The sequence below is a fragment of the Argopecten irradians genome, chromosome 15 (assembly GCF_041381155.1).
Source record: "Argopecten irradians isolate NY chromosome 15, Ai_NY, whole genome shotgun sequence".
Lineage (NCBI taxonomy): Eukaryota > Metazoa > Mollusca > Bivalvia > Pectinida > Pectinidae > Argopecten > Argopecten irradians.
The window spans coordinates 18,640,533-18,712,621 of record NC_091148.1 but is presented as its reverse complement, the minus strand read 5'-3'; the positions used below and the strand labels follow the sequence as shown (position 1 = coordinate 18,712,621).

At 34.9% G+C, this 72,089-nt stretch overlaps 1 protein-coding gene and 1 long non-coding RNA gene across 6 annotated transcripts in view; both read right to left on the bottom strand.

The window, feature by feature from the left end:
* Positions 1–20,851: 20,851 nt before the first annotated feature.
* On the bottom strand, positions 20,852–57,885 carry LOC138308427 (alpha-(1,3)-fucosyltransferase C-like). 5 transcript variants are annotated; one of them, XM_069249406.1, is made up of 5 exons: positions 57,504–57,849; positions 37,648–37,773; positions 32,362–32,619; positions 31,819–31,839; positions 20,852–22,031 (listed from the first exon to the last, which is right to left on the bottom strand). In XM_069249406.1, the coding sequence occupies exons 4-5, from the start codon at positions 31,834–31,836 to the stop codon at positions 20,877–20,879; spliced, it is 1,173 nt and encodes a 390-aa protein (XP_069105507.1). In that variant the 5' UTR covers positions 31,837–31,839; positions 32,362–32,619; positions 37,648–37,773; positions 57,504–57,849; the 3' UTR covers positions 20,852–20,876. The 5 variants fall into 5 exon arrangements, with proteins under 5 accessions (XP_069105507.1, XP_069105506.1, XP_069105508.1 ...); XM_069249405.1 differs by lacking the exons at positions 31,819–31,839; positions 32,362–32,619 and having other exon boundaries at positions 57,504–57,848; XM_069249407.1 differs by lacking the exons at positions 31,819–31,839; positions 32,362–32,619; positions 37,648–37,773.
* Positions 57,886–69,433: 11,548 nt separating this feature from the next.
* The window catches only part of LOC138309089 (uncharacterized), a 5,043-nt gene continuing 2,387 nt past the window's right edge, over positions 69,434–72,089 (bottom strand). The window contains exons 2-3 of the long non-coding RNA XR_011206196.1: positions 70,713–70,782; positions 69,434–69,620 (exon numbers count right to left, since the gene is read on the bottom strand). This is a non-coding gene — a long non-coding RNA (uncharacterized lncRNA). The remainder of the gene's footprint in view (positions 69,621–70,712; positions 70,783–72,089) is intronic.

Genomic DNA, 72,089 nt, shown 5'->3' with positions numbered 1-72,089 from the left:
TACCATATGTTTAATTATATATATTATTGTTAAATATTTTTATTTACACTTTTTGAAATTAAAATAACGCAATAGTTCTCGGATAGCCGTATTATTTATTACTATCAAATGTAAATAAACATCGCAAGCGGCTGTGTTCCCACCATGCTTATGTGTACAGATATACGGAGTTGTACCTTTGAGCGCCCGGATGTTCCTTTGTGTGACGTCATCGCCATCTTTTCTGAAATCTCCTATAACTTGTGCCTTATCCTATGTTGTCTGTAATTTCAACAATAGATATGTTTAAATGAAGATCAACACACAATAATATTACAATGTAGAATCAGTCAGTACCAGAAACAATAACAGATTAGTTTTGGTCTTCGATTATGACATTGGACATTTTGAGGTTGAATTTAATTTTGATGAAACTTTAGTTACTGTAACCTGGCGTATTTTTGTTGCCAATTCAAATGTGCGAAAATAAAATCCAAAGTAAACAAACTCGCAGTGAAAAAGTCGTATGATTTGAAAACGCGAAATGAAGTGACCACGAATTAGCGCGAAAACAAGTTTGTTCGAAGAATGTGATATATATTTCTAAATGTCTTGAGATATGGTTCTGTCCTTCATTTAGTTTAACTCTGCAATACTGCCAATTAAGATGAAATGAAAGAAAACCTTTTTTGACAGATTTTACTTGCGCAAATGAATCATTAGATGATATGAAGGTCGCACTGATTACGCAGCGTTTATGTTAGAAAAAATACGAATCAACCCGCGCATCTTTAATTGTTATTCTCCTTTGTGGGCGCTACGTGTCGTTAGCGTCTTAAATTAGATTGCTGAGACACGTCTGTTAAGAAACTTCAAAACGTACCTCTGTTAAAAAAATAATTACATGTAATACGAACATAGTAGAGTTAAAGTGACGCTGTGTAACTACCTAAAATTGTACAGTACTGTTCTGGAACAATTGCTGCTTAACTGGAAATAATTACTGGCTGTCCGATGTCAGTTTTCTAACATTAATTATTTCAGTGGACAATATTTTATAATTGCTGCATGGATAATATATCATTATCATCAAATTGCTGGGCGATTAATTTAAAATTCTACAGAACTGTACTGCAGTAATCTTCACATTCATCTGGGGACAGCAACAAACTCTGGGAGAGATTGTTGAAACGGCGAACGTCGTTTACAAATCGTGACTATTTACTAAATGGGGAATAATTACAAGAATATAAGAATGCAATTTAAAAGGGATTTGAATTCTATTCTTATAAAACGGATATTTGTGATATCCGATAATGTATATTAAGTGGGTTGGACTGTATGTCATTAGAAAAAGAAGATGTAGCTGTGTGTAGTTGAATAATAATTTGACATTGTGACAATTAAAAAGTGTCATCATTAAAAATTTTAAAAAAAGTGTAACCATTGTGCAAAGATATATATGACATTGTCCTTAAATGGAACGATATTTGCAACTAAATGGTCGTTTATAAATGCAAACATTTCTGTCCATAACTTGCTTTGTCCAAACTAGAATAATGTGTTAACTGTTATGCTTAATTGTATTTTACTTATAAAACTATAATGAAATATTTTTTGTAATTGTTTTATTAAATAAATATATGATTACATGCACTAATACATATACGTTCACACCAGGATTTAAATTCCGTAATTTAACTGTATGCTTATAACTTACTTCACTCTGATTTACGCATATTGACATTCTCCTTTACTTTGCCATCGTTTTATAATTCTGGTATTTCCCTACCTCTCTCTACATTTAGACTATTTTAACCTTGTTGCGAGCTACATAACACCTTTAAACAGTTTTGTCAACCCCTTTCTATATGTATGGAGATTCACAGAATGTTGTCTACAGCTAAAAAGAAATGTTGTGTTTCTGGAACAAACCAAAACTAGAAACCTTGGAATTACAACGAAAGCAGGTGCTGGTAACCTTTTTAAAAGTTGAGATACAGGATCTTAAATAAGTGTTTATTTCATTTGGGATTTTATGAAACGAGTCTTTTTTAATTTTTATTTTTGCGAACCTTGGCGAGTTTCATAAAATCTCATATGAAATTAGCACAAATTTTTTTATCGCATAATTACAACAAAATTTCACGTCAAATAGTTTGCGAAAATTCATCGAATGCCGCCATATTGTCCTGTCGCCCTCATCATAGTGAGTCACTTAATTGGTTTATCTTTACAGACTCCAGTGTTGATTGAATATGAAGTTTGAATTATTATTATGTGACCATTCCATTTTTGTGCAAGTCATCAATGGGGTAACTTCATAATACATTGTATTCAAAATGGCTCAGTTTTAATAAACCTTCATCGTATAAATCTCATCTTTATAATATCTTCAATTTACGAATTTGTTTTGCACAACTGCATGCTTTACAATATAACATACTGTTGTTATCGATACAATGTAGTTACCTTTCGTATTGCTCGATTATTAATCATCGTTGTGTACTTACTTCATGCTGCCACTAATAGTTCACCTGTGTAGGACCCAAATATATCAAGCTCTCTCATTGGCTATTATATTAATCTGATTGATAATTGGTTGATATATTAAGCTTCAAGTTGGCAACGCATGTTAAAAGCATGGATTTGAGATAGAAACGATTTTCTTTTCAAAATACGTTTCTGCGACAACCAAAGAAGTTAGCCATTTTTAATTTGCTCTGTTGATCTGCTGAGTTACCCTTCACTGACCAATCCCCTATATAAAGCAATGGACCTGGCACACGTGCGTCATTCTACACATATTACAGATAGCCTTGTTAAACTGAAAACAAGCACTGCACTCTTTTGCCAAGATATCATTGAAGAACTATTGTCAGCTAAATCCCAAAACATGCCCAAAACAATATAATAAGACTTCAATTTACACTAGGTTTTATACGTACCTGTACACGTGTGTGCCCTTGGTAGTTTATATATGGACGAGTCACTCGTTCGGGGCAGTCGAGTGCATCGAGTACATATGTACCATACATGTATGTGGACGGATTATTATTTGTATGTCTTTTCGTTTTTATTTTGAGAAACATCTAAAGGGCAGCATAGAGAAGGTGGCATTACTTTCTTTCTAAAACAAGCCCTACACAGCTTTACAGGTAAGGGTATCATTTAGGTATTAGTAGGTGATACACAGTGGACAACTGCTAGGTGTATATATATACATGCATAGACTGAGCGCACCTGTGTCGATTCACGCGCTTTATATAGGTGTCAGTGAGCACATCAGAATACTGGTATAGCGAAAAAAACATTAATGGCTGTTTTTGACAGGGGAGTTTCTCATACACGATTCTTGAAATACAAGTCTATTTTTTGTTTTTAAATCTCAATTTGATACTTTTCCAATTGAGATTGTTAGCTTTAAATGTGTCTTGGTTTATACCACAATAGTCAGTGTTATTCAACTCTCAGGGTATCAAATAAACGATGCAGCTGTTGATTAACAATTTGTTCATACCATATGTGGTATAAACTCTGTACGCATTCTGATTGGCTGACACGGTGAACTTTGACCGAACTACGTCTTTCTGAGTGTCGTGCCATCATTTGTCAACGTCATCAATAATCGAGTGACGTCATGTTATGCTGTGATCGCCGCTTGACGCCAAAACTGCTGTTAGATAGCGTACTTATCCTCGTCGTTTTTCTATCGGCTAAAAGCGGATATAATTGTGGTAGAAACAGGTTACACGACTCGTGGTTGTTGGATATGGAATATATTCCACACTCGTAAGTTATTTTCTAAAAGTTACAAAGACACTCGCTAAAGCTCGTGTCTTTTGTAACTTTAAAAAAATAACTTACTCGTGTGGAATAAATTCCATATCCAACAACCACTCGTTGTGTAACCTCTATTTATACGTCATCTTCGGTTGACTGTATAATTCATTATTAATTTATTATATTTCATGTATTATGTTAAGATCTTTTCTATTACTTTATTCTTCAAGGTTATTTTTCATAGACTGAAGGATTGTACGTTAAAGATGCTCCACCGCCGACAGAACATAAATAGCATTCATCATTAGAACATTAATCTTGTATATATATATGTCTAATTCACACAAAAAATCTAAGATAATTTGTTTTGCCTTTAGTGCATGCGCAATCAGTACTTCGTTCCATATAGGATATAGTGCCACGGATTTTTTTCGGGATGCAATTAATTATTTTTACATTTTCAACTTCAAGTAAAATTAGAAGCTCAAACATTTCAATGGTGGTAATGGTGTAAAGTAAGTAACTTTTGTAACTGAAGAAAAATACTAAATCGTCTACTCCTGTTTTGATAGTGAAAAAAAAACAATTGTCAGCGGTAGAGCATCTTTAAGTATTATAAAGAATGTTTTCGCGACACAGCCATTTGCTAAACTGAACCATTGGATAATATGTCTATCCGCTACAACTCAATTTGTTTTATTGTAAAAGTAAGTACATTAAGTGTGGATATTTATGCCAAATTATTAGCTCAATGAATTATGTAAATTAAATTATAAGCAATAATATTATTGCGTTTATGAAGTCATAGACAATTTAACGGATGGACTTTCTTTTCATAGACGTGATGAATGACCGTCCGTGTTTTGTATATGACTACATAAACACAACATATATTGAGAAAATATGCTTATATATAGAATATTTGCGGAATTCTGGCGTGATTTTGACAAATCCCAACGATAGGGGTAACATTTTGTAATTTTTTGTTTTTCTCCCTTTTGTTCCCTCTTTGGAAAGAGAAAAGTTATTGTTGTCAATTTTTTAGAGTGTCAAATTATATTTTTACTGGAATGGTCATTTTTAGAGTGTCAAATTACATTTTCATTGCAATGGTCATTTTTAGAGTGTCAAATTATATTTTTATTGAAATGGTCATTTTTAGAGTGTCTAATTACAGTTTTACTGGAATGGTCATTTTTAGAGTGTCAGATAATATTTTCATTGGAATGGTCATTTTTAGAGTGTCAAATTATATTTTCACTGGAATGGTCATTTTTAGAGTGTCAAATTATATTTTAATTGAAATGGTCATTTTTAGAGTGTCTAATTACAGTTTTACTGGAATGGTCATTTTAGAGTGTCAGATAATATTTTCACTGGAATGGTCATTTTTAGAGTGTCAAATTATATTTTTATTGGAATGGTCATTTTTAGAGTGTCAAATTATATTTTTACTGAAATGGTCATTTTTAGAGTGTCAAATTATAGTTTTACTGGAATGGTCATTTTAAGAGTGTCAGATAATATTTTCACTGGAATGGTAATTTTTAGAGTGTCAAATTATATTTTTATTTGAATGGTCATTTTTAGAGTGTCAAGTTATATTTTTATTGCAATGGTCATTTTTAGAGTGTCAACTTATATTTTCACTGGAATGGTCATTTTTAGAGTGTCAAATTATATTTTTATTGGAATGGTCATTTTTAGAGTGTCAAATTATATGTTGAAAGATATGGAGTCCCATTTATTAGGGTGTGACCATGACATTACTTTGTACGTCATCATTGGATGACGTCTCATGCTATATTTGTATTTAACATGGTTTAGGTTTTTTAAAAACCGTCATTTTATATGAGATGTTATCGCCTTTATAATATTGCCATTTTGAAGTCACAAAGTGTTGAGTTTTATGTGGAGCATGCATATTTATATAAAATAACAAAAACGACAAAATTTCTTGCGAGCGCTGTTTAAACTATGTAAACTTTGTATGCCTATATATCACTTCTTCTTAGGTGTAGTTGAACACTACTAAGTTGATATAAAGTGTATATACTTCAGGCCTAACCTAAGTTGTGTCTGTTGAGTGGTACATTGCTGTGTTGCTTGTAAATTGTGACGAAATATGCAAATAAAATCCACATAGCCGGTACATATTTCTGTCACCAAATAAGCATTTTATTATGTTTTAATAGTGTCTATAGCATGTACAAAGAGCTCTTGTTTGACCAGATCCTCCTTTTTGTGTCGCCGCTGAACGAGCGTCTGGTCCGGTTCCTATTTCAGTTTTGTGATCTCAAATCGAGGCTTACCGAAAAATCGGTAAAGTGTTTGATCGACTGATTGAAACAAATTTTGAAAAAAAACAACAATCAGTCAATTCAACAGAAAAAAGTTTTCAGCTGGAAATTACAAATTAATTTTCTATGCACACAAAGGATGATGTGTGCTTTTCGTGGACAGCCGTCCATTTTTGTTTACCGTTTCAGCGCGCCCACTTCCGGTTGCAAAATTCAAACATGAACCGGACTAGATATATATAATATGAGAGAAGGCGTTGGTAAGTAGTAATAGGAGATTTCAGACAAGATGGCGTGACGTCACAGAAAGTTAACATCCGGGTCCACAAAGGTACAAACACAGTATGGCGACTAATTAAAACAATAGCAGATGTGCACATCCCTGCTACACAATCGATATTTTAACAAAAGTATACACTTTCATACTTGCAAATTCTGATTTGAAAATGGTTTCTTATTGTTTCGGAGGTTATAGACATTTATATTTTTATATTTACAATTGTTTATGCTGAACTTGATATGATACATTTGTGTAGATTTAGTGTTGATCATGAAGCCAGCTTGCGAAGCGGTGCCGGGCCGTCACACGTACCCGTTTTTAGTTAACACGTAGAAATCCATGTTGTGAAAAAGTTATGGATAGATAATTGATTTTAAAGTGTCATGTTTCTGTTATACATGAAAAAGCCGTTCATAACACTATTTGATATAACGAAATATAATATGATCAACCTTGCCAGACCACGGTCGCTCGTGTATGGCTTCGCTAGTAGATCACCTCAAGCCACAGCCCATATTTGGGGAAATTAATAATATTAATACGTAATTACCGACACGTATCTCGAGTACTTGTAAAAGATATATATTTCGTTCTTTACCCTGTATGTCTTGTTTTAAATGAATGTTGTAAGCAATGTATTATACACGTACATGCAGATCTACATGTGTGCGTACACGTATGGCTGCCAATATCTCGAAAAATAAAATGGTGAAATCGTTCAGTTTTCGTGCTGTAGAGTTTATTTTTTAGTCGCTTTTATTCCATGGACTGTTTTGTGAAGTCTCAAATTTAAGTGATGTTATTTTTGAAAAATTTGAATACATGTTAGATAGACTTCATTTACATTTATGAATAGTGAATACAGATCGTAATAGGCCTACTGTAAATGCCGACCAGGACACATTGCGCGCGGCTTCGAGAATCCTAAATAACTCAAAGTTTTGTTTAAAAATATGATAAAAAGTAACTATAAACCGACTCATTTATATGTCATAAACTAAATTCCAAAACTTCTGACGAAAAAGTTATCCAGAATACGTAATTCTGTGACTCTGAAAAAGGACGAAATTCGGTATCTCGGCAGTACTGTACGTAATGGATGCCGTGCGCTTGGGGTGACCTACGAAAGCAAATTTTAATTTGGTCATAATCACACATCGTAGGTGTTTTACCAAGTAAAAGTTGGAAAACAGTAATCGCTTATCAAAATGTCTGTATGATATTTTTAGGAACTTTGAATTTAATTTGTAATTTCAAGTTGATACTCGCAATATATCTGTCAATGTTTATACGTAATGGCGACCGTGTTTTTCACGTGGCGGTCGAAAATGGAGTATAAACAGGGTACGATATATGAATACCATATGTTTAATTATATATATTATTGTTAAATATTTTTATTTACACTTTTTGAAATTAAAATAACGCAATAGTTCTCGGATAGCCGTACTATTTATTACTATCAAATGTAAATAAACATCGCAAGCGGCTGTGTTCCCACCATGTTTATGTGTACAGATATACGGAGTTGTACCTTTGAGCGCCCGGATGTACCTTTGTGTGACGTCATCGCCATCTTTTCTGAAATCTCCTATAACTTGTGCCTTATCCTATGTTGTCTGTAATTTCAACAATAGATATGTTTAAATGAAGATCAACACACAATAATATTACAATGTAGAATCAGTCAGTACCAGAAACAATAATAGATTAGTTTTGGTCTTCGATTATTGAGGTTGAATTTAATTTTGATGAAAGTTTAGTTACTGTAACCTGGCGTATTTTTGTTGCCAATTCAAATGTGCGAAAATAAAATCCAAAGTAAACAAACTCGTAGTGTAAAAGTCTTATGATTTGAAAACGCGAAATAAAGTGACCAGGAATTAGCGCGAAAATAAGTTTGTTCGAAGAATGTGATATATTTTTCTACATGTCTTGAGATATGGTTCTGTCCTTCATTTAGTTTAACTCTCATTAAGCAGTACTGCCAATTAAGATGAAATGAAAGAAAACCTTTTTTGACAGATTTTACTTGCGCAAATGAATCATTAAATGATATAAAGGTCGCACTGGTGACGCAGCGTTTATGTTAGAAAAATTACGAATCAACCCGCGCATCTTTAATTTTTTTTCTCCTTTGTGGGCGCTACGTGTCGTTAGCGTCTTAAATTAGATTGCTGAGACACGTCTGTTAAGAAACTTCAAAACGTACCTCTGTTAAAAAAATAATTACATGTAATACGAACATAGTAGAGTTAAAGTGACGCTGTGTAACTACCTAAAATTGTACAGTACTGTTCTGGAACAATTGCTGCTTAACTGGAAATAATTACTGGCTGTCCGATGTCAGTTTTCTAACATTAATTATTTCAGTAGACAATATTTTATAATTGCTGCATGGATAATATATCATTATCATCAAATTGCTGGGCGATTAATCTAAAATTCTACAGAACTGTACTGCAGTAATCTTCACATTCATCTGGGGACAGCAATAAACTCTGGGAGAGATTAGAAGGGATTTGAATTCTATTCTTATAAAACGGATATTTGTGATATCCGAGAATGTATTAAGTGGGTTTGACTGTATGCCATTAGAAAATGAAGATGTAGCCGTGTGTAGTTGAATAATAATTTGACATTGTGACAATTAAAAAGTGTCATCATTAAAAATTAAAAAAAAAGTGTAACCATTGTGCAAAGATAAATATGACATTGTCCTTTAATGGAACGATATTTGCAACTAAATGGTCGTTTATAAATGCAAATATTTCTGTCCATAACTTGCTTTGTCCAAACTAGAATAATGTGTTAACTGTTATGCTTAATTGTATTTTACTTATAAAACTATAATGAAATATTTTTTGTAATTGTTTTATTTCGCCAAGATATCATTTCATTAATACAGTAAATAAATATATGATTACATGCACTAATACATATACGTATTTAAATTCCGTAATTTAACTGTATGCTTATAACTTACTTCACTCTGATTTACGCATATTTACATTCTCCTTTACTTTGCCACCGTTTTGTAATTCTGGTATTTCCCAACCTCTCTCTACATTCAGACTATTTTAACCTTGTTGCGAGCTACATAACACTTTTAAACAGTTTTGTCAACTCCTTTCTATATGTATGGAGATTCACAGAATGTTATCTACAGCTAAAAAGAAATGTTGTGTTTCTGGAACAAACCAAAACTAGAAACCTTGGAATTACAACGAAAGCAGGTGCTGGTAACCTTTTTAAAAGTTGAGATACAGGATTTTAAATAAGTGTTTATTTCATTTGGGATTTTATGAAACGAGTCTTTTTTATTTTTTATTTTTGCGAACCTTGGCGAGTTTCATAAAATCTCATATGAAATTAGCACAATTTTTTTTTATCACATAATTACAACAAAATTTCACGTCAAATAGTTTGCGAAAATTCATCGAATGCCGCCATTTTGTCCTGTCGCCCTCATCATAGTGAGTCACTTAAATTGGTTTATCTTTACAGACTCCAGTGTTGATTGAATATGAAGTCTGAATTATTATTATGTGACCACTCCATTTTTGTGCACGTCATCAATGGGGTAACTTCATAATACATTGTATTCAAAATGGCTCAGTTTTAATAAACCTTCATCGTATAAATCTCATCTTTATAATATCTTCAATTTACGAATTTGCTTTGCACAACTGCATGCTATACAATATAACATACTGTTGTTATCGATACAATGTAGTTACCATTCGTATTGCTCGATTATTAATCATCGTTGTGTACTTACTTCATGTTGCCACTAATAGTTCACCTGTGTAGGACCCAAATATATCAAGCTCTCTCATTGGCTATTATATTAATCTGATTGATGATTGGTTGATATATTAAGCTTCAAGTTGGCAACGCATGTTAAAAGCATGGATTTGAGATAGAAACGATTTTCTTTTCAAAATACGTTTCTGCGACAACCAAAGAAGTTAGCCATTTTTAATTTGCTCTGTTGATCTGCTGAGTTACCCTTCACTGACCAATCCCCTATATAAAGCAATGGACCTGGCACACGTGCGTCATTCTACACATATTACAGATAGCCTTGTTAAACTGAAAACAAGCACTGCACTCTTTTGCCAAGATATCATTGAAGAACTATTGTCAGCTAAATCCCAAAACATGCCCAAAACAATATAATAAGACTTCAATTTACACTAGGTTTTATACGTACCTGTACACGTGTGTGCCCTTGGTAGTTTATATATGGACGAGTCACTCGTTCGGGGCAGCCGAGTGCATCGAGTACATATGTACCATACATGTATGTGGACGGATTATTATTTGTATGTCTTTTCGTTTTTATTTTGAGAAACATCTAAAGGGCAGCATAGAGAAGGTGGCATTACTTTCTTTCTAAAACAAGCCCTACACAGCTTTACAGGTAAGGGTATCATTTAGGTATTAGTAGGTGATACACAGTGGACAACTGCTAGGTGTATATATATACATGCATAGACTGAGTGCACCTGTGTCGATTCACGCGCTTTATATAGGTGTCAGTGAGCACATCAGAATACTGGTATAGCGAAAAAAACATTAATGGCTGTTTTTGACAGGGGAGTGTCTCATACACGATTCTTGAAATACAAGTCTATTTTTTGTTTTTAAATCTCAATTTGATACTTTTCCAATTGAGATTGTTAGCTTTAAATGTGTCTTGGTTTATACCACAATAGTCAGTGTTATTCAACTCTCAGGGTATCAAATAAACGATGCAGCTGTTGATTAACAATTTGTTCATACCATACGTGGTATAAACTCTGTACGCATTCTGATTGGCTGACACGGTGAACTTTGACCGAACTACGTCTTTCTGAGTGTCGTGCCATCATTTGTCAACGTCATCAATAATCGAGTGACGTCATGTTATGCTGTGATCGCCGCTTGACGCCAAAACTGCTGTTAGATAGCGTACTTATCCTCGTCGTTTTTCTATCGGCTAAAAGCGGATATAATTGTGGTAGAAACAGGTTACACGACTCGTGGTTGTTGGATATGGAATATATTCCACACTCGTCTAAAAGTTACAAAGACACTCGCTAAAGCTCGTGTCTTTTGTAACTTTAAAAAAATAACTTACTCGTGTGGAATAAATTCCATATCCAACAACCACTCGTTGTGTAACCTCTATTTATACGTCATCTTCGGTTGACTGTATAATTCATTATTAATTTATTATATTTCATGTATTATGTTAAGATCTTTTCTATTACTTTATTCTTCAAGGTTATTTTTCATAGACTGAAGGATTGTACGTTAAAGATGCTCCACCGCCGACAGAACATAAATAGCATTCATCATTAGAACATTAATCTTGTATATATATATGTCTAATTCACACAAAAAATCTAAGATAATTTGTTTTGCCTTTAGTGCATGCGCAATCAGTACTTCATTCCATATAGGATATAGTGCCACGGATTTTTTTTCGGGATGCAATTAATTATTTTTACATTTTCAACATCAAGTAAAATTAGAAGCTCAAACATTTCAATGGTGGTAATGGTGTAAAGTAAGTAACTTTTGTAACTGAAGAAAATTACTAAATCGTCTACTCCTGTTTTGATAGTGAAAAAATACCAGTTGTCAGCGGTAGAGCATCTTTAAGTATTATAAAGAATGTTTTCGCGAAACAGCCATTTGCTAAACTGAACCATTGGATAATATGTCTATCCGCTACAACTCAATTTGTTTTATTGTAAAAGTAAGTACATTAAGTGTGGATATTTATGCCAAATTATTAGCTCAATGAATTATGTAAATAAAATTATAAGCAATAATATTATTGCGTTTATGAAGTCATAGACAATTTAACGGATGGACTTTCTTTTCATAGACGTGATGAATGACCGTCCGTGTTTTGTATATGACTACATAAACACAACATATATTGAGAAAATATGCTTATATATAGAATATTTGCGGAATTCTGGCGTGATTTTGACAAATCCCAACGATAGGGGTAACATTTAGTAATTTTTTTTGTTTTTCACCCTTTTGTTCCCTCTTTGGAAAGAGAAAAGTTATTGTTGTCAATTTTTTAGAGTGTCAAATTATATTTTTACTGGAATGGTCATTTTAAGAGGGTCAAATTATATTTTTATTGGAATGGTCATTTTTAGAGTGTCAGATAAAATTTGCACTGGAATGGTCATTTTTAGAGTGTCAAATTATATTTTCATTGGAATGGTCATTTTTAGAGTGTCAAATTATATTTTCACTGGAATGGTGATTTTTAGAGTGTCATATAATATTTTCACTGGAATGGTAATTTTTAGAGTGTCAAATTATATTTTCACTGGAACATTCATTTTTAGAGTGTCAAATTATATTTTTATTGGAATGGTCATTTTTAGAGTGTCAAATTATATGTTTAAAGATATGGAGTCCCATTTATTAGGATGTGATCATGCCATTACTTTGTACATCATCATTGGATGACGTCTCATGCTATATTTGTGTTTAACATGGTTTAGGTTTTTTAAAAACCGTCATTTTATATGAGATGTTATCGCTTTTATAATATTGCCATTTTGAAGTCACAAAGTGTTGAGTTTTATGTGGAGCACGCATATTTATATAAACATGTGTAGGAAAAATAACAAAAACGACAAAATTTCTTGCGAGCGATGTTTAAACTATGTAAACTTTGTATGTCTATATATCACTTCTTCTTAGGTGTAGTTGAACACTACTAAGTTGATATAAAGTGTATATACTTCAGTCCTAACCTAGGTTGTGTCTGTTGAGTGGTACATTGCTGTGTTGCTTGTAAATTGTGACGAAATATGCAAATAAAATCCACATAGCCGGTACATATTTCTGTCACCAAATAAGCATTTCATTATGTTTTAGTAGTGCCTATAGCAGATCCTCCTTTTTGTGTCGCCGCTGAACGAGCGTCTGGTCCGGTTCCTATTTCAGTTTTGTGATCTCAAATCGAGGCTTACCGAAAAATCGGTAAAGTGTTTCATCCACTGATTGAATTTTAAAAAAAAAAACCAACTATCAGTCAATTCAACAGAAAAAAGTTTTCAGCTGGAAATTACAAATTGATTTTCTCTGCACACAGAGGATGACGTGTGCTTTTCGTGGGCAGTCGTCCATTTTTGTTTACCGTTTCAGCGCGCCCTCTACCGGTTGCAAAATTCAAATATGAACCGGACTAGATATATATATTATGAGAGAAGGCGTTGGTAAGTAGTAATAACTTGTGCCTTATCATATGTTGTCTGTAATTTCAACAATAGATATGTTTAAATGAAGATCAACACACAATAATATTACAATGTAGAATCAGTCAGTACCAGAAACAATAACAGATTAGTTTTGGTCTTCGATTATGACGTTGGACATTTTGAGGTTGAATTTAAATTTGATGAATCTTTAGTTACTGTAACCTGGCGTATTTTTGTTGCCAATTGAAATGTGCGAAAATAAACTCCAAAGTAAACAAACTCGCAGTGGAAAAGTCGTATGATTTGAAAACGCGAAATGAAGTGACTGCGAATTAGCACGAAAACAAGTTTGTTCGAAGAATGTGATATATATTCCTTAATGTCCTGAGATATGGGTCTGTCCTTCATTTAGTTTAACTCTCATTATGCAATACTGTCAATTAAGATGAAATGAAAGAAACCTTTTTTGACAGATTTTACTTGCGCAAATGAATCATTGGATGATATAAAGGAAAGGTCGCACTGATTACGCAGCGTTTATGTTAGAAAAAAATACGAATCAACCCGCGCATCTTTAATAGTTTTCTCCTTTGTGGGCGCTACATGTACGTGTCGTTAGCGTCTTAAATTAGATTGCTGAGACACGTCTGTTAAGAAACTTCAAAACGTACCTCTGTTAAAAAACTAATTACATGTAATACGAACATAGTAGACTTAAAGAGGCGTTGTGCAATTACCTAGAATTGAACAGTACTGTTCTGGAACAATTGCTGCTTAACTGGAAATAATTACTGGCTGCCCGAAGTCAGTTCTCTTACATTAATTATTTCAGTAGACAATATTTTATAATTGCTGCATGGATAATATATCATTATCATCAAATTGCTGGGCGATTATAATCAAATTATACAGTGCTGTACTGCAGTAATCTTCACATTCATCTGGGGACAGCAATAAACTCCGGGAGAGATTGTTGAAACGGCGAACGTGACTATTTACTAAATGGGGAATAATTACAAGAATATAAGAATACAATTTACATGGGATTTTAATTCTATTATTATAAAACGGAGTTTTGTGATATCCGATAATGTATATCAAGTGGGTTGGAATGTATGTCATTAAAAAATGAAGATGTAGCTGTGTGTAGTTGAATAATATAAATTGCCATTGTGACAATTAAAAAGTGTCATCATTAAAAAAAACCTTTAAAAAAACCCAAAAAACAAGTCTAACCATTGTGCAAAGATAAATATGACACTGTCCTATAACGCTATAACGAAGTATTTTTTGTAATTGTTTTATTTCGCCAAAATATCATTTCATTAATACAGTAAATAAATATATGATTAAATGCACTCATACATATACTTTCACACCAGCATTTAGATTCCGTAATTTAACTGTATGATTATAACTTATTTCACTCTGATTTACTCATATTGGCATTCTCTCACTCATTCATACTTGGTTAAAGATAAAACAAAACGAAAGAAAGATACCATAACGACATATGTATGTAAAATAACTTGAAAAATACTTGAGGAAAAAAGGGGGGATATATAAAGAAATGCATTAATACATTGATATAGACGATATATTTCAGAAGATAAGGATACATTTATATACAAAAGAGCATCCATACCGAGACACATACATACACTCACACACCATTTCACACCAAACACACATTCACACTTAAACAACACAGACAAGAAGAAAAAATAAGAAAAATAAAAGAAGAAAAAAAAAAGAAAAAAAAGACGAGAGACATGAATATATGAAATAGCCTTTTATTGTTACTGTGTATGTCAAAGAAAATCTAACTTAATCTTCATAATACCCAGTACATTTTACATGTAGATACAGTGTATGCAGCTAAAAAAATCTAAAAAGGTTATAGAATTAAGTAACCATAACGAAATGGATGGTAGATATATAGATACAGTTACAATAGGTTTATTATAAATCTACATATAACTGTATAGTAGCAAATACTATTACTCTACTCGTAATTTATCTAATTAACATGTATGTGATGTTCACAAGTCAGAGGCTCGGACATGTACGAGAGATTTATTTAGTTTTTATGAAAAAGATATGTACATATTTGAATGGAATAATTTCTGTATATAAAAGCTTAGTCAAGATTCTTTATTAATTAATCCATTTTTTTCCATGCAGTTAGAAATTTATTTGTTTCTTTCTTTGAACTTTATAATGATCATAAATGCAATGCATTAGAGAATTAATACTTAATGACTTGTATTGCCATTTACATATGTAAATATATTTTATAGGCAAAGTAATTTGGTTATCAATTTTAAACCTGGGCTATTAAAATCATTAACATATTCAAAAAAAGATTATTTTTTATTTTGTCTAAATCGAAAAAATAATGTATCCAATGGTATGTCAAATCTTTCGATAAGGTTTTAACTTGGTCACATTCCCAAAACAAATGTATAAAAGATTCTCTTTCTGAGTTACACAGGTTTTATATTTCTATAACCGAAATATATTTCACATATTTCAGTTACCATTTATTTCATAATAAGAAATTAAATGAATTTATTACCAAGTAAAATTGCATGTCTAAATGCCTAATTGCATAAAAAGAATAGTTTATGAACCCGAAAAGAAAATCAATTAAATATTGATGAAGATAATTAGTATTCCAAAAAACCAGTGTGCCCAAGTGTTATTTATTAAAGACGAAAAAAAGGCAAATAGCAAAATAACAAATATTGTTTAGTGGTTCAATAGTGAATACCTTAACCGAAATGACTTAAATGTTTAAAATGTAATTGTATATTGAGAAGAGAAATTTGGCTACTCATTTTTAGAATAGATATTAATATATATATAAAAAAACAATTACAAATTGAGTTGGGTCTTTCAAATGCTCGAAACTGAAGAGGCTGCAGTTAAGTTGAGCGTTTGACATTCAGTACATCTAATGTTTAAAACCTTGCTGTTATTATCCCCCTCCCTTATAATACAGTACAGTAACTAATTGCTAACGTTAGGCAATGTACATGTACATTGGCGGATCGCCAGCTGTCAATCAAACTGCTTGGTACCGCCCCTCCGACATGACAGCCATTTGTTTACGTCAACACTGTAGATACGGGGTTGCGTTGGTGATGGGATACATATAACAGGAACAATCGACATCCTAGTAAATTTGCTGGAAATGCTTCATTAAAAACCTTTCCTGAACCTGGAAGATCAATGGAAAAGTGGATAAAACGCCCAAGGCAACAGCTGATGTGCTGAAAGAGGGTACGTCTCTGTCCTGTAGGAAACTGCTGTCCCTTTTAAATAATATTGATCATATCCATTGTCAATCTACTAGATTTTTCAGGTTTGTCTTCTTTACTTGTTACTTATAATCGATTTACGGTTACATCTTGCCAGATATTGTCGTATGGACGCGTCACTTTCTTGTTATCTCACCAAGGTACAGTTTGGTCGGAACTAAGGTACAGTTTGGTCGGAACTTTTTTTAGACTGCAGCTGGTCAACAAAACGTGCGTCATCTGATAACGGGTATGGTTTACTATGTTAGTATACGAGTAGCTAGCAATTTAATCATATAATCAAGCAATATATTAGGAAAATCCTATTCAAACGACATCTGTCTCAGAGTCAGCAGATTTTTACAATCTAAACTCACTGTCAGTTTACGAGTTTTGATTAACTCGCTGTCACATATCAGACTCGGTACTGCAGTAGGCATACGAAAAACGATCATATTAGACAACAACAACTTCAAATATTAGATAATGAATAATACTAACATTCACCGATAGTGATATAACAAGTAAAATACACAACTAGGTCTACTTACCTGATATTGCCGATTGTAACTTGAAAAGCGAGGCGGCTTTCAACACCAACCGCTTCAAACCGGATACTCAAGTGACGCAACACATTCCTCCTACCAGGTGGCGCTTGCCGTATGGCATTTATTTGTGCGGTTGAACGCCCCAAACAGCACCCATTCCAACAATAAACGCCATCCCCAACAAATATTTGGATATCATTACAATAATTATAAAACGTTTTATAAATTTAAATAATTATACATAAAAGAATTAACAGAATTTTCATAAATACGATCAATTTGTGAAGTCCACTCGTCGATCCAATCGGTCAGAATAGCTTTGAAGGAAGGCGGCCCACAAGCTCTGCTGTGGAAATTTACAGGGAACCTGCGAAATACAACCAATTTCCAAGACCGTCTTGTAGTCGTTCTTCATAATATTTTCAAAAACCAAAAATACCATTTTGTTCAGAATTACTTAATTTTAATGTGTAGAATATCAGTTTGCCGCCTTTTAGCGTTTGTTCGCTAGGTCAAATTAAACAGAAACTAGCGATGAAAATGTCGATTTTTGCCTGTTTGACCCAAGATTTCTCACTCAAATGAATTTTCATACAGTCAATATCTACCTCAGTCGATAGATCACGCCAGGATTTACTTAACTTTAAAATATCGTTTAAAAGTGTCTGTCAGTTTCCTTATTACTCAACTGAGCGAGGCTTTGGCTGCAATCTCATTGGCCGGCTATAAAAAGTCTCTCTTCTCGGGACGTTGTACATCTATATATGGAGTTCGCCGTTACTATTCAAACATATACATCTGTGGACTTTTTATATCCGGCCAATGAGATTACAGCCGAAGCCTCGCTCATGCATATTATATCAGCCACGAAACCAGTATGCATTTTTTATTAGATGACTTCAAGATGTTTGTCATAATGGGGCTTATATCGTCTTAATGACGGCACTTTGTATAGATGTATAGGATGATTTTGAAAGGATGATTATCGCTCTTTCCAACGGTAGTAACCGTTGTTATGAAGATGTACTAAAAATGTGTTTTTTTTTATAGCCGCTAAAGGTAGGCGGGTTAGAATTTGGAATCTAAGGCTTTCCACCCTCCTCATATATAGTATCATGTAGAGTATGATTTTTATCGGGCTTTTTTTAATCTAGACCTCTTAAACGTCTAAAAATGGTCTTAGGGCACTCTGGTGGGTCTATGATTATATAATCTGTAACTAATTCTCAGATCCCTGTGAGTTGAGCAACACCTTAAGGGATGTTGCGAATGAAATGAGAGACGCTAAGGACCATGAATTGATTACTCATGGTAATTCTCCGAAAGAAGTGCAAGTATACGCATATGCATACAAATGAACATGTATGCAGAGCATACGTGTATGGAAATTGAATGAAGTATAAAGCACAAAGGACCATGTTACAGATCTTGGATCTATTTTGTCGATTAAACTACTATAGTGGGCGACACCTGTAGGTACGATTGTCTCGAAAAGAGCGGTTCAGCTTAGGAAACAATATCGCACGATTAAAGTCATTTTACGATTTAAGTCTATTTGACCCTTGTGAATGTGACCTGGAATAAAGGTCAAAGTCATACATTTGATCAAACTTATGATTAGTAGCCCTTCATCCCAGCATACTACAAACATAATACATGCACAATGCACATGGCTGCAGGCCAGTCAATTATTGATAGAGGAGTCATTTGAAGATTTTAACCCGTTTGACACTGTGGCCTTAAATTAAGGTCAGGTACATTTATTTGATCAAACTCTGTAGCCTTTCATTTCAGCATGGTACAGACCCAAGTCTAGGAATACAAAAATCAAGTTTGCATGGCTATTGACAAAATATCATTGCTTGTGGAATAAAACTAGCACTTCCAATTCAAAATTGGTAGCCTAATTCTTTTACGACTTATCCTAAACGTCTGAAGGTAGTATGATTATTTTACTACTTATCTAAATCGTCGGAAGGTAGTCCTATTCTTTTACCTATTGGAGGTGGAATAAAACTAGCGCTCCCAATTCAAACCTGGTAGTTTGATTCTTTTACGACTCACTTAATCTTCGTAAGATAGTCCTATTCTTTTACATATCAACCAAACCAAAAAGGAAGGCGGCCCACAAGTCCCGAAATCTCCTGCTTGAAAATAACTGGGAACATGCGAAAAACCATCAATTTTCAAGACCGTCTTGTGGTCGTTCTTCACAATATTTTAAAAAAACAAAGATACTGTTTTGTTCAGACTTACTTAAATTTTTAATGTGTCTCAGTTTGTCAACTTTTAGCGTTTGTTCGCTAGGTCGAATTAAACAGAAACTAGCGATGAAATTGCCGATTTTTGGCTGTTTGAACCAAACTTTCTCACTCAAATGATTTTTCGTACAGTCAATATCTATCTCAGTCGATAGATCACGCCAGGATTTACTTAACTGTAAAATACCGTTTAAAAGTATCTGTCAGTTTCCTTATTACTCAACTTGCGGTTATAAGCGTGTTGGTAGGTAAAAGTTGTCGTGTTAACATTCACGACAACTCTGTTATCGAACCTTACGTCTCTCATTTCATATGTAACAAAATCGGCGGAAAAAGGGCCTTTGATTTTGATCTGATAACTGTGAAACGTAGTTGCATCTTTTCCAGGTTGTTTTGATTCCCTATTCATGTGAAGTGTGATATCAATTTCCTCCATGATACATTGTGGTCCCAACATTTCTGCATAATTTCAACAAATTGCATTCTGTGGTTTTGGAGAAGAAAGGAAATCTATGCAGGCCTGTGATTGGTCAGTTTTTTCTCTCCTGAGGTGCCGCCAGATTTACTGTGATAGTCTAGGTGTAGATATAATTTCAGTGACAGCAACCCCTGGTACATCGAGGATGACGCCAGACAAAAGGCGATCGCAATAGATCATGTGAAGCTCGTGTGTCATAAAAGGATTCGTCAGATGAATATAGGATGCCGCTTAACTTAAAGTGAACAGTCGGGCAAGGATGGCTAAAGTCGGTAAAAATGGTGTGAATGTATCCAGTATAATTTCTTATGGAATAGAATAATAAACTTTCTCGTCAAAATCTGTCTGCTTACGTAGAAATTAATTTAAAGTATAGGAATCCTAAAACGTCCTCCCGGCTGACTATGTCCGTGGTTACTTTTCCATGCAGCCTCGCTTTCAATGCTTTCAACTTTTCTTTATTTGATATGTAAGAACTTTTGGAAGGCCAATGAACGCATTTAGACTGGTTTTCTTTGCCCGACTATTCACTTTAAATAAAAACAAATGGAACAAATCTTCCATCATTCATCACTACATCTCCTAGCAACGTAACAGATCAACAAGCATTTTTAAAAAGAAAAAAAAACATGAAAATATACATCAATGCATCAGATTCGAGACATAAAACAACAAAAAAAGGAAAGAGAAGAGTAGACCTGTATAAAACGCAAGTTTATTTATCAGGTGAGATCAGTCGGGGTTTTACAGGTCGCTGTCTCACCTTGACCCCTGACCCATGTGGAGACATCTTCGTATAATCTCCGGAATTTCTCCGGATAGTGTAAGCGCCTGCACGCTTCACAAAATGGCTTTTGTCCCCAGTTATCATTAAAGTTTGTCTTGAAAAGATTTCTATTTTCAAACAACCGCGTGAAAACTGTTTTATTAGTTTTAATATCAACTAAGTATTTAGATAATGATGTTGCGTCGTTATATCTAGAACTATCAATAAAAGTATCTGGAGGGAGGTAAATGGAATAGTTCAGTCCCCCGCGAACCACTGGCACCAAAGAATATGACTTAAACACTTTATAGGCCTTTTCTGTCATATAATCTCGGCATAATGAATTTTCAAATGATAGGTAATACCTTGTATTATGCTCCACTCTCTTAAGACAATTCTTACTCCATGTTTTAGCTGCATCCGTTTCTACACACACACGATTCCCACAACGACCGTAAATACTGACGTCCATATGTCTCTGAAGTAGTCTTACAAACGACTCCCTTTTGCCATGAGTGTTGCAATGTCCAACAAACCAGGCCGCTGAAGCATTTTTCTGTGTCGACAATTCAGCGATGTGGCTTGCATTTCTATTAATAGAATGTAAATGTTTACTATCAAATGAACCGTAACGACTTATGACATCCGCATCTCTTCGATAATTAATTGTCCAATTAATTACACGCCGCCAAAAGTGATTATTGGGACTAATAGTGGGAGGCTCCACCTCGTAAAATATCCACACTTGGTTCCGAGGTTTCTTTGGTGGCCTGAAAGAAGGAGAATGAAATATCACACCATCTTGGTCGTCAATTTTGGACTTATCGGTCGTTATCAAACATTTATATTCACAACCGTCGAAAATATTCCGTTTATGCCACGAAGGGAAGTTCCAAAATAGGACACGTTTCACGATTTGTTTTTCACGCTTTATCCAATGCCGCCCGTCTTTGTGGTCCGAGGTATTTGTGACGTTGCTGTGGGGTGCCATATTTGGTACCCAGATAGTGGTTGATGTCCATGCCCGTTCTTGTACGTCATAGTAGAGAAAACAGACAAACGTCATCAGAAACAATAGCGACAATCCATAGTAGAAAACGTACTGTCGGTTCTGAAAAAAAAAAAAAATAAAAAAAATATTGAGAACATTTCAACATTATCGAAAATGTAATGACCAATTGATCATTTCATAACGTCTATTAATTGTTTAATATACAGTCATTGAATATAATTATACATCATTGTTTTTTTTTTAATTTATTTTATCACATATAATCCGCCTGGTCCAGCGAATTCGCACGTGAAATATTTTTGCATGTGTCACATGTGTCACGAACTGGTGTCATATTACCTTTCAGCGTATATCATTGGCTGGCAATTCGTTGTTTCATCATGATTTGACTCAGTTAAGCATTGAACGCCTTTCAGGTGGCATTCATAGCCAAAATGAATGCCAAATGGACAGAGGCAAATTCCATGAAGCGCTAGCCAGCCAATGAAATACGCTAAACGATTATATTACACCAGTGACACATGCAAAGTTATCATAAGTTAGCCAGCGCTCTTCGTGTTGGATCTGTCCCACATTAGGTCACATTAGGTTACAATTTTATGTTGAAATACAATGTACCAAGGGATTTTGCATCCATAATTAATAATTATATAAATCTATATAAATATAATCATTCGTTATCGTCAATGATGGAACAGCCATTTAAACAGCCGATTTCCGTGATCGCTAGCACAATTGTGACGTCACAATGACAATGACATTTTGATAAGCGATTAGAGTTCATAGTTGTATGACTGCCAACTGTGCTTGGTAAGGTACGTAACATAGTGGGACTGCAATTAAAATGTGAATATCAAAGCATTAAATGCCTTTCATTTGGCATTCATAGTCAATATGAATGCAAACCGGACAGTGGCAAATTCCATGAAGCGCACTAGCTCTTTATGTTATATGCTTATATTTACAATTGATTACAATTTTATGATGAAATCCCAAGGGATTTCGCATCTTTAATGAAATAATCGTTCGTTATCATCATGGATGGAACAGCCATTTGCACAGCGGCTTTTTCAGGACCGCTGGCACGCCAATTGTGACGTCACAGTGATAATGACGTCATAATAAGTGCTTGAAGTTCATTGTCTATATGACTGCCAACTGCACTTGGTAAGGGTACTGCAGTGAAATGTAAGTATCCAACAATGACCAGAAATCAAGATGCCAGAACGTAATAACAAAACGGCGGCCTCCGCTGAATTTTCAACACAGTTTAAAGTTAAGATTCTTCGATATGTAAGTTGCTGTATTTTTATTTTTATTTTTTATGAAACGTATCTAAAATTGCGTTCATTTAGGTGATTGTATGGAACGATACTCGTCTTGGAGTTTTAGTTTTTAACTCGGAAAAATAAAAACCTTTTTAACTCGTTTCATGTATCATAAGAAATGAACATTTATTAAATATCCTACAGGTATATATACCCGATGACTTTTTTTTTTATATTTGTTCACTTTGAAATTTCAGAGTTCATTTCCTAGGTATGTTCCTCGTCGAATGCGGAGGAGCCAAGTATCAGGCTGCATTGCGACCTATCAGAGTTACGTCCCTTAGTTTCGTTCCCTAAGTAGATGTAGTGAAACTAAGGGAGGTAACTCTCAAACTTAAAGATGTAGGATGATGCATAAAATGGCGGCTTAAATGTATATAAGTTAAATTATATATCGATTTCACAAAATTCAGACAAATATGAAAGTGTTGGTATTGGATATAATACATGTAGTTTATTTACTTTATTTTAATAAAATATTACGAAATGACACAAAAACATAGACCTAATTGATCTCCAGATTGAGAAAAAAAATGCGAAGCAACAGTGACGAATATTGATGTCCATTGTGTACCATGGATTGAAATTAAGGCATATTTCGCATTTTCCACATTCTTTTAATTAATATAAATGAAATTTAGATATTTCTTGTGAATCATTTATAGTTATGATCATATGATCAGCAGATTTCAATTTTCAAAATTTTTTTTTTGTGCCCAAAATAGTTGAATAAATGTTCTGATATTACTTAGCAACTCAGAGAGTTTAAAGCATTTAAATGATATTATGTTGAACCAGAATAAAATAAACAACAAGACAATTTTAAAGATTTTCCCTTGTATTGGAAGTCATCGATATAACCAGAAATATAAATACATATGTATATATGTTTCTGATATAACCTTTGTGCCCCTCTGATGGTTATTTATCGCGGTTAAGGTGCCCTTTTTAAAACCCATCACCATGCCCTTTTTTCCTGTGGGAAACACTAATGACAAATGTAAGCCTAAGCACATGTCCAGGTTCAGCAAAGCTTTACATATCCTGGGGTGTTGAAGTTAAACTTTGTCTGGAGGCGGTAATCACTCATTTATCATTCATAGCCTTAACTAGAGTAACGTAGAATTTCAACATCACAGAGACAAAAGACACACGCCGCATTCTATAAATGTAGATTCATTTTATTCAGATATAATCGATATTTCATAGTCGCTATAATACATAAAATGTCTACTAGAAATGTTAATCAATAACACAACTGTTCAGTCAGCTATATTTATTTCGAGAGTGGGACTACCATGTGAGAAAGCGTCATGCACAACTTGTTGTCATCAAATGAACAAGTTGAGGTATGTGCATTCAAGTCTCGAAATCATTTGACTGCCGTGTTCTGTTGATTTGAATACAAAATATAACCATGGGTTTTGGTTTTATTGATATATTCAATAAATTAAATGGTAAAAAGATCGGTTCATATTGACTACAGATATCAGTACATGGATTGCAATACCTTGGCCCATCTAAGCCGATAGACAGACATACGCACGCTTCACAAGGTTTTACGAAATGACCGACAATATCGACACAATAAGGAAAGAAAAATATCTTGCCCCACCATTACACCCTACTCGCCCATTCACATACTCTTCCTAACTGTAGAACAGACTCTCGCAAACACCCATTCTCCCCTACTATTCAAGACTGGAATACATTTCCTCCAGATCTGGTATCTCGGAAAATCCCTTCAAATTACATCCGTCATCTCTCCATTTTTTCATTTTTGATATTTCATGTAACATCACACCTTACCGTTATCGACATGGTCTTCTATCCGATAGAGTAGGTTGGGTATTATGTAGATCCATATCTGAGGCCATTAATCCCCCAAAAATCCCAAGGTTTACGACCGAGTTAACTAAATATCAATGTGTCTGAAACGCTTAAATGAACAAACTGAATCGAAATGAAAAATAAATATCCTGGTTGTATGAAGCGGTCTTTAATGTTGGATAACGCACACACACGTTTACAAGTGTGTCTTTGTCAATAGTTTCCTCAACAAAGGTAATGCAATTCACCAATTGTGAAAGACTCATGAATGGAATGGCCTTTTTTGTAGTTAAGTGTCCGTTACAAACACGATTGAACACATTAATTTATAATGACACGAAAAACACGAAGTATTACATTCTGCTCGCATATTCAAGATATAATCACAAAATCTGCAGTAAAGAAGCAATACACTTTTCGGTAATCGTTTAAGTAATCGGCATTTTAAACTATACCTGTTTCAGGTGTTCAAATTGACTTACCAGTGATAGAACAGTCGAATCTAACTACGCATTTAACTCCCAACTACGCATTTCTACGCATTTTCATGTCGGTGTTGAGAAAATCGCAATATCTCCCTTAATTCTTGAGTTATCGGGATACTCTTTACATGGTGTATACCTACAGAAAATAACCAACAACTTTTATCGTAAGTAAAAATTCATTTGGCAACATCTTTGTTCTCTTTCAGTGAGTTGTAAAATCATGAAAACTTCATTCCGAGCATTTTTAAGTTGTTGACGTCGTGTGTCAGACGGCGTAACCGCCGGAGCGGAGTTTCAAAATTGTATCTCGAAATATGCAACAAGTAGCAAGAATTTATACTTGTATTTCACAGTTTTTGTAGTTGATATTGTCAACTTTACGTGTGACCACTTATATTAAAAGAAATCCACTCTTTAAACAATAATTTTCTCGTAGATTAAGTACATGTAATAAGTATAATGTGTATTACACAGTAAACTTAATCCTAATACAAAATAAACAAAATCTCTATGTATTATACATACCTAGAAAACCGAGAATACATTGGTCAAAATGCTCAAATTGTAGTTCATAACATGCCGAAATAAGTTTTCTATTGCCTTTACAAATTAGACAATGACTTCGACGGAAACCGCGGCCCGGTACAATTTCTAACTTTAACTTCATCGGTACAAAACGAGCACATGTGCGATCAAGATGGGCATAGATTTTTGGTTGATTTTCTCAAACTTTAAATTTATTCACACGAGAAATTTATTATTAGAATATGAATTTTAAAACATCGTTTGATATATGTGACGAAGAAAAAGAAATGTATATTGGATTCCACTTCGGGTCAAAATCTGACACGGCATGTTGATGTGTTGCTTGAAATTTCAGACATATACATCTTTTAGAAAAAAATGTGCAGTAACACTATATAAGACTTGCCCAATGTGACAATGTCACAATAACTATCTCATTTTTATTTGAAAGAAGACAAAGTTACACAGATTCTAGGATAAGTAGCGTAACAGCGCGTTTGTTTAAATTCCATCTAAAAAAACAAAGGATCAAATATCGAGACTGGTGTGTGTAAAGGACATTTCAAGATGTATTCTCTCAACTATGCATAGAAGATCAACATTACACAATTTTAAATCCTGTACAGGTAAAGCACAAATGTACGGTGGCCCGTTTGAGCCGTCAAATTATTTCTTCTGATTGAAGCAGAACTATACATATAGTTGTACATTTATAACTTGACAAAGTGTACATGACCATTTCCTCTGAAGTAGCTGTACATTGTGCATTTATCTACTAAGTAAACGATCATGTACTCTTTATCAAGTTATACGCATAATTGTTTTAATTTTACAAATACAAATAGGAGCCAAAAATGATTTTAGCAATATTGCCAAAAATCATAATGCCGGCATTTGCATCAACAGTGCAGTGAAATGAGTACATACAATGTACGGTCAGACTATGAAGCCAAATTGTGGCCAACAATCAATTTTATTTAACATTTTTATGTTAATTAGTAATTGTAAAGTGATTTCTGCATATGTGTTTCCATTTAAGCATACATCAATAACAGGAACTGTACAGTGAACAAATCCTGTATTGTAACTAATGTTTATAAGACATCAAACATGGTTGTCTGTCCATTTGAATGGTTTTTACATCTCTCATCAAATCTGGTGGTTATCAATACTGTATTTGCATATTACAGAATTATCTGCCCTTGCGGGTAGGTATGAATTGTGATGTCACGTGTTTGCAAGTGTAACGTCATACTTTTCCGAGAGTGGAAAGTTTTGCTTATTTTCCTTCCTTAAAGGTACATGTCATAACTGGGTGAACATTTTAACGGCTTTTCTTCAGTAACTTTTAAAAACAATCACTTATGAAGAATTAGGCTGTGAAAAGCATTCAAATGCATGGGCAAACATGTAAAAAAATTACTAATAACACAGTAGAAATTTGAAATGAAATTTTAGACCAAGACTTGGCTTTTTGTTTTGACCATGTGTTATAACTTTGCACTGTAGACCTAAATAATAGGGATTTTTGACAGTAATAAATAATAGGGGGATTTTTGACAGTAATAAATAATAGGGATTTTTGACAGTAATAAATAATAGGGATTTTTGACAGTAATAAATAATAGGGATTTTTGACAGTAATTCCAAAATTCATCTTGAGCTCTTATTTGACTTTACAAAATTAAAATAACATTCTATAAGATATAAAACTTAAGTTAACAAGCGACATACAGTACATATAAATAATTTTATTTTAAATGTACAACACGGCATGTTATCTCGATTGGACGTTACAGTGGATAACATGTCCTTACACCGCCCTAATCCTCTAACCCCTTCAACACACGCACCGTCGCACCCATACACCCACACTCTCATAAACTCATATCACGGTGTGTTCTCCATATGCCTACTTTTTATAGAACAAAGAAAAGTATTGGTATAGGAGAACAATTTTACCTGTGCTTACCTGTATTCGTTAACCTGAGCTACATATAGTTTGTCAAAAATAGGGAAATAGAGAGATATCAATATATACAGTACAGTACTATATATATTTCATGCATTTTGACAGACAATTATGCATAATTTTGTATATGTTACATCTTTATAAATTTCAACATTGAGATCAGAATAAAGAACAAAATTGCAAAAGTTTTAGGAGAGGTGTCACAGGAAGAGTAAATTGTTTTTTACCAAATGTCTCAATTTCAAGAATTAGTTAAAATCATAACAAGAGGCCCAGGGGGCCTGTATCGCTCACCTGGTTTGTAATGCCAAGTTATGTTTTGAATACAGGTTCATTGTTTCTTTTCTAAAGGAATTCAAATATTTACCTCTATTTCCGCTATCAGTCCCCGCTCCTCCTGCCCTCGGGGGGGTCAGAGTAAAAATTTATACAATCTCTATTCCCCTTCCCCCAACGATGTTTCTTGCCAAATTTGGTTATATTCCATGCAGAAACTCTAGGACAAGTAGCGATTTATAGGATTTACCTCTATTTCCCATATTGGGCCCCACCCCTCCTGCCCCCGGGGGGTCAGAGCCAAAATTTATACAAGTTCTGTTCCCCTTCCCCCAAGGATGTTTGTGGCCAAATTTGGTTGCATTCGATGCAGAATTCTAGGACTAGTAGCGATTTAAAGGATTTACCTCTATTTCCCCTATTGGGCCCCGCCCCTCCTGCCCCGGGGGGGGGGGGGGGGGGGGGGGGGGGTCAGAGCCAAAATTTATATACAAGTTCTGTTCCCCTTCCCCCAAGGATGTTTGTGTCCAAATTTGGTTGCATTCCATGCAGAATTCTAGGACTAGTAGCGATTTATAGGATTTACCTCTATTTCCCCTATTGGACCCCGCCCCTCCTGTCCCAGCGGGGTCAGAGCCAAAATTTATACAAGTTTTGTTCCCCTACCCCAAATGATGTTTCTTGCCAAATTTGGTTATATTCCATGCAGAACTCTAGGACAAGTAGCGATTTATAGGATTTACCTCTATTTCCCATATTGGGCCCAACCCCTCCTGCCCCAGGGGGGTCAGAGCCAAAATTTATACAAGTTCTGTTCCCCTTCACCCAAGGATATTTGTGGCCAAATTTGGTTACAATCCATGCAGAACTCTAAGACAATTAGCGATTTATAGGATTTACCTCTATTTCCCCTATTGGGCCCCGCCCCTCCTGCCCCCGGGGGTTCAGAGCCAAAATTTATACAAGTTCTGTTCCCCTCCCCCCAAGGATGTTTGTGGCCAAATTTGGTTACATTGCATGCAGAATTCTAGGACAAGTAGCGATTTATAGGATTTACCTCTATTTCCCCTATTGGGCCCCGCCCCTCCTGCCCCAGGGGGGTCAGAGCCAAAATTTATACAAGTTCTGTTCCCCTTCACCCAAGGATATTTGTGGCCAAATTTGGTTACAATTCATACAGAACTCTATGACTAGTTGCGATTTAAAGGAAATGTTGACGGACGGACGAACGGACGGACGGACGACAGACGCCGCGCCACGACATAAGCTCACCGGCCCTTCAGGCCAGGTGAGCTAAAAAACTTCTACATCCTGTCGTTATTAGGAGAACCCAATCAAGACTATAATGCTTTTAAGTTGTAATGTTGGCATGTGTACTTATGTAGCTATATAGAGAATATATCACAAGAAACTGGTCAATTCTATAGGATGATACATGTAACAATACACATGTAAATATGCATGTATCTAATTAATTATATCACATACAGTTGTATTCCCGTACATTATATATAAAACTTTACTGATGTCCCGACATTCCAATTCTACAATAACAAGAAAGTCAAACATACATGTACTGTATATATTTGTATGTTAGACATTGAGAAAATCCAGCTATTTTTCATGTAGGATGATATTTTCGCAATTTTTTGGAAACATCCAGATGGTCGCTGAAATATCTTGCATGAAATAATTACTAAGTATGAGATATCAATAAATTAAATATACTTTTAGTCAGAATGTAATATTTGGATTAATTGAGATATCTTTTATTTACAGTAGCCTGCAAAACTTAGTAAAGCATAATTTGATAATACGTGTATTATATATATATCAATGTGCATCACTTCTATCACCCTATAAAAACCTAAGCATTTCTGCAGAAGATAGACTTCTGCAGACTGCAAATTGTTTGAGAGAATGCGAATGTTATACTATAACTGAAGAACAATGAGAAGTTGTTCAAAATTTTGCTGATATTGAAATTTCGTTAACTTATATACAGTACACCTTGGGATAGTTTGAACACCCAATTTTCCAAGAAAAACAGTAATTTAATAGCTAGTTATGACTTTTTATAATATATTCTACTTCGGATAGGTTCGCACCTGTCCACTTATGAACGTAAAAGTAAGACTTTTGTCGGCAAATCGGCACGATGGGGCCCTAAAAATGACGATATATTGCAGTATATTTCAGTAAAATTGTCAAAAAGGTGATTTCTAATGAAAAGAGGCGATATATATATTTAAAATATTACCGTAAGCTATTTTTCTAGTTAGCATTTATGTAGTTGTATATATGTGTATATATATATGTGTAATATGTTTGTCAAAAAGACAGAAAGAACTTTTGAAATTAGTACCAAATATTAATTTAATATGTTTGATGTGTTCAATTAACATAAAAAATATCAGGAACATAACTGAGATTACAAAAAAGAGTAACAGATTAATAGATGGTTCCATGTAATAAAATTTTCATGCATGTACATGTTATGCAAAATGATACCCTTATGGAATAAGTACAGTAGCACAGGTGAAATTCACAGGTAAAACACATGTAAATCCAGGTTTACTTCTCTGAAATAAATCACAAGACTGTCATGTATACTCATCAGTCCATCCACCAAATACAAAAAAATGTATGACAACATCCATTTTCATTGAGTTGACCCCCTAGCCTGTGCACACACTCACACACTCACATCTCATAGCGGGCCATAGAATAGAGTTAGTATGTCGCCAAGCATCCTCGATACTCCAGGGCTTCCGATCAAGGCGTACCTAACTCTAACAGTAGTCATAACAGACATTTAAAACAAGTTGACTAAAGTTACTTACAGTGAATATGACCAAGGCTATCATATTGAATGAACATTTTCTAAAGAACACAGCATTCAATTCATTCTCTTTAGAACTTCGAGACCAGGTTCATAAAACCACAGGGATCTGAGAATTAGTTACAGATTATATATTCATGGACCCACCAGAGTGCCCAATGACTATTTTTAGATGTTTTAGAGCTCTAGATAAAAAATCGATAAAACCCATACTCTACATAGTACTATATCTGTACGTATATAGTACTATGTAAAGTATGGGTTTTATCGTTTTATTATTTATAGCTCTAAAACGTCTAAAATTGTCTTAGGACACTCTGGTGGATCCATGATTATATAAATTGTAACTAATTCTCAGATCACTGTGCTCCTGAACACAAGACTCGCGGTGTTCCATATATTAGCCATTTAGCGGTGAGTCACTTGCATTACAACCTGTATTGATGAAAATGAGCAATTAAACCTATTTTTATGACATTGAACAGCAACGTGGTTTGTTTTGTAACATATGTTGCATTAATTGTATACGTTGCTACGGTGTCTGTGCTCACTAAGCCTCGATCTGAATTAGTAATGTCAGGCATGCATGCATATAATTTGAGAAAGGTCTATACCGTACAGTACTTACCTGTACGTGTATGTGCATATTTAGAACGAATATACGTACCGGCCTACAATACCTTTCGGCCGGTACGAATTGGTCCCTATGTGTCGTAGTGGAGCACTGCCTCCGAAAATCACTCGGGCACAGTTTTCTATACTTTTTTGTATGTTTCCAATTATTTTTAGCGTTTACATGCATTTACATATTATTTTTGTCTAAAACAAACATAACTACCATTCATAATATATACCGTACCGCTCACAAGACGTCAAATTCACAATTTGTGGCTTGCCGTATAAATTCCCTTCAGAATGACCTTCATATGTATTATGCAAAAAAAAAATAATGATCGATGAGAATTTGATATTTCATATAGTTCAGTTTTATTCCCTAGTAGGTAAGCGATATCAAAAAAGTACGATAAAATGCAAAGAAACGTTTTATAATGGTTTGTATAATCATAACTTTGCTCCATTAGCAGTAATAGGCACCAATTGTAGCTCTAAAGACGACACCATTTTCTGTCTAAAAGTCTTTTGAGCTACAATATTGCAGCTAGTGCATATTATGTCCAGTAAAACAAGATTAAATTAGATCCCATATAAGGTCGAGCTGCACTGTTGAACTGTGCGAACGCACCACTAGCTACTAATGTTCACACACACATGTACATGTGCTGCACACGAGCATCGGGGTACCCACATTGTTTACAGACGAAGAGATCGATGTCCGCACGTGGGTACTACACAGACAAAAGTACAATTGGCAGTATTGTGTAAGGCAGCTTACCAGGCAGGTTGTATAGCCATGCTGTCAGGTGTGATCCTTTAATCAAATAATTCCTTATTACAGTACAGTATTTCTTTCAAGTTAGTGTTAGCTTCAAGGCTAAAAAGAACTCGCTGTTCATGTGTATGCCGGTGTAACGTTGAAAATGGACCTCCGTTGAAAATTGACCTCGGGTCAGTTTTCAAAGAATGCCGTTGAAAATTGAACATGCCGTTGAAAATTGACAGTGTCTAGGGTCAATTCTCAACGGCAGGTCTGTTGAAAAATGACCTTGACAAACTATCAACGGATGGTCTGTTGATATAACTGTTGCACAAACATAATTCTCGAATTCTGTTATCGCCATTGTATTAAAATTACGTAATCTCCTCGATTGCTTAAAAAGGAATTGTTGTTATCAACTGCGTGCAAAGTTTGTACTGTGTGGTGTTCACTTCCGAGTACTAGTGGATAGTGTTCCAAAACTATAATGATGGGATATTATTAATTTGTTTCTTAATGATTTTTATAATAACATTTTCGACGATTTAACGTTTGTCAGATATTTAGTAATTGTTAATATATATTTATACCCTGCAAAACAAGAATGCATGTATTATATATCTGCGTATGTATCAGTTATGTTGTGTTATGCGTATGGTTGTGTTGTGTGGTTTTGTGTTGTGTGTTGTGTGGTGCTGTTGTGTGTTGTTGTGTTGTTATGTTGTGTGGTTTTGTGTTCTTGTGTGTTGTGTTGTGTATTTATGTGTGGTTGTGTCATGGTATTGTGTTGTGTGTCATTGGTGTGTTGTAGTGTTGTGTGTTGTTGTGTGCTGTGTGTTGTGTTGTTTTGTTGTTCCGTGTTTGTGTAATGTGTTGTTACGTGATGTTTTAGTGATGCGTTGTTGCGTTATGTTGTGTGATGTTGTGTTGTTAGGTGGTGTTATAATGTTCTTGTATTGTGTTGTGGTGTGGTTTTGTTGTGTGTTGTTGTGTGATGTTTTGTTGTGTTATGTTGTGTGATGTTGTCGTGTTTTGTGTTGTTGTGTGTTATTGTGTTATTTTTGGGTGGTGTTGTATTGTTGGTGCGTAGTTGTGTGTTGTGGTTGTGTTGTGTGTTGTGTTATGTGTTGTTGTGTGATGTTTTGTTATTATGTTGTGTTGTGAGGTGTGTTGTATTTTTGTGGTGTTGTGTGTTGGTGTTGGGTGTTGTTGTGTTGTTGTTGCGTGTTGTGTATTTGTGTTATGTTGTGCGATGTGCTATTGTGATGTGTGATGTTGTGTTTTTTTGTGATGTTGTGTTGTGTAGTGTTGTTGAGTGCTGTTGTTGGATGCTGTTGTATTGTTGTTGCGTGGTTGTGTGTTGTGGTGTGGTTGTGTTGTGTGTTATTGTGTTATGTGATGTTTTGTTGTGATGTTGTGTCGTATTGTTTTGTAATGTTGTCTTGTGTTGTGTGGTTGTGTGATGGTGTGTTTAGTGTGATGCGTTGTTGTGTTGTGTGATGTTATGTTGTGTGATGTTGTGTTGTGTGATGTTGTGTTATTTTATTGTGTTGTGTGATGTGCTGTAGTGTTGTGTAGTGTTGTTGTGTTGTTGGTGTGTTGCTGTGCTGTGTGATGCTGTGTGGTTTCGTGGTGTCGTGTTGTGTTGTTGTGTAAAAACGAGTTCTTATGAGATCACTTTTCAACGGGGTCTATTTTCAACGGGTCGGTGTAAAAAGTGCGCTTGAAGTTCAGTTTTCAACGGTTTTCGGGGTCATTTTTCAACGTTGAAAAATGACCCGAGGTCAGTTTTCAACGGGGGTCCATTTTCAACGTTACACCGGCCTGTGTCAAGTATAATGGCATGATTATTATTTGGTGACAGAAATATAAACTGAACCCACAGAGATCTGAAAATTAGTTACAAATTACAGATTATATATAATTATGGACCAACCAGAGTGCCCTAAGACCATTTTTAGACGTTTTAGATGTGTAGATAAAAATAACGATAAAAGAGTTTCTACATAAAAAAAACCCAATAAAATCATGCTCTACATGGTATTTACGAGTCCATGATTATATAATTATGTAACTAATCCTCAGATCCCTGTGTTTTGTTCCAGAAACGTGGAGGACCCTTAAACACTGGGGTTTATAGTAGTCGTATACATGAACAAGTGTAAGTGCATATATACCTATACTTGGAAAAAAAAAACACCAACGAAAACCGGTTTTCATTAGGTTCGGCTTACATACATAACAGCTCCTGGTTAGGAATGTTAAGCCGCCGAGACCGTCAGACACTTGCCCACAATATTTGTCAAGTCAATAAGTGTAACTGTATATCTATAAGCGTACAGCTAATCTATCCAGTTGATTGTCAGATTTGTATTGATATCGATTCGGGATAACATGACTATAACAGACTGTTTTACAAGACGACCGAAAAAAAAATAGAATAAGCTTATCATTGATTCGTCGTATTTTTTTCACAGCGCTACAGCTATTGTATTGGGTGATTCTATATACTGATTTATTACAGTCGGGTGCGGATCCAAACCTAGGCCTAAAAAGTGACCGTACAAGTAACAAAAAATGATAATATATAAAACATACAGGAACAAACATGTAAACAACACTTAGTCTAAACGTGATATACAATAGTGTGTTGCTTGGTGTCTTCGGCGGCATGCTTCAGTGATATAACACTATAACAAGAGGCCCAAGGGCCTTAACGGTCATCTGACTACCTTGGCAATAATCATAAAGGAAATTGATTAGATATAGTGTCATGGTAGCCATCTTCGATTTGGGATCAACCAGAGATGTAACAACACTTTGTCGGGACCATGTCAGGATCATTTCATGCAAGTTTCAGCCAAATCGCACCGGTAGAACTTGAGAAGAAGTTCAAAATGTGTTTTCAAGATGGCGGCTGTGGCGGCCATCATGGATTTCGGATCAACCCGAAAAATAAGAACACTTTGTCGGGACCATGTCAGGATCATTCCGGACAAGTTTCAGCCAAACCACACTGGTAGAGCTTGAGAAGAAGTTCAAAATGTGAAAAGTTAACACACGGCGCATGGCGCACGGCGGACGGCGGACGACGACGGACGAAACATAGCTACCGTTATATGTACATGTATGGTTGTCAGGGTAGTGATGCGGTCCGAAGTGGAACGAGCCGCCATATTTGATTTTCAACCGAGGAAAGTAACTGTGATATAGCCTATTGATGGTATGTCCATTGAGCTGCTGAATGTTTGTCATGTGTCGGTCTACGAACGCGATATAGTCTAAATTCTTTATAGTCATTACTTTTATTTTATTGTACGAAGGATAGACAAGTGTTTGCATGGTGTGTGTAGGCATATTTTGAATGCAAAGGCTGGGGTAAAGCTGATGATACTGTTTCGGATAGGGTAATACCTGTAATGTGTTTTCCTTCTGGAAACCTGTACATGACCTGTTTACCTATTGTTCGCTTAGACGATCCCAGAATTGTTCTCCGACAATCAGATGTTCTGTATATTTAGGTGAGATGAGTGGCCGCACACACATACTGACGTAACTGCTGTACTGATTATGGAATTTCCCCGAGGAATGTCCCTCGGTTGTAGCTCCGACCAGCGATTCATTTTGTTCTTTATTACCGTTACAATGCTTGAATACATCTTTTGTTTTTATGTCAAATACATATATTTAATTGAATCTAATAGAAACTCTTTATTGTTATTTTGAAATCCGTCAAGACTCAACTTATGACGCAAAATCGAAGCGTGAACTAGAAGTAGTCCAAACCTGTACTGCGTTTGTATTCATACGTCATTGCGATTACGCAAGTATGAACGCAACTCCCCTCCCATTGACTATATAGGGGCATATGTAAATATATGTATATGACTCCGCCAATGTCATGGTACAAATAATCGATGCCATGCGTGTCCTGACTATGTGTTTTGTCACCTTTGACATGGTATCTATGGTATAGTTTGTAATATTTAAGCCTTTTCGTTTGTTGACTATAGAAATAAGCCCTATAAGATACTGAATGTTTGGTGTGGAACGGAATGAGAGTGAGTGTGATTTGTGTTTAATGTAAATAAATGGTTAATTGTTTGTAGATTCATTGTTTTCATTTCCCATCTAAATACTCGACGCTCGTCCTACGTAACAAACTTTCCACCCTTTTTTATATTACATAATCAGTATATCTTGATGTATTTGCCAGACTGAGAGTGTGTAATTTTGTAGAATTTTGTTGTTTTAATTTCTATACGCCATGTACATGTAGATATCCAAACGCGTATATATACATATATATACATATAAGATGGTCATTTAAATTCGCATGTTGCTTTAAGTTTGATGTGAAGCAAGCATTAATCCTTTTTCTTTTCTCTACATTTTAGATCGTAAATTCAAACTGTGTCATTTTCGGCTGCAATGATTGATGAAACAAAATACGCAATATAATATGAAATTTCTAATATGATATGCACACGGCGGATACGATATTTCCGTTCACGGAGAATGTATTTGTGTATTTTATAAGCTTTTCACACACGTAAATAAACCATCATTCTCTTCCAGATTGCATTGCTCCTGGGTTTGAATGTGGAGACAGCAATGGATACTTACCTGAAAGGGAGTTAATTCTACATGTAATAATGTCATGCCAAAACATAATCGGAATGTCTATTTAGAGTGAATTTTAACTGGTTTAGATTGCGTCATCCTCGATACCCAGGGGCTACTATCGGTGCCGTTATATCCATCCCTGGACTACAATATATTTTATAGCAAAATTAAAAGGCAGTTCAGGAGAAAACAACTGACCAATCACAGGTCTACAGAGAGTTCATATAAAGGTTATATTGAAAGAGTGACCCCCACGTAATACCGTGTACCGATATTCGGTTCTGTCCATATACTACATCATAGACCATACTACCTGTCGCTTCTATTGTCGCAGGCGCATACACTTATAGAGCTATCAGTTTAGCTATGGAATAGCTCAGGGATGGATACGAATAAAACGTCAGTGGTAATAACTTCTGAAGTATCCAGATTGACCCCTATATAGTGACGACTTACGTGTATAGCAGAGTTCATTTTTCAGTATCCTCTATCTAGTATCAGTTGTGCATCCTGAACCATTTATCAGCCATATTAGACATCATGAGAGTATTCATCTTTTGTCTGCCAATGGGGTGTAAGTATCTATTCAAATAAAAACAAACATCCTCATCAGTAAAAACATCAGAAGGTATCTCGCTGAGATATATGCTTGATTATCATCATCATTACACCTAATTGAGATCGTCATAGAAATCAAAAAGTGAATTGATCGTTATGATACACTTCTTAGTTGTTTAATAGCGAATATAATGGGTCAGGGAAGATTAATCTTTCGCCGTTGGAAATCCTTTGTGACAGATTGACTGGTACAGTGGTACTCGTTTCTTGTATTGTTACTTTGAATTTGGTTTTCATATTATAAATTAAATAGTGGCAAATTGTTAAGAAAGTTAATTGAAGTTCGATGGTATTGGTAATCCAATATTCCGTATTTACATATTACAGAGTTAGCTCCCCTGAGGGTAGGTATCGATCGTTGCGTCATTATTTTTTGAGCGCAATTCAAATCGTTTTCTCCGAAACGTATGACGTTACTCTCGCAAACACATGACGTCACAATCAATACCTACCCGCAAATGCAAATGACTCGGTAATATATAAATTCGGAATATATGCACTGTAAATATGTCTGTAGATCGCAATCCATCAATAAATCCATAGTCTCTCACCTGTTGTTCCTATTTGGAAATCCACCTTTGAAATAATTAAGTAATAAATGTTCTATGGTATACCCTCCTATCCGTTTGGTTGTTGGCAATATTCAACTGGCGTTGTAAGAATTGAATTGAATTGAGACTTCCAAATATCAAAGACGCATTTATATGAAAGAGGTGATTCGACAAGTAAATCCGGATGTTAGACTAATTACATAACAATTAAAAGACTTGACAATAGAGTGTGCGCTTTGATGATTTACACGTGAAATATTGGTCAGGACATATGGTAGTTCTGAATAGTTAACTATCAAACCCCTTACAGGTAAATTACGAACATTTATGTAATAACAAAGAATCGTACGAAATTTCGCTATCACAGATACATCAGCATTCAATAGCTTCCATTACTCCCGTGGAATCTTTCATTATTCTTATATTTTTTTTCAGATTTTCTTTATTTTCGTAATTATAGTCAGTTTCGCATCGTCTATACTTTCCTTTACATCGGCGATATTTTGTTGTTGATTTTTTTCTTTTCACGATTGTTGTCAAATCAGGTTTTCTTGGAAGCTACTGGTACTTGTTTGGTTAAATGGTTATTTTGTGCTAATCTGTTGTTTACTGTTTTGACAGCAGCATCTATCAACACTTCATTGCATTTATTATTGAGTTCTTCAACAACATTTCCGGCAGGATTAATGCTAGTATCGACGGTATCAGATATGTGATGTGCCAAATTTGCTTTATCTGGGTTCCGTTTATTGATTCTCGAGTTAGAATATTTAGCTTCAGTATTGTTTTCAAAAGTATTTGAATTAACACACGGAAACTTCCGCACGTTTTGTCAAGTTGAAATAATAACGTAAGAATCCTTGAAGTTTAAAGATGCTCCACCGCCGACAGAGCATAAATGATATTCATCATTTGAACAATAATTGGTGTTTAATCGTGTTTAGTTTAAATCAATTTTATTGTAACAAAAGACAAATGGATTGGACAAAAGTTATTACAACTTACTGACGTCCTTTCCGAACAAATAAATATATAACTAGATTTGATCGCGATCAAAACACGGGATTTCCACCTATGTAATGATATAAGTAATGCTAGTGAACAGACGATCTTTAAGTCGAATTAATTAAATCTGTTTTTCAGTTGGACCAGACTACTTTCGTAAGAAACGCTTTCTGATTATTGTTGAGTGAGATCGTCCGTTCGTTCAAGTAATCGTCTGTTCGCTAACATTACTTATATCATTACATAGGTGGAAATCCCGTATTTTGATCGCGATCAAATCTAGTTATTCTTTTTTTCTAATTCCACAAGTCTTGTTTGCAGGATATCTCACGAACGGAATAAGGTACGACGCTAAACTTCGGACATGTTATGAATCTTGAGATGTACGTTCGATTTTTTACAAAAATGTTCAAGGTCAAGGTCACAGACGTAAAAAACTACTTTTTTCGAACAAACTTTAAACGTTCATAACTTCATAACTGTACGCTGTTCAGGTTGTGCGTTTCATTATTTAGGTTGATTGCGATGTTGAACGTTTTTTTCTTACTACATGTTATCAGAGAATATGGCTAGGTCAAGAGTTCGCTAGAGGGTCAAATGAGGTCAAACAAAGGTCAAAAATCAAATGAGGTTACCATAGAAATGTTTTGAAGAACGCACATGAAAGAACATGCTCTTAAGCACATAAAATGACCAATTTCAAGGCCATATTATTCAAAATGGCGGAGATATTGGACATCAAAAATCGAAATTTATATTTTTTTTTATTTTTGACTCTTTGTAAAAGAAGACCTTCGCATATATTCTGTAAAGGGTTTCAATTTCAAAGACAAAGCTTTAAAAATGACGGAAATATAGCCTTGCAAATATGGCGTTTCGTTCATTTTTTAACCTAAATTTTACCGTAATTTATGAAATTTCCAAGAGAAATGTTTTGAATTGGATGTGAGAGAGCATGCTCTCAGACACATAAAATGACCAATTTCAAGGTCATATCATTCAAAATGGCGGAGATAAAGGACATCAAAAATCGGAATTTAGTTTATATTGGTCTTTGCGGCAGGCGTTTCAGCGCCTTTAAACCTGAATGTACAGTGTTGATTTTTCATACCTATGTTGTATGAACTTTTGTCTTCAAAATATATGGATTTTAAAGGGGCTATATAGCAAAATGGCGGAAATATAGCTCTCCAAATATGGCAATTTGTCCCATTTCCTTATTTTTTTCCGTACTTAGTGAGCTCGTAGGGCCTTTATCATTTAGTGAAGGGTGTTGATTTTTTGTAAATGTAGACATTGACATAGTGTCATGATTTTTATGTTCTAAAGCAATCGTCTGTTCGCTAACATTACTTATATCATTACATAGGTGGAAATCCAGTGTTTTGATCGAGATCAAATCGAGTTATTATTCCTTTTTTTTTTCTTATTTCCACAAATCCTGTTAGCAGGATGTCTCACGAACGACACACAACACGACGCTCAACTTTTGACACATTATGTAGGTACATTAGATCTTGAAACGTACGTTCGATTTTTCACAAAAAAAATGTTCAAGGTCAAGGCAACAGACGTAAAAAACTACTTTTTTTCGACCAAATTTTAAACGTTCCTTACTTCATAACCGTACGCTGTACGTTGTCCCCGTTTTGGCATTAAGGTAGATCGTGACAAAGCGCGATTTTTGTTCATCACATGTTATCAGAGATTATGTCAAGGTCAAGAGCTCGCTACGGGGTCAAACAAATGCCAAAAGCGAAAATTGCCACAGAAAAGTTTTGAAAGATAGATTTGAAAGGGCATGCTCTCAGAAATATATAATGAAAAGTTTCAAGTTCATCGGAACCAAAATGGCGGAGATATAGACCTTGGAAAACTGCGATTTTGCCATTTTCCCGCCAAAAATGCACAAGATTTCAGCGCCTTTAATACTTAACATACATGCTTGAATGCTTGAATTTTGCATAGACATAATATGGACAGATATCTTCAACAGTTTTACGCCAAAACTTTGTGACTCTGTTACGTCATCAAACTCGATTATACAGATTTCATATTTCAAACACCTATGGCATACATCTGTGCCTGCATGAATTAAGATTGAAATTAAAATTATAGTCAAGGTCATACAAGTCACATATGCTACATCAGTACAATTGTTGTAGAACATCTTTACATCAAAGACCGATTGCCGCATGTCAAAATAAGTTTTTATTGTATGACGTAAATCACTCTTGAAGGTCACGGTAGTAAAATGTTGAATTATATGCTGAAATATCATTTTACATTAACACAATTCCTTTGAAACATCAGCTGAGCTCATGTATGGTATAAATGTATACGCTTACAATTGAATTACGTTGACATAATTTAAGGTCACAATGGTCAAATCTTGCCCCAAGAGCACAACATAGTTCAAGTTATATGTGTCGTAAGTTTCATACTCATGAAACAAGAAGAGTTTTAATATGTTATTCACCACCAATAGTTACCAACATTTTGAGAATTGCAATATTTACAATGCAAAGAGTTTAATTTTACAAAGTCAAATAAATGTTCAAAATTTATTTTTGCGGTATATTTACTGCCTACAAGTGATGATATTTTCCACTTCAGTGCAGAAGAATAAATACACACGGTCCGACCATGAAGCTAAGTTGTGGTCTGCTATTTTATTTTACATTTTTACAATGGTATCAGTAATTATAAAGTGACCTTTTCACGTATACTCTCATCTAAACATACATAAAGCATAAAGACAAGAACTAATGGTGCATAAATGCTGTGTTGTAACGAATGCCTATAAAGCTTCATGATTTTCACGGGATCTCAGCGCATTTACAATTTGGTGTATGATGGTCATTTTTTGCACATACATGTAGGTATATACTATGGAACGATGTTTAGAACATTTTTGTTTCGATGTCATATCATACAAAGTGGCAGAGATATTGGCTCATGAAATTGACAATTCAATTGCCAAGATCATCTCGAGTTGCGTCTTTTTGACCATCATTTAACTTACTTACTAGTTACTGAAACCAAAGGCATAGAATTGCATAAGGACAAAAATTTTCATGATATTAACATATACATGTACATCGTTGTTTGAATGCTGTTAGATCTAGCCGCTACTGAGACGCGCAGTGTTACGTGTTAATAACCACATATAATATATATTCAGAACTTGTTTGTACAAAAGTGGCGGCTTCATTTCACATAAATCACACAAAATATTGAGGTTTCATTTAAAGATATAGTATATCTTATTACCCCATCTTAGGCAGTGATCCGTTCAATGCACATGTATGATTCACAAAAAGTTATATACATGTTCATTGTAATTTGTCCTCTATCTATGTTGCATTTGTTGAATGTTGTAAATATGTTTCTGTACACAGTTTTTTTTTTTTTGAAAATTGACTAATAATAAAGTTTGAAGTTTGAAAGTCCAGAGACACGACAGGTAGTGATCCATTCAGTTGATTTTATCCTTTAACATACAACATCAACTAAGCCACAATTATGGGCACTGTCTAGACCCAGTAGGTAGCTAAATCGACAAGTTTGTCGGTCATTTTACACATTTTTCACAAAAGCTTTCATCTTAACATACATAAAGCGTAAAGACAAGAACTAATATACTACATAAATATGTCTTGTTACGGCTGCATATAAAGCTTCATACATGTTTGTCCGTGCCTTTGAATGATTTTCACGGGATCTCAGCGAATTTACAATTTGGTGTTTAATGGCCAATTGTCGCACATTCATGTAGGTATATACTATGGAACGATGTCTATAACAGTTTTGAGTTTCAAGGTCATATCATACAAAATGGCAGAAATATTGCCATCAAAATACTGTCATCAAAGTAATCATGTAGGTATATACTATGGAACGTTGTCTAAAACAGTTTTGAGTTCCAAGATCACATCATACAAAATGGCAGAAATATTGCCATCAAAATACTGTTATCAAAGTTAAATACACGATCGCGCCCGGTCACGAAGACAACTCGAATTGCGTCGTTTTGGCCATGAAACTAAAGGTATAGAATGCATTTACAAGACTGCATAAGGGAAAAAAAATTGAATAAAGATGTGTTTTCACGTTTTGAAAATATTGGTATATAATCGTTCTTTGGCTACTGTTAGATTAGGCCGCACAGTGTTACGTGTTAATCACTAAATATACTGTAAAATATACAGAACTTGTTTATACAAAAGCGGTGACTCTATTTCACTTTACACACAATACAATGAGGCAAGATTATATTCCAATTGTTTTATTACTGATACATCTATCTAATTCAAAAGCAATTAAATCCTACTATGAAATTTACAAATAAACCCCTACAATCTAAACTATGACTAAATAACCTAACATGTGGCTTCTTGGGAGTTACTCGTATGACTACAAATATACTTGTTATATAGGTAGACTTCTACCCTTAATTTTACCAGGAATGACCCATCTGGTATCAGGTTATGCTTTAGAAATATTGCAGGTAGACTTCTACCATGCATTTAGGGGTGACCTTATTTACCAGGGGCGGACCCATCTGGTTTGAAGTCAATTTTCCTACCGGGGACCTTATTTACCGGGGGCGTCCCCACCGGTATCAGGTTAAGAATTTTTTTCTACCACGGACAACTTTATTTACCAGGGATAGCACCTCAGCCGGTATCAAGTTAACTCCTCTGGTTTAATTGATAGATCTTATATATAGGTATAACTTTTATTTCAGGGACAACCTTATTTACCAAGGGGTACAACCTCAACCGGTATCAAGTTTAAATCCTCTGCGTACCTATTCATTTCAGAAAATTATTTTAATTGATCTATCAATTATCTGAATCGGGGGTAAAAATTGTTGTTTGCAACCAGTTGTTTGTAATTTGTTGAGTATTTTGTTTGTTTGTTTGATTAATTAACGTCCTATTAACAGCTATGGTCATGTAAGGACGGCCTCCCATGTATGCGGTGTGTTGCGCGTATGTTAACATATGTTGATAAATATCTTTAGAAAGCATATTACAATAAAATATAATTAAAGTTATGTAATTAACAAAACAACATAAACTTTAGGAGTATTTGGGACAATAACAAGCAAATGACTCTGTTCCAAGAATTATGAAATTGACCAGAGCCCAGCTATCTAGTACCTAATATTCCTGTCACATAAGATTTGCCCAATCATAATTGACTGTCTTAGTCATGTGACTAATCAGCCCAAGACTAACTAGGACGCTGTCGAAACAAGTGTCCTCTACTGATTGGTTAAAGGCTAGATCCCCTAAACTATAATACCCTAAATTATGTACACACACCCACACCACGTGTAAGACCCCACTCCCTTTCTGACATCACTGACCTTCCTTATCCAGACCCTAAAGCAATTAATCACAGCCCATGGCTGAATAACATCCCTATGCATAAACACCCTCCCTTAGATATTCAGAACAAAATAATGACAATAGTCCTGACTGCTTGACCTCAATTGAAATGACCTGCCAAACTCCCATAAATAAACAAAGGCCTTGTCTGACTCCCTCATCCAACTCTATTCCCTGACACCCCCCCCCCTCCTCTTCCCTATGTGTCTGTAATTGATGCCCTGATTACAACATAAGGTAAATTCAGTATAAAATATAAATCACAAGAGCAGAAAGCTTGTTACAGATATATGAATATAGGTAAATGTATTGTGTATAAACAAAAATTAAACAAATTTACAATACAAATCGCACAAAATAATGAGATTTCATTTATAGATAAAATATATCTTAATATCCCATCTTTGGCAGTGATCCGTTCAATGCACATGTATATTTCACAAAAAGATATATAATTTGCTTCCATCTATGTTGCATTAATTTTGTTGAATGTTGTTAATTAATATGTTTCTCTACACGGTGTATTTTGTAAAGAGACTAGTAATACAGTTTGAAGTTTGAAAGTCCAGAGACACGACAGGTAGTGATCCATTCAATTGATTTTATTTTCACCAATTCTATTAAAATACAATTTAAACAATCTTTTTCAATGTAAAAATCTTTAAGTGACAACATCACCTAAACCATAAGTATGGGTACTGTCTAGACCCAGTAGGTAGCTAAATCGACAATTTTGTCGGTCATTTCAATTCACACCTTTTTCATATAAGCTCTCATCTAAACACATACATAAATCATAAAGACCAGAACTAATATGGTGCATAAATGCTGTGTTATCACGGGTGTGGAAGCCTATAAAGCTTCATACATGTTTGTACATGCCTTTGAATGATTTTCACGGGATCCCACCGAAGTGTAATGACCATTTTTCGCACATTCATGTAGGTATATACTATGGAACGATGTCTATAACAGTTTTGAGTTTGAAGGTCATATAATACAAAATAGCAGAGATATTGGCTCATGAAATTGGCAATTTGATCATCAAAGTTAAATAACGATCGCGACCGGTCGGCGAGATCATCTCGAATTGCGTCCTTTTGACCATGATTTAACTCACTTACTAGTTAATGAAACCACATATATACTACAGTAGAATGCATTTACGAGACTGCAAAAGGACAAAAAATTGAATAAAGATGTGCTTTCACGTTTTCATAATATTAACATATACATCGTTCTATGAATGCTGTTAGATCTGGCCGCCACTTGGACGCGCAGTGTAACGCGTTAATGATCACATATAAAACAAACATAACATATACATATACATGAATCACACAAAATATTGAGATTGAATCTAAAGATAAAGTATATTTCAATATGCTATCTTAGGCAGTGATCCGTTCAATGCACATGTATGTTTCAGAAACATAAAGTTATATAATTTGTCTTTCATCTATGTTGCGTTTGTTGAATGTTGTAAATATGTTTCTCTACACAATGTATTTTGTAAAGAGACTAGTAATAAAGTTGAAAGTTTGAAAGCCCAGAGACACGACAGGTAGTGATCCATTCAGATGATTTTATTGCATCAGTTCCATTAAAGTGCAATTTAAATAATATTTTAAAACTTAGAAACCTTTAATAGACAACATCAACTTAGCCACAATTATGGGCACTGTCTAGACCCAGTAGGTAGCTAAATCGACAAGTTTGTCGGTCATTTTATACATTTTTCACAAAAGCTCTCATCTTAACATACATAAAGCGTAAAGACAAGAACTAATATACTACATAAATATGTCTTGTTACGGCTGCATATAAACTTCATACATGTACATGTTTGTCCGTGCCTTTGAATGATTTTCACGGGATCTCAGCGAATTTACAATTTGGTGTTTAACGGCCATTTGTCGCACATTCATGTAGGCATATACTATGGAACGATGTCTATAACAATTTTGAGTTTCAATGTCATATCATACAAAATGGCAGAAATATTGGCTCATGAAATTGGCAATTTGATCATCAAAGTTAAATAACGATCGCGACCGGTCGACGAGATCATCTCGAATTGCGTCCTTTTGACCATGATTTAAGTTACTTACTAGTTACTGAAACCAAAGGTATAGAATGTATTTACGAGACTGCGTAAGGACAAAAAATTTTGATTAAAGATGTGCTTTCACGTTTTCATAATATTAACACATATACATTGTTGTTTGAATGCCAGGGGCGTAGGAAGCGGGGGGCTTTCAAAAATTGCCCCCCCCCCCCCCGCCGTATCCCCGTATTCATTAATTTCCTGTTAGCGACGCCGCTGTCTATAGATGTGTACAAGGAAATTTGCTCCCCACCATTACGTTTCATCTTCATACGCCACTGAATGCTGTTAGATCTGGCCGCCACTGAGACGCGCATTGTTACGTGTTAATAACCACATATAAAATATACAGAACTTGTTTATACAAAAGTGGCGGCTTCATTTCACATAAACCACACAAAATGTTGAGATTTCATTTATATATATAGTATATTTTAATATCCCATCTTAGGCAGTGATCCGTTCAATGCACATGTATGTTCCACAAAAAAGTTATATAATTTGTCCTCCATCTATCTTGCATTTGTTGAATGTTGTAAATATGTTTCTCTACACAGTGTATTTTGTAAACAGACTAATAATACAGTTTGAAAGTCAAGAGACACGGCAGGTAGTGATCCATTTAGTTGATTTTATTGCATCAGGTTAATTAAAATGTAATTTGAACAATCTTTTTAAACAAAAAAAAATTAAGTGACAACATCATCTAAACCACAAGTATGGTCACTGTCTAGACCCAGTAGGTAGCTAAATCGACAGAAAGTTTGTCGGTCATTGTCTACAGTTTATGCGTCGAAGTCCAGATGAGTAGAACTTTTTAAGATAGTCCCTCCAACTTCGACTACTTAAGACTTTAATGTACTTTATACAGCAGGCAAAACAAAAAATATGCCATTTTATTTATGTGTTATTTATGTGCATATTGATTTCATCGTTATCCGTTCTTTAACTTCTAACTTTTTTCAGCGCTGTTTGTTCGTCAATGTGTGCAAATTGTGATCATCATATCGTGCGTTTCCACCCACCTGTCCGTCTGTCATTTGTTCGTGTATTTGTTTGTTTGTCTGTCTGTCTGAGTTAATACAATCATATCTGGAAGTAGTGTGTTCTGTCTGTAAGGACGTGTGTATAGACAGTGGAAGGAAGGGCACGTTGAAACCCGTATACAACTAGATACATAGCGGACTACTAGATACATTGCGTGTATAATTATTTTTTTTCGTTCGTTCTTTTTTAATTTTTTGTTCGTTTGCTCTTTTCGTTCGGTATTTATTATTTCTTTTTTTCTTTCGGGCGTCCGTTTGTTCGTTCTTTCGACCGTTCGTTCAGTCTGTGGTGTAGATGTACACTTTTTATAATATTTACTGGGATACAGAGTGTATGGTCAAAGGGGAGATAATTTACGTTTACTACTTTCCGCATATTGGTTCTAACTTTAGTTTATACGAATTTACCGGAGTTCCGGAATTTGAATTTGTTTTGTATATTATTGGAGTCTTGAATAAAAAAGTTCGAATGGACGCATGTATATATATAGGGATTGGATGTATTTTTTCTTATTTTCATATCGGCTATGAATAGCAGTTCTAAGCTATCTACAAATCCCGTGGAGCGCGTTAGCCTTCCGGTCGACCTTGGTTTGCAAATGACAAACGATAAACAAGAAATGTAGTTAAAATAAGATTTGATTGACTTTTTATAGTAAACCTTAGTTGATTCTATATCAAGAATTAACACATAAGATATTTTGTAATAAGATACTGTAGGGGACTATTTTTTTTATTTATGTAAAACTGGCGCATTGTTTGAAATCAGCTGATCGATGCACGAGAATCGTTGTATTCATAGTGTATTCATAGTGTTTTCATAGGCAAATGTTTGTTTTCGTTAGTTGGTTGATTCATAAAGAGACGAACCACTCAGAATGTAAATATACTTTTATGAATGCTCATCTAGGGGATCACAAGTCTGTACAGATATTTCGAATAGATGCGAACAGAAAATGTATTAAAGTGATTGTCTGATCGATAACATGATAATTTTGCTGCATTGAAATCCCGTGTTTTGATCGCGATTAAATCTAGTTTTGTTGTTTGTTTGTTCAAATGTACGTCCTATTAACAGCTAGGGTCAAGTAAGGACGGCCTCCCATGTATGCGGTGTAGCTACACATGTACGTGTATTTACGCAAACATGTGTACATTGTTCATATATACGTGTACATGTAGAACTTAAAACATCCCGAAAAGTATTCAAAACTAAATGAAAAAAAGACCTTCGAAACGGCCCCTGTGTATACAAGATTGAGCCAAGGATATAATTTTAATCCGGCCGCTGATTGGCTGGCTAATTAAAAATTTCATAATTAAAGATGTTTTCTGTTTTCATTATGAATCACATGACCTTGAAAATAGTCATTTTCTGTGTCTGAGATCATGCTCTTTAACATCCAATTCAAAACACCTCTCTTTGAAATACATAAATTACGGTAAAATTTACGTTAAAAAGTGAACGAAATGCCATATTCAGAGGGCTATATTTCCACCATTTTCAAATTCATTACTTTGAAATTAAAACTCTGTACAGAGATTATGCCAATGTCTACATTTACAAAAAAATCAACACCTTACAATAAATGATAAAGCCTCTACGAGCTCAGAAATTACGTAAAGAAATAAGAAAATGAAACAAATCGCCATATTCAGAGAGCTAAATTTCCGCCATTTTTCTATATAACCCCTTGAAATTCATTAGTTTTTAAAACAAAAGTTTATACAACACAGGTACAAAAACATAAGACTGTACATACAGGTTGAAAGGCGCTGAAACGTCTCGCGCAAGGACAAATATAAACTAAAATTTCGATTTTCGATGTCCTATATCTCCGCCATTTTGAATAATATGACCTTGAAATTAGTCATTTAATGTGTCTGAGAGTATGATCTTTCATATCCAATTCAAAACATTTTCTCTTGGAAATTTCATAAAATTACGGTAAAATTTACGTTAAAAAAATGAACGAAACGCAATATTCGGAGAGCTATTTTTCCACCATTTTCAAATTTATGACTTTGAAATTACAAGCCTGTACAGACAATATGCCAAAGTCTACATTTACGAAAAATCAACACCCTACATTAAATGACAAAGACCCTACAAGCTCACAAATTACGGAAAAAAATAAGAAAATGAAACAAATCGCCATATTCAGAGAGCTATATTTCCGCCATTTTTCTATATAACCCTTTGAAATTCATAAGTTTTGAAGACAAAAGTTCATACAACACAGGTACTAAAAATCAAGACTGTACATACAGGTTTAAAGGCGCTGAAACGCCTGTCTTAAGGACAAATATAAACTAAAATTTCGGTTTTTGATGTCCTATATATCCGCCATTTTGAATCATATTACCTTGAAATTAGTCATTTTATGTGCCTGAGAGCATGCTCTTTCATATGCGCCCTTCAAATCATTTCTATGTTAAAGTTCATTTTTGACCTTTGTTTGACCTCATTTGACCCCCTAGCGAACTCGTGACCTTGACATAATTTCTGATAACATGTAATGAGAAAACAACGTGAATTGTCGTGATTTACCTGGAGAACGAAAAATACATGTTGTGTAGCGTACGGTTATGAAATTAGGAGCGTTTAAAGTTCGTTAGAAAAAAGTAGTTTTTTACGTCTGTGACCTTGACCGTTATCCTCCAAAATCGAACAAACGTTTCAAGCACTGATGTACGTTCATAACGTGTCCAAATTTCAGCGCTCTACGCCTCTTATTTATAAAGAAGAAGTCGTTTAAAGATTTTAAGCTTTTTGAACCCTGTGACCTTGAATGAATGCACAAGGTCAATAAAAAAGCATAAGTTCTGTAGACATTCGTCCATGCTATGTCTATACAAAAAATCAAGCATGTGTGTTAAGTATTAAAGGCGCTGAAACCTTTAACATTTTTGGCGGGAAAACGCCAAAATAGCCTTTTTTCAAAGGCCTATATCTCCGCCATTTTGGATCTCATGACCTTAAAACTTGTCATTATATATTTCTGAGGGCATGCCCTTTCATATCCAACTTTCAAAACTTTTCTGTGGTGAATTTCGTTTTTGACCTTTGTTTGACCCCGTAGCGAACTCTTGACCTTGACATAATCTCTGATAACATGGCATGGGAAAAGCACGCGCAATGTCACGATCTATCTGAATAACAAAACGTGAACGATGTACAGCGTACGGTAATGGTGTTATGAGCGTTAAAACTTCGTTCCAAAAAAATTGTTTTTTACGTCTGTGACCTTGACCTTGAACCTTATCGTACAAACTCGAACTTACGTTTCAAGCACTCATGTACATACATAACGTGTCCAAATTTGAGCATCGTACCTTGTTCCGTTCGTGAGAAAAAGTGTTAAGAAGGTTTCGTGGAAATAATAAGAATAATAATAATAATAAAAAGAAAAAACAGAACAAAAACAATAGGGATTTCCATCCTGAATGGAAATCCCTAATTACAATGATATTTTGTCACGTGATAGCTTAAATATGTCCACTTATGTTTACTTTATATTTCAAAACAAAACAAAGGTTACAAATTAGGATATAGCTAAAGAGATAAAGGAGGAATAAGAGACACCAACGCATATTTTTGTTTGTTATAGAGGGTTTTGTTTAGAACGTGTGAGTGGTTATTCTTAACTAGTTGGCGTAAGTATAATCCTTGTCTACACACACATAGCCTTCATAGTTTAAAGGGACAATTCAGTGAGGCTAATTCGTTACATAACCACGAAGCAAAATATGACATTAATGTATTGTTCTACAGTCCTTATGAAACATATGACAAGAAATAGCGACAAATTCCACAACATTGTTAAGTATTTTGATTAATACCATTGAAATTCCAGGTCGTTGATCAACACGATTGAGCAGGTACAACATGTACGCTGTTCCCTTACCCGAGTCAAAGTCACGCACGTTAAACAAATGCAATACATAACCACTGAGGAGTTGATGAAATTATTTTTAGACAAGAACATGCATCTAATAATGTTACCACAACTGTAAGAGCGATTTGAGTAGTTCTAGACAAAAAATGCTTTACTACACAGGCAAGGGTCAGGGTTCGGCATACAAGGCTATGTGTAATGGCGATTGAACATTTCACATACATTTGACTGCAGTGGGTTTTTTTGACATATCACAGTAAAACCAACTAATCTAATTTCCATTAGAACTGGTGTGTTTCCGAAATATGTGCAAGTTTTAATGAAGTCTTAGAGCGAATTGTCCCTTTAATCGTGTATATATATGGCTAGATTACCGTGTGTATATATGTCTAAGTAACACAAAAAATAAAAAATAAAAAAAATGTTATTTTGTCGAGGCTAAGGAATGTAAAATTATAAATAATAGTAAATTGATAATTGATGTTAAAATTTAGCAACTATTAACACAAGTTCAAAGCACTTTAAAAATTATCATAAAATTCGATCACCACAAACTTCTTTGTGATGGAATCGTGAAAGCGTAAGGACAGCGAAACATGATAATGCCCATGATAATGAATTAAATTCTAAAACATCACGATCTAACAGATACTGTATAAAACTAGATGAGCATATTACATAATCAACAAGACTGGTATTTTACATGTAATTAATGCATTCTACATGTTAGTTTTTCATATTTCTATCAACCTATTCAGTCGTTACATATTGTTTTTTCTTTCACAATTTGCCCTTTATCTTGGATACTATTGGGTACTGTTTACCACCACAAGCATAGATTTGGTGATTTTGGCGTGGATTTTGAGGTACCCATTAGAGGCGAGACGACATTTCGACCGGACAGGGAATCGAAATGTCTACCTAGCAGATTTTTCATAAATTTTCCGATTCATTAAGCCATAACGTCGTCAATACTTGGCCAATTTTTTTTCATCAAGCACTCAATGAAAAGATAAATTATTTCTCTTTATTGTAAGATATACGTCAATGGTGTATAGAGCCCATTTATTAAAATAATCACGTTTTTTTTAAAATAGGTCCGTTTTTCTCGACCGCCGAGTTCTACCCTTGATACTTTAATATATATACATATGTATACTGTTGGTTAAAATGTTCGTGTCAGGTCCCTTTCATGAATGTCGTGAAGTTGATTATCTTTTACATTGAATGTGAAAGAATTTAAATTATTATTCTTCAAAAAATGAATTATCATAAGAACTGTTCCACAGCTAACTGTGACCAGAACAATTCGTCAAGCTGTCCTATCATTGCTTCCTAATAAATATTGCTGTATGGTAGCCTTCTTAGCTCTTTGGGAAGCTAATACTTGTGTGATGCTTATATTCAAGTTAACCCCCCTTCCTCCCAACACACACACAATTTTTTTGTATAATGATCTACAGTTTCACATTCCACGACAGTTTTACATTCTTTTGTGTAAATGTAATAGACAATAAAGTCTATTTAAACGATAGAGAGAATCTTTTCATGTTTGCAAGTGCGTGAAATCACGAGAGAAGTAATTTAATAAGTGTCTTTTACTAAAAAGTCGTCATAGAGTCAGAATGGGTCTCAAACGTTCTAGTACAGAGATCGTCTAACTGCCAAATTGATCTCAAAGGTTGTATTGATGTTTCATGTGAAATATCTCAAGGACAAACTTTTTTGTATAGATAGATAGATATTCTTTATTTCCTCATTTTTAAGAGATTACAACAGCAAGGAACATAGAAAAAAATGCAGTGTAGAATCAGTTCATGTGAAATACTTGAACGTTAATATTTACAAGTTCGAGCAACGTTGCTACGTTATGTCTGGTTTACTTATTGTTCATATTCTAGTTGTTTCTTAGATTCGTCACTGTCTTTTATAAATATTCATCAATTTTTGCATACATTTTAGGTATCAATTTTGAGATGTATTTCATCATTTCTGTCCAGTTTTCGTCTGACAAATCGATATCTTGTGATCGCCTGCCAAGGATAAATTTTGTTTGATCAGTTTCACTCATGTTCGTAAATGTAACATAGTCATTAACATGAAGAAAATTAACAATGATTTCCAGGATTAGATCCCTCTCAGCAAACAGAATATGGCATTCTATCAGAAAATGTACTACTATATCAGTTACCGTTTTACCACATAATTTGCAAATAACAGGAACAACTTCCCAGACAAAGGATAAGTGTATAAGGTCACTCATCTGCCACGTATCCTTCACACTTAATTTAGAGATCTTCCACAGTGGATGTGTATCCAGCTTAGTATGTATGCTAGCAAAAATGTGTAGACTTTCTTTAGCAGCCAAAGATTCTCTCCATTTCTCCTCCTCGCGATTTTGTACTATCCGTTTTATGAACTGTTTCCATTGTCCCTTTGGAGGAATATCGTCGTCAGGGTTGTTAAATCCAAAGAAAATCTCGATATTGTAATTTTTCATTATATTGTGCACATCCGGTATAAATCCCAAGGAATTGATGTTGTTTGTCGTACATGTTTTCAGTCTGACATGAAATAATTGCTTCCGTAGAAAGACGCCATCCCCTGTATAAAGCTTATTCCAGAAGAAGAGCTTGTACTTCTGAATTTCTGCATTTATCTCGCTAAGGCCTAATGATGATATAGTTACAGCTTTCGGAGAGCGGGTGTCGAATCCTTGTATTCTGCGCGCGGCTTGACACTGAAATATTTCCATATCGTTTAACGTGGTGTTGGAAAAATTACTCCACAGTTCACATCCGAATAAGAGAGATGGTAAAATCACTTTTTTCCATATTGAAACACTTGAGATAGGGTTCATTCCATTTTTGTGAATTCCTATCGAAATGAAGCTGTTCAATTTCCTCCTATTCTTGGCAGTCGACTCCTGCATAGCGAGGTCGCTTTTGAGGTTTTCGTTGAAGGTAATGCCCGCGTATATTTTTGATCTTTCCATAGGAAGTTGTTCTTCACTAAGTGATACTTTACATTTTCCTAAATCGACTCTTCTTCTCTCTGTACGAAATATTACTGCTGCACTTTTAGTAGAATTGTAGTTGAGCCTCCATTTCCGTGAGTACGATATCGAGGAGTCGTTGCAGTGTGATATTGCTTCCAAATATGACACAAGTATCGTCCGCAAGAAGTATACATGGAATATGTATATTTTCCACAACTATTCCATTTCGAGATACGTCCAATTCATACGCTAAGCTGTCAATCATGACGAGAAACATCCAGGCAGGTATGATGCGGCCTTGACCGACGCCTTGTTTGACGAAGTAGGTTTCCGACATTTTCCCGCCATATAGTACCATAGCTTTCATGTTTTGAAAGGAGTTATACAAAAGTCTCCATGTTTTCGAGTTGACTCCGAGCTGGTATAGTTTGTAGAAGAGGCCTGCTATCCAAACACTGTTAAAGGCTTTTTGATTGTCTAAAAATGCTACACATACCGGAGATGACGTTTCCATATAGCTAGATATACTTTCATTTAGAATGAATCCTGCAGCTGCCGTAATACTACCACATCCCCGGCGAAATCCTTGTTGGAATTTAGAGGGAAAATTGTTAACTCCGAAAATATAAGTAAACGTCTGTAAATTATTTTCTCGAAAAGCTTTTGAATTACCGACATTAAGGTTATATCCCTATAACTGTTGACGTCAAGTCTGTCTTTATTGTTTCCTTTATATAACGTTATAACTATTCCTAACTTGAAATGATCCGGGCAGACTTCGGTACAGGGATCGTCTAACTGCGAAATTGATCTCAAAGGTTGTATTGATGTTTCATGTGAAATATCTCAAGGACAAACTTTTTTGTATTCGATCACCAGAGCAAATAAAATACACTCTCTTTCTGTATATCTATACACTATATGTACATGGATTTGAGTAACCTTGACTATGAGAATTGTTTATTTATAAATGTTACTGATGAACCAAGTTCATCTGTTCTTTTGTTTATTATTTATAAATGTAATGTCCTGTGGCGTGTATAAAGGCGTGATAAACAGTATCGGAGCATCAGTTGACAGCTATCGTAAATGTTCTCTACAGAGATGCCGAATTGATGTACATGAAGTGTCTGATTTTTTAGTAATGAACTGATCAATAGCAAACTGCGGCCGCAGGTAGGCTAGTGTAGGCAACAGTCCATTGATGAGGGTAATTAAAGGGACAATTCACTCACGCTAATTCTTTTACATAACCAAGAAGCAAAATATGGCATAAATGTATTGTTCTACATTTCTTATGAAATATATAACATAAGATATTGACAAATTCCACGTCATTGTTTAGTATTTTAATTGATACCGTTGTAATTACAAATCGTTGATCAATACGATTAAGCAGGTACAATATGTACGCTGTACCAATATCCGAGCCAAAGTCACGCACGTTAAACAAATGAACTACATAAGCACTGTGGAGGTGATATAATGATTTTTTAGGCAAGACAATTCACCTAATAAGGTAAACACACTTCTGTCAGAGCGATTTGAGCTGTTCTAGACAAAAGTAGCATTACTCTACGAGCAAGGGACTGGGTTCGGCATACAAGATATTCGACCACAATGTGTAATGGCGGACAGCGAGTGAGTTTGAACATTTCACACGCATTTCACCACCATGGGATGTTCTGACATATCACAGTAAAACCGACTGATCTAATTTCCATTAGAACTGGAGGTTTTCCGATATATATACAAATTTTAATGTTCTCGTCGAATGAATTGTCCCTTTAATCATAATTACAACAAATATTTCAAGTACTGTTAAAGATATATAATTATATACACATATTTCGTTCTAAAGAGCCTGAACACATATATAAGTTTTATTTGCATAACACATTACGAATCCTAAAATACTCAAAAGTGTTGCTTAAAATATAATGAAATGTAACTATGAAATGTAACTATCAACTGACTCATTGCATATCATAAAGTAAATTCCAAAACAACAGACGAAAAAGTAGTTCAAAGTATTAACTTTTTGACTCTGCAAAATAGACGAAATTTGGGATTTAGACACTTTATAATGGCTGCCGTGCGCTTGGGGTAATCTAACTGCACATCATAATTATAAGGTGTTTAGTAAGTAAGAATTGTCAGTATAATCTATTATATTTTTGGCGACTTTAAACTTTCAAACTATATTATTTACATATGTTATCTTTAATAATATAATAATATAATTAATATTTTTATCGTTATTATTATAATATATAATAATATATATATGTATGTATGCTCAAGGATTTATAAATAAGATATACGTCCTTGGTATACTGTTGATAATTTATTTTTTTGTGTGTCAGGTCCCTGCCCCAAAAAAACCTAAATCGTGACTAGAAACAGAGACATAGATTATTTACTTATCTAAATCCATCTAAATCTCTGTTATAAACAACCAACAATCAAAAGTGTCCGTAGACCATTTTGGGCGTTTTAGGGAGATCAAATATCGGTTAACATTATTTTACATGGCGTACTATATGGTTGTTTTCTGTTGGATTACTGCAGCCTAATACGGATATAAAGACTCACACAAGACTCGCGGTGATACATATTATATTAGCCATTCAGCGGTGAGTCACGTGCATTACTACCTGTGTAATAACGTACATTGTACAGTACTTACCATTACGTGTATGGCCATCTTATGTCCAGTAAAAGAGGATTAAATTAAATCCCATATAAGGTCGAACTGCACAGGTTGAACTGTATTTTCCAAACGAACCGGCGATTCGCCACTATCAACATGTATCTAGAGTGTACACACACACACATATGAACATGTGCTGCACGCGAGCATCATGTATTCACATTATTAGTATTGTTTCGTTAACGAAGAGATCGATGAAGTCCACACGTGGGTACTACACAAACAAACCCTCACACACTAGTACAATCGGCAGTATACATGTATGTGTAAGGCAGCTGTCCACACTGGAAGTCGTGCAGTCAGGTGTGGCACCTTAATCAAATAGTCCTCACATTACTAGTAGACACAGGGACCCGGCACGATTTTTTTAAACTAACAGTATACATATACATATTAAATAGTATCAAGGGTTTGAACTCGGCGGTCGAGAAAAACGGACCTATTTTTTTAAAACCGTGATCATTTTAATAAATGGGTTCTATACAACATTGACGGATATCTTACCTTAAAGAGAAATAATTTATCTTTCCATTGAGTGCTTGATGAACAAAATTGGCCAAGTATTGACGATATGGCTTGATATATCGGGAAATTTACGAAAAATATGCTAGGTAGACATTTCCCTGTCCGGTCGAAATGTCGTCTCGGCTCTAATGGGTACCTCAAAAACCAAGCCAAAATCACAAAATCTACGCTTGTGGTGGTAAACAGTATCCATAACTGTGTTCATCCAAAATCTCCTTTGGAGGTGTCATGACCCGTACTTTGTAGAAACTCCATTAAAACATCGTGTAGCTCACTTACTTCAACCGTCACCGCCATGTTCATTTTTCTCTCGGAACGCTTCTCGACTTTACATATCGTGACTACATTATGCAAATTATGTAATGTTTTGCTTTTGGGTAAACTCGAGAAGCGTTCCGATGAACAAATGAACATGGCGGTGACGGTTAAAGTAAGTGAGCTACACGATGTTTAAATGGAGTTACTACAAAGTACGGGTCATGACACCTCTAAAGGAGAATGTGGATGACCACAGTTATGGGTACTGTTTACCACCACAAGCGTAGATTTTGTGATTATGGCTTGGTTTTTGAGGTGCCCATTAGAGCCGAGACGACATTTCGACCGGACAGGGAAATGTCTACCTAGCATATTTTTCGTAAATTTCCCGATTCATCAAGCCATAACTTCGTCAATACTTGGCCAATTTTGTTCATCAAGCACTCAATGGAAAGATAAATTATTTCTTTTTAAGGTAAGATATCCGTCAATGTTGTATAGAACCCATTTATTAAAATAATCACGGTTTTAAACAAATAGGTCCGTTTTCCTCGACCGCCGAGTTCATACTCTTGATACTATAACATATATATATGAATACTAGAATTTTCGTGCCAGGTCCCTGTGCTAGTAGAGTATTAAAAGGCCTCGCTGTGTACGCCGGAAAATGTCACACCGGTCTGTGTCAAGTCGAATCCGGTCAAACCATCGATCCTGCTTCATATAACACAAGTAAACATGTATAATGGCATGGTTATTGTTTGGTGACAGAAATATGTACTGAACCCTATGGACTTGCAGAAATGAAATGCACGATTTTTTTGCATATTTTTTGCCAAAGGTTAAGGACTGGCTGATGAGGTAATGTTTAGCAACCCTGGTCAGCTCAGCAAGCTGTCCTGGCCATAAAGCCTCTGGCCGCTATTAAATACTTTAAATAGTAATTACTTATATTAAGCTACAGTATTGTGCCCAGATCAACATCCCTAAGGGACATTATAATTAAGTGACCCGGATGCTGACCGCCTTATATCCCTACGGCCCAATAGTCCGAAGACCCAATAGTCCGAAGGCCCGATAGTCCGAAAACAGATAATATAACCGGAATTTATATGCGAACAATAATCGAAATGTTTATTACGGTTTTCGATGAAAAAAAAAGTTGTATAATTTGCTAATGTATACTTTCATGTATATGACTCTATAGATTTGATATGAAAAATGATAATAATCAACGAAATGTTGCGAATTTTAAAAAGACCATAATCTTGAAATACGTAAACGTATCTGATATTAAAGTGTATATGCATTTTATTTGTACAATGCAATCCGGTTTAACATCTCCCCCCAAATATCATTATTCGCACCATTTCCGTCATTAAGAGTAGAATAAACAAGTCAAAGAAAGGGGAAGGAAACGCAAAAATAAGTCGTTAAATACATGTACATATTGTACAATATAACGACATTTACAGGTATAATAAAGGCCATTTTTCGATAAAAATTGATTATATACCTCATTTATTCATGGAGCAACGTTAATTCTAATGTAATCAAATTACAGTGTACATAAGGCTTACAATCGCCTGTAAATCGGACATCTGAAAGCTTGCATGTTTGTAAAATGAATTTATAGAACGTATCCTAGTGAGATATAAAATATAACATATACACTATTTTTAGTATCATTATTTATTTTATGTAATTTTGACTTTACAATGCCCCATGAAGAAATGACAACTTGCCGTCAATATAAATTGTCAGATCAGCAGTGCAGAAAAATGTTTTCGTGAAAATAAACTGTACGTTAATTATAACAACTACATATATAACTTGCAATATTTACTAATTTTCGGACTAACGGGCCTTCGGACTAAAGGGCCTTCGGAGTATTAGGCCATAGGGATATGAGGGTGTCAACGTCTTGGGTGAAGATAACATCAATTTAGCCCAATACACATGACGGCTGATACACAGATATTTTACCTTGTACATGTGACATGTATTCAAAATCTACATGTGCAAAACAATTCTGTAATATCTATGTTACAAGTTTATTGTGTTACAAGAAATGATAGCCCTAATCATAGGTATTTAGGCACGCTGATAAGTCAAAGCCCACTATAGACTAATATATAGAGAAAGGTAAGGAAACTCCTCCGTGACGCAAAATTGGGTAATTTAGTTCAAAGTGTTATAAAAAAATATCCAGACCAATTATCTCAACGGCCTTGGTCTTAATTGAAAGTAAAGAGGTTACACTTCAAGATCATAACAAGAAGTCCTACTGATCATGAACTTGTCTACTTTTTTCACAAACAGCCTCGAAACTTGAAAAATTGACGAATTTCCGTTAGTCGGACACGATCGAGAACATTATGTCTATTCGCTACACTTAAAACACGGCAGCCTACAATAACAGACTTTTGACACAAACAAACAACATGTGAAAACAAACGTATTTACTTGTCTGACGGTTCGTTCAAATCCCAATCTCGTGGTCCTTGTGTCGTTTTTCAGCGCTAATAGTTATTCGGGTCGGGTTGACTGCCATTTTGCCACTATCTTGAAAGTTTTGATATGCCTAATGTTTTTGTTCCCCGCAGGGTTTACCGCCTTATATCCCTACGGCCCAATAGTCCTAAGGCCCAATACTCCTAAGGCCCGTTAGTCCGAAGGCCCAATAGTCCGAATGCCCAATATTCCGAATGCCCGATAGTCCGACAAAAGATAAACTTACTGGAATTTATATGCGAACAGTACCCAAAATGAAACAAATATTTATAACAGTTTTCCATACAAAAGACACTGTTGTAAACCATACTTTTTAAACTTGTTAGATATGCTTTTTAGATTTGACACTGAAAATGATAATAAACAACGAATACAACGGATTTAAAAGAGCATAATCTTTAAATACGTATTTGATGTTAAAATATATACATTTGATATTTTAACACTGCGATCCTGTTACACATATTTCCTAACAATTATCATTATGTGAAATCGTTAAGTACATACGTGTTATTTTCAGTTATGGACTTTTGTTGAGGTCCATATGGTGCTGTAACGTCTTGGTATAATTAAATAATGGCCAAGGATGTAGAGTGAGATCATTCATTTCTATATTAGGTTAATTACACGTTAAATGAGGTCACCCTGGAGAACTCAGCGTTTGAGAAATGATGTCACAGAACGTATATTAATTCGGTGTTTCTAAAAATGGAAAAGAGTAGATATGATCGAGTGCTGTAGTGGTTAAGCCGCTCGCCTTTCACCTAGCCGACCGGGGTTCGATCCACGGCACAGACGTGAAAAGGTAAGGGGGTCACCTGCCACACTAAGACCCCTCGCGCGCTTACATCAGGGCAATCGAGAGTGATTTACATAAGTTATATAACTTGTTTCTCAATCGATGTAAACAAAATTAAGTTAAATAACATGAATTATAACAAGAGTATAACTTGCAATATTTACTGTTTTTCGGACTAACGAGCCTTCGGACTATTGGGCCTTAGGACTATTGGGCCTTCGGACTAACGGGCCTTCTGACTATTAGGCCGTAGGGTTATAAGGGTGTTACCCCTGCAGGTAGGGCGTTAGAATTGTACCTGCTGCCTATTGCATGATCCTAAAAGGCGACTAAATTTACGATCTCATCTTTTCTCTTCTTCTTGCATGTAACTGACTTTATCTTTCAAACGTCTCCCTTGACACCGTCTCACTTTTGGCCTTCTGTTGAGTGCTCGCCCCTGTGAGTGGTGGGGTAGGCTTTGGATTCTGTCCCCTGGCCGAGACACACCATAGTTTATAAAAGTGGTAGATTCTGCTCCTGCTTAGCAATCAGCATAGAGGGAGTGAGACGACTAGTTCGCAGTATAATGTTACCGGGTGAGGTGTGTTGCTTGGTGTCTTCGGCAGCATGCTTCAGCGATATAGCACTTGAAAAAGGGGCAACAGTTCCACTATACAAGAAGATACAACACGAACATACAGCAGTCTCCCAAAACACGCACCTTTCACAACATACACACAACACACCATGGGAGGCCGTCCTGACATGACCATAGCTGTTAATAGGACGTTAATTAATCAAACAAACAAGCAGAGACTTTAGATATAATATTATTTACGTTGCTGCTTGTAGTCAACATTTAAATTTGTTCCGGAAACGTGGAGGCCCCTTAAACACTGGCACTTTATGGTAGTATACACGTACAAGTGTACCACCTACTTGGAATTAAAACCGGTTTCTACGGAAGCGTATTAGGCTGTATGAAAATATTTTTTAGGATAGCGAAAATGTTTTATTTGGCGGCCGCCAGATAATTAAGTGGCGGCCGCCAAATAATTATCTGGCGGCCGCCACTTAAATTTCTGGCATATACTTATTTGGCGGCCGCCATATAATTATATGGCGGCCGCCACTTAATTATCTGGCGGCCGCCAAATAATTATCTGGCGGCCGCCAGATAAATTAAGTGGCGGCCGTCAGATAATAATATGGCGGCCGCCAAATAAAACATTATCGTTATCCTGAAAAATATTGTCGTACGTGAGCCTAATACTACGGTGGCTGATTTGTGCCATTTCGTCTTTTCGTCTTTTCGCCCCGAAAAGACGAGAATTAAGAAACCTTAATTTTCGTATTTTCGTCTTTTCGGGGCGAAAAGACGAAAATTAACAAATTTAAATTTCGTCTTTTCGCGGCGAAAAGACGAAAAGACGAAAAGTCAAACACGAAAAGACGAAAGTGATACACGCTAATTAGCGACTTTGATTCTCGTCTTTTCGCCTTCAAAATTCTCGTCTTTTCGTCTTTTCGTTTTTTCGTCCCGAAAAGACGAAAATTAACAAACCTTAAATTTCGTCTTTTCGTCTTTTCGCCCCGTAAAGACGAAATTTAACAAACCTTAATTTTCGTCTTTTCGTCTTTTCGCCCCGAAAAGACGAACATTAACAAACCTTAATTTTCGTCTTTTCGTCTTTTCGCCCTGAAAAGACGAAAATTAACAAACCTTAACTTTCGTCTTTTCGTCTTTTCGTCATTTCGCCTTTTCGCCCCGAAAAAAATACAAATTACAGATATACTTTGTCATTTATCATATACGACGGAGATTATAATGTAATTTCTAATGTACAATTATGATGAAGACCATGTCATGTATGTAGTCAAAATGTCTTTTCAAATAATACACAGTACATTGTACCTACTGATTGACAGTTATAGTTAACTGTATTTGAGCAATTTCTTGGTACAAGTCCTTCCTTTAAACTCAAAGTCTTCACGAGTTGTCTTTCATAAATTATTTTGTTAACAAGTTTATCCGTGGTTCAAACGCTTTCATATCCCTGTCTAACTCTTACAAAATGTGCTAACCGTATTATCTCCCACAGGCAATTTTGGGATCGGTTCTTTTTATAGTTTTAACTATTAGTTACAGTTGTGTACACTTAGTTACTAATTTAGTCTACATGTACATGACCCTACCAATGTCATGGTACAAATTATCGATGCCATGCGTGCCCTGACTATGTGTTTTGTCACCTTTATCATGATATCTGTGGTGTTTATAGTATAGCATTAACTATAATAATATTTTCAGCCTTTTCGTTTGATGACTATAGAAATAAGCCCATCCTCAATCCACCCATTTCGTTATGTTTTTGTTTATAACACAATTGGTCTTGATGTTTTTACCAGAGTGTGTAATTCTGTAGAATTTTGTTGTTTTAATTTCTATACGCCATGTACATGTAGATATATATCCTTATAGTATAATACTATGGAATCCCCACCACAGGGTGTAAACCGTTGTAATATATTGTGCAAAAGTATTTCCACATGATTGATAAATTTTGAAAAATACAATAACTTGATGGTTCTTAATAATGAATTGTCATCTTTATAAGATAGCCATTTCAATTCTCATGTAGCTTTTAGTTTGATAAAATCTTTTTCTTTCTTGCTACATTTTAGATCGTAAACTCAAACTGTGACATTTTCAGCTACAATGATTGATGAAATAAAATACGCAACATAACATGAAATGTACCCACTGAAACTATTACAGAGTTATCTGCCCATGTACTAAATTGGTTGTTACGTCATGATTTTTACGAAAATTACGTTATCGTGTCTCAGAGAGAAAGACGTAATATATTTACTCTCAAGTATTGATGTCAAAATTGAAAACGAATTAGCCCAAGGGAGATAACTCGATATATGAAATCATGAAAATAAATAAACAAAAAAATTTAAAGGAACAATTCACTCTAATTCTTTTACATAACCAAGAAGCAAAATATGACATAAAAGTATTGTTCTACATTTCTTATGAAACATATAACATAAAATATTGACAAATTCCACGTCATTATTTGGTATTTTAATTGATACCGTTGTAATAGCAGGTGCAATATGTACGCTGTACCCATATCCGAGCCAAAGTCACGCACGTTAAACAAATGAACTACATAACCACTGTGGAGGTGATAAAATGATTTTTAGGCAAGACATTTCACCTAATAAGGTAAACACATAACTGTTAGAGATTTGAGCAGTTCTAGACAAAAGTAGCATTACTCTACGAGCAAGGGACAGGGTTCGGCATACAAGATGTTCAACCACAACATGTAATGGCGGACAGCGAGCGAGTTTGAACATTTCTGGCATATCACAGAAAAAACTGACTGGTCTTATTTCCATTAGAACTGGGTTTTATCCGATATATGTATAAATTTTAATGTTCTCCTAGACTGAATTGTCTCTTTAATACGTCAGCATCTCATTTGTGTGCATTGTTTGATTGTGCTATTCAAATCACCAGACATTTCACTTCTCTGTTAGGTACCGGTATGTATAACTATTAACATGTAGATGTTTAAAATATGATATGCACACGGCGGATACGATGTTTCCGTTCACCGAGATAAGAGTTAATTGACCTCACAATGTATTTTGTTTTTGTACTTAAACTTTTCACACACGTATGCGAATGACTTATCGGTACCGGAAATGTACATAAGGTATAATCTTTACGTGACAAAAAAAGCATACTATGAAAACGTATAAGGGTCACTTGTTTATTGAACCGTTGGGTTTGGGTTTTATTTGTTTAACATCCTGTTAACACCAAAGCTCATGTAAGGACCATCCTTGATACTCCAGGGGTTCCTATCACTAACTATCTCTACACCCCTGGACTATCTCATAGTAAAATTGGGGGCAGCTCAGCGGAAAACGTCTGAACCAATCGCAGGCCTGCAACGATTTCTTTTGAAGACTACAGAGAGAGTGACGCAAGCCACAGAGCCAATCACAGTGTACCGTTATATGGCTCTTTTGATGTACATCAAGGAACTAAATTACCTGTTCTGTTGCCTCCAGTTTTACTATGAGATAGTCCAGGGGTGTAGAGATAGCAATAGTCCGCTAAACCTGCCTATATTATTAGGCTTTTTAAAAAAATTTTGCCTAATATATAGAAAAAAAAATAAATTAAAAAAGCCTAATAATATAGGCAGGTTTAGCGGACTAAGATCGTAAGTGATCGGAACCCCTGGAGTATCGAGGATGTGTAAGGACGTGCCAGGTTTGTTGGTGGAAGAAAGCCGGAGTACTGGGAGAAAACACACTACCTGAGGTCAGTTCCTGGTAACTGCCTCACATGAGATTCGAACTCTTATCCCAGAGCTGGATGGCTTGTGGTAATATGTCAGGACATTTTAACCATTGGGTTCATCATATTAAACTTTATAATTTGGGTTTTAGTTATGTTTGGACTAATTATTTTTGCAATTTTATGCTCATGATGTAATCATTCAAAAATTACGTAGTGCCTTTGACGTTTAATCCAAATGTTATTTATTTAAGGATTTATACTTCTGTGTCCAGTATATAAACTATTATAAGTTATGTTATGGAGATATAACACAAATATTGTAAAATCTGAGTGTACTCTAAATAAACCGCGAGCGGTTATGGTGAAGTACACTCGATTTTGTGTTATATCTCCATCATAAAAAATATTCAAATTAATCCTTATAATTCAATTTACTGCATGTCTATGATCACTACGCCGTCCATAGTTTATACCTTCTTCCGTAACAAGCAAAATTGAATTATATAAGCCCTTCTGTAGTATTATCTAACTAAGTCAATTTACCCTAGATTAAAAAAAATATTCAGTAAATTCCGGATGCAAGGGCACAGCCTTAATAAAGAATCTGGGCGCTATAGTAACATTCCCAGGAGTCATAGATTATGTACAGTTTGTGATAAGAATGATGTTGTGGACGAGGTCCATTTTATTTTACTTTGTCCTGCATATTCTGATTTAAGAAGGACTTATATCAAGCAGTATTATTACCGATATGCAAGTATTTACAAGCTAATAGATTTGTTTCGTGTAAAAGTGTTGAAACTTTAAACAAATTGAGTAAATATTTGTTTCGTGCTTCGGAAATGAGGAAAAATCTCCTCTCTGTGTAACGTTGGAACGAAAGTTGACTTAACTGTGCATTTATTTTACAGCTAGCTATTCAATCATTGATGGACGATTATTTATTTATTTATTGAAGGATACTGTGACATGTAATTAAACCGTAAAATCTCACTTGTGTATGGAAAGGTTAAAGATCACTTGTTTATGGAAACGTATAAAAGTCTCATGTTTATTGAACCGTAAATAGTAAGTTATATATTAATGGAAACGTATAAGGGTCACTTGTTAATTGAATCGTAAAAAGGTCACTTGTTTATGGAAATTTATAAGCGTCACATGTTTTTTGAACTGTATAATGTCACTTGTTTATTGAATCGTAAAAAGGTCACTTGTTTATGGAAACGTATAAAGGCCACATGTTTTTTAACTATATATGGTCACTTGTTTATGGAAATTTATAAGCGTCACATGTTTTTTTGAACTGTATAAGGTCACTTGTTTATTGAATCTTAAAAAGGTCACTTGTTTATGGAAACTTATAAAGGTCACATGTTTTTTAACTGTTTATAAATTTAAGGTCACTGTGTTTATTGATTGTAAAAGGTCACTTGTTTATGGAACTTATAAGGTCACATGTTTTTTTGAACTGTATAAGGTCACTTGTTTATTGATTCGTAAAAAGGTCACTTGTTTATGGAAACTTATAAGCGTCACATGTTTTTTTGAACTGTATAAGGTCACTTGTTTATTGAATCGTAAAAAGGTCACTTGTTTATGGAAACTTATAAGGGTCACATGTTTTTTAAACTGTATATGGTCACTTGTTTATGGAAATTTATAAGCGTCACATGTTTTTTTGAACTGTATAAGGTCACTTGTTTATTGATTCGTAAAAAGGTCACTTGTTTATGGAAACTTATAAGGGTCACATGTTTTTTAAACTGTATATGGTCACTTGTTTATGGAAATTTATAAGCGTCACATGTTTTTTTGAACTGTATAAGGTCACTTGTTTATTGATTCGTAAAAAGGTCACTTGTTTATGGAAACTTATAAGGGTCACATGTTTTTTAAACTGTATATGATGTCACTTGTTTATGGAAATTTATAAGCGTCACATGTTTTTTTGAACTGTATAAGGTCACTTGTTTATTGAATCGTAAAAAGGTCACTTGTTTATGGAAAGCACTTGTTTATGGAAACTTATAAGGGTCACATGTTTTTTAAACTGTATATGGTCACTTGTTTATGGAAATTTATAAGCGTCACATGTTTTTTTGAACTGTATAAGGTCACTTGTTTATTGATTCGTAAAAAGGTCACTTGTTTATGGAAACTTATAAGGGTCACATGTTTTTTAAACTGTATATGGTCACTTGTTTATGGAAATTTATAAGCGTCACATGTTTTTTGAACTGTATAAGGTCACTTGTTTATTGAATCTTAAAAAGGTCACTTGTTTATGGAAACTTATAAGGGTCACATGTTTTTTAAACTGTATATGGTCACTTGTTTATGGAAACTTATAAGGGTCACATGTTTTTTAAACTGTATATGGTCACTTGTTTATGGAAACTTATAAGGGTCACATATTTATTGAACTGTATAATGGTCACTTGTTTATGGAAACTTATAAGGGTCACATGTTTTTTAAACTGTATATGGTCACTTGTTTATGGAAACTTATAAGGGTCACATGTTTTTTGAACTGTATAAGGTCACTTGTTTATGGAAATTAAAAAGGTCACATGTTTTTTAAACTGTATAAGGGTCACTTGTTTTAAACTGTATAAGGGTCACATATTTATTGAACTGTATATGGTCACTTGTTTATTTGGAAACTTATAAGGGTCACATGTTTTTATTACTGTATAAGGTCACTTGTTTATGGAAACTTATAAGGGTCACATATTTATTGAACTGTATATGGTCACTTGTTTATGGAAACTTATAAGGGTCACATGTTTATTGATTCGTAAAAAGGTCACTTGTTTATGGAAACTTATAAGGGTCACATGTTTTTTAAACTGTATATGGTCACTTGTTTATGGAAACTTATAAGGGTCACATGTTTTTTAAACTGTATATGGTCACTTGTTTATGGAAACTTATAAGGGTCACATATTTATTGACCTGTATAATGGTCAACTGATACCTATACATGTATATATCGTTATCAAACTGAGCATCTGCCTTGATTTTTACTATGACATAATCCGGGTGTTGTGATTATGTAGACTGGTCAGGTAGAACGTATCTGTTCATAAAATAGATAAGGGGAGGTAATCGCCTATTACAGTGTATTTGTTCTATCCGGAATGTATCCGGGATCGGTTTTGTATGTTAGTGTGTGAAATAAAATTAAAAACATGAAGTATGGTTGTGTTCTGGATTCATTCAGAAAATGATGAAAAATGCGGTTGTCATAAAGAATGACAAATTATGTGACCTAAAGGAATCACACCCCGGGGTTAATACGATGACAGTAAACATTAATTATGTATCGGTTTTAATAGTTTGGTAGAACGCATCCCTCTGAACCCCACCCTAGGAAACACATGATAAACACACACACAATATAATTAATGTTTTGCATTATTTTATTTTAGAGAATAATAAAAAAGATTCTTTACATGACCAAGAATATTGTTAGTGAGATATGTTGCACTAGCACATAATTAGCTTTTATGATCATTTTTTATGTTTCCATGCTTTTTACTGTAGTTTGATAAACAGATATCTCTTATTGTATCTTATTTGCTGTTTACAATGTAATATTAAGTTCTCAAGTGTCATTGGTATAAGTACGGAGAAGGCCACCAAACAGTCCAGTCATTCCAATCCCCCGAGAAATACATTTCCACTGAAAAATCAAAAGCAAATACGATGTGTATTATCAATATTAAATTTATAAAAAAAATTGTACGATCAGTATGCTAAATTTTATAAATTCCAGATTCATCTTACATATATGTACATGCACAGGTGTAATAGATGCAAAAGAAAGATTTGAACTTTACTGATGAAAACAAAAACAATTGGATTTGTTATGTGTGTGTGTTGTCGTTCTATTTTCGGTCTAGGTTATCCAATAAAGTGAAGATTGGTTTGTTTAGTTTTACGTCCTATTAACAGCCAGGGTCATGTAAGGACGTGCCAGGTTTATTGGTGGAGGAAAGCCGGAGTACCCGGAGAAAAACTACCGGTCAGCGGTTAGTACCTGGCAACTGCCCCACATGGGATTCGATCCCGCATCCAGAAGGGCTCGTAATATGTCGGGAATCTTAACCACTCGGTTATTATCCAATAAAGTGACGATCAGAATAAGGGTTGCATTGGGGACTAGACTGGTTCCCGCCTCAGTTAACTCCTTTGCGTACGATTGACTTTACTAGTGAGCAGAGCGCAGCCTGGCGGAGAGTAGAGAACTAAGGGAAGGGAACCAGTCTAGGCGGAGGACAGCCCCTCGGCTAGACAGATTTTCTCTTTAGTTTGATAGTTTGAGCTTCTGACAAGTAAAAGTGTCAGAAATCTCCCATCTTCGATACTTCAGGGGCTACTATAGCTGACGACTTATCCACCACTGGAATATCTCATAGTAAAACCGGAGGCAACTCAGCTGAGTAAATCCGAACCAATCACAGGCCTGCAAAGACTTCATTTGAACATTTACAATTAGCGCGACGCCCAACTTCAAAGTCACACAGTCGAATACAGTGTACCATTATGTGGCTCTTTTGATGTACGTCAAAGGACTACATTACATGTACCTGTTCTATTCTGTTCCTTTGCCTCCAGTTTTACTATCATTTATAAATCCTTGCTATGAGATAGTCCAGGGGTGGATATGACGTCAGATATATGTAGTAATCCCTGAAGTATTGAGGATGAAAATCTCCAATTAGAACATTTTAAGAGAGGCAGGGATTGGATTAATATATCATGCGCTTCGTACCTGTCCCGTTTTCGTCTTTGTGCGGCTTGTTGCTCAGCAGCGTCGTTTCCCTGTGGCCCGTCTCCACAGCCTACAACGAAGAAAAAGGAAGGCTGAAGGTGGTTCCTAGTTCCGTTCAAGGTAAATGGAACTCGCAATCAACTTCATCCCTCCGGAGAAAAATCCCATTATTGTTCACACTATCGGATATGAAGACAGTATTTTAGATTTATAGTATATTTATCTCATAGCTATGCACGTTTCACAATCAATAAACTACATAGCAGTTGGTTAATCACCTACGGCAGCTCTCATTAGTCATCTCCTACATCTCTTGATTTCGATTGGCTGTCAACTTCGGACTACTTTCCTTAGAGCATTTGCTTTCAAATAGCATTGTATTTACTATATAACATGTTCAAATTGAAGCTCTTTATAGATAAAGTTATGTTCAAAGTATTTAAAGTGAATAGTCGGGCAAAGAAAACCAGTCTAAATGCGTTCATTGGCCTTCCAAAAGTTCTCACATATTAATACGACGGTCAAGTTCTGCTTAGTTTCCCAGTTCTGACCATTAAAGTAAAGAAAAGTTGAAAGCATTGAAAGCGAGGCTGCGTGGAAATGTAACCACGGACATAGTGAGCCGGGAGGACGTTTTAGAATTTCCATACATTAAATTAATTTCTTCGTACGCAGACAGATTTTGACGAGAGATTTTATTTTTCCATTTCATCAGAAATTATACTGGATACATTCACACCATTTTTACCGACTTTAGCCATCCTTGCCCGACTGTTCACTTTAAAATACAAAAAATAGCTCTCTATTGAAAAGGTACTATATTTTATGACGAAAATCCTGAATGAAAACGAGAGAAAAAGAGTCAAAGTAATGCATAAACAACACGTGATTGTTATTTATAATGTTTACCTAAGCTATCGTTAGTCAATTTTTCAATGTTAAAAAGGCACTCGATAAAGCAGGTTAACTAAATCGAGTTTGATCAACGTGATAATTAACAGTCATTTGTTAGGGAACCTCTATTTATTTCAATAGGCTGTACGATATGGCAATGATATAAACTTATTAGAAAAATGAAGTACACAGCCGATCACCGGAAACTGGTTCATAGCATCACTTATACATTATATAGCTCAAAGAATTGATGACAATGATAAAATCGACGAAAGAATGCATACATTAAAATATACCAATAAGCAAACAATATGTGTTTTGTTAAAAACATACAGTTCAGCACCTACAATGTTTATGTATTTAACAAAATATTTGTTTTCCGTACAAAAATTAAAGTCTATACTCTGGACATTCTGATGAATATTTCTTATACATTCCGAATGATAGAGCATAAAGTTTTAGTTTTAGTAGCAGATGAAAACC